At 46.7% G+C, this 70,090-nt stretch overlaps 4 protein-coding genes and 2 long non-coding RNA genes across 7 annotated transcripts; 2 read left to right on the top strand and 4 right to left on the bottom strand.

Moving 5' to 3' along the window:
- The first annotated feature begins 1,693 nt into the window (after window positions 1-1,693).
- On the top strand, window positions 1,694-3,801 carry LOC116683899 (uncharacterized). The gene is made up of 4 exons (XM_032510010.1): window positions 1,694-1,779; window positions 1,862-2,046; window positions 2,458-2,676; window positions 2,784-3,801. The coding sequence occupies exons 1-4, from the start codon at window positions 1,703-1,705 to the stop codon at window positions 3,197-3,199; spliced, it is 897 nt and encodes a 298-aa protein (XP_032365901.1). The 5' UTR covers window positions 1,694-1,702; the 3' UTR covers window positions 3,200-3,801.
- Window positions 3,802-5,555: 1,754 nt separating this feature from the next.
- LOC116683901 (neurofilament light polypeptide) lies at window positions 5,556-9,175 on the bottom strand. The gene is made up of 11 exons (XM_032510011.1): window positions 8,882-9,175; window positions 8,707-8,761; window positions 8,427-8,601; window positions 8,124-8,347; window positions 7,970-8,041; window positions 7,369-7,538; window positions 7,032-7,286; window positions 6,850-6,937; window positions 6,023-6,678; window positions 5,889-5,918; window positions 5,556-5,798 (listed from the first exon to the last, which is right to left on the bottom strand). The coding sequence occupies exons 1-11, from the start codon at window positions 9,173-9,175 to the stop codon at window positions 5,643-5,645; spliced, it is 2,175 nt and encodes a 724-aa protein (XP_032365902.1). The 3' UTR covers window positions 5,556-5,642.
- Window positions 9,176-12,215: 3,040 nt separating this feature from the next.
- LOC116683903 (uncharacterized) lies at window positions 12,216-14,007 on the bottom strand. Its single transcript, XR_004330722.1, has 3 exons — window positions 13,914-14,007; window positions 13,145-13,534; window positions 12,216-12,970 (listed from the first exon to the last, which is right to left on the bottom strand). It is a non-coding gene; the product is annotated as an uncharacterized LOC116683903 (long non-coding RNA).
- A 26,697-nt stretch (window positions 14,008-40,704) lies between these two features.
- LOC116683904 (uncharacterized) lies at window positions 40,705-43,299 on the top strand. Its single transcript, XM_032510013.1, has 4 exons — window positions 40,705-40,790; window positions 40,873-41,057; window positions 41,469-41,687; window positions 41,795-43,299. Exons 1-4 carry the CDS (start codon window positions 40,714-40,716, stop codon window positions 42,208-42,210), a joined length of 897 nt encoding a protein of 298 aa, XP_032365904.1. The 5' UTR covers window positions 40,705-40,713; the 3' UTR covers window positions 42,211-43,299.
- A 1,277-nt stretch (window positions 43,300-44,576) lies between these two features.
- On the bottom strand, window positions 44,577-48,197 carry LOC116683902 (neurofilament light polypeptide). The gene is made up of 11 exons (XM_032510012.1): window positions 47,904-48,197; window positions 47,729-47,783; window positions 47,449-47,623; window positions 47,146-47,369; window positions 46,992-47,063; window positions 46,390-46,559; window positions 46,053-46,307; window positions 45,871-45,958; window positions 45,044-45,699; window positions 44,910-44,939; window positions 44,577-44,819 (listed from the first exon to the last, which is right to left on the bottom strand). Exons 1-11 carry the CDS (start codon window positions 48,195-48,197, stop codon window positions 44,664-44,666), a joined length of 2,175 nt encoding a protein of 724 aa, XP_032365903.1. The 3' UTR covers window positions 44,577-44,663.
- Window positions 48,198-51,237: 3,040 nt separating this feature from the next.
- Window positions 51,238-56,284, bottom strand: LOC116683906 (uncharacterized). 2 transcript variants are annotated; one of them, XR_004330723.1, is made up of 3 exons: window positions 56,209-56,284; window positions 52,167-52,556; window positions 51,238-51,992 (listed from the first exon to the last, which is right to left on the bottom strand). It is a non-coding gene; the product is annotated as an uncharacterized LOC116683906 (long non-coding RNA). The 2 variants fall into 2 exon arrangements; XR_004330724.1 differs by lacking the exon at window positions 56,209-56,284 and adding an exon at window positions 52,936-53,029.
- Window positions 56,285-70,090: the final 13,806 nt, after the last annotated feature.

Consider the following 70,090-nt stretch of genomic DNA (forward strand, 5'->3'; position numbering starts at 1 on the left):
GGGCAGACGCTGGGAATACCAGGAACTGTCCTCCCTGGTTCCAGACCAAGCGTCTCGCCGGCACTGGTGGAGCAACTTAAACACCGGGGGTCCTTGTCGTCGGGGAACCCGTGGAGGAGCTAAAGGGTGCAGAGCCAAGGTTGGTCAAGCTCATGATTTGATTGACACTCTTTTTCCGTCTGCCTACAAATGTGCATTGCCTTGATGCAATGTAATGCATGTCAGGTCTCCTGAGAGGGGGGACAGGTCAAAGCACCTACGGCTCTGGAGATGGCGAAGGCATGGGCGGAGGAGGCGTGCCAGAGGCTCCGGACGGGGCGAGCGTCTGCCCCATCGCGTAATGACCCTCTACCGCTATTTCTGCATGGCCACGTTGGTGGTTGGGCACCGCAAATCAGACAATGCGGTGGTCAACTTCAAAGTAAGCGTGCACCTATTCCAACAGCCGGTTTCTGTTTTTCTGCAACTTTCACTCCGGACCACTTCAAGCCGTTTTCACTCAAATAATCCCCCATCACAGGTGCGGGAGTGGAATGACCGGCAGGTGAGCGCCGGTGCTGGAGCAACAATATTGCTCCAGGAAGGCGCCGAACACAGCGGTCATCAGTGTGGACGAGGAGAGGGTAAGTAGGCCACACTCAAATGAAGAAACATTTTCCACGGACGGGATTTCACAGCTCGGCATTTCACTGTAGTCAGTAACCACTCTCTCTGCAGCACATGTTCACTGGTTCCACTTGTTGGTCCACTTATTTAGTATCATTCATCATTCTCATTCTCATATCTCACTTAGTATTTACTATTTTTACATCATTCTCATATCTCACCTATTATTTACTATTCACTATTTACTCCTCATTCCCATTCTCACATCTCTCTTATTTTTTTATTCATTCATCATCCTCATTTTCTACTTCAGAACTGTCCATAATGTTCATACTGTTCATATTGCAATATAATAACATGATACTATACATCCCAGTATCCTTGCTCCATATTTAAATAATGTTTATTGAACTCTTTGTTCACTCGTGCCTCCATGTTGTTCTGTTGATAGTGTGTATTGTTGTGTGTATATATTAGTGTGAATATCTTTTTGTTTTGGTTGTTTTGTGTGTGAGCACAGTGTGAACAACGATGCTTCAAAGAAAGATTTCTCAAAAGTGTCCTCATACCCGGCGAATAAAGCTGATTCTGATTCTGATTTCCTTTCCCACTGCCAGTGGTTTGGTGCCTACTTTGAGGGTATCCGGCCGCTCTGCCTGGAGAGGCAGCAGGACGCACAGTGCGACCGGGGACGCTTCTTCCTGGGAGCCACGGGACGTCCCGTGGCCAATCCTAGGTCAGATTTGAGCCGTCTCTGGAAACAGTAAGAGGACATTTCACTCCTTTGACGTTTTTAATTAGTTTCCCATAGTGAAACAACAGACTGGATGTTTAATCGGACGTTAAGTGATATGTATCAAAACGCAATAGCCTTTATAAGGTGAAAATATTTCTTAGGTGTATGGCGCATTCTCTGTGAAATTAACAAGTACGTAAAATTACAGATTTACTATACAGCGTACGCTGTAACTGCTAGTTATTTGTACTAGCTGGTTTCTTCATCCACTGAACATGTGACTTAAAAAATCCCTCCCCCCTGTGTCTGTCTGTTTTTTTTCTCCCTTTCCCCCCCTGTCCTCCACGACACAGCTGTGAGATGACCTGCGGGCCAGCGGCAGCAGACACGCTGTCCGGTACGGCCCAGGCCGCGGGGACGTCCTCTGGGGTCCAAAGGTAAAGGTGTCATTTACTGGTGCTGACGTAAACGCTTCTGGGATCCCGCTTGACTGCGATGTGTGCTTTTCTATTCCGGCAGTTCCGTGTCGGGGATAGGGCCAACTGACCACAAGTGGGAAGCTTTCCTGCACGAGTTCCCCATAGCAGTCGGCGCCCTCGTGCCCTCCAAGGAGGACATTGTTGCCGCTGGATTCGGGGACCAGCGCACATTCTACTTTAAGTGGAGGAGAATTCAGCTGGAGAAGCGTGTGACACATGTCTCCGGTAGGCGCAAGATACTGTGTGCCGTCTGTGAAAAGCTGCTTTGTGTCTCTCTGCCTCTGTCTCTTTCTCACTCCCTCTCTCTCTTGAAATTGCTTCAATTGGCATGAATGTCAGAAATGACAATATTGCCAAAGCATCAAGGATAACAATGTGAGAAGAAATATATACACGCAGTTCACTGAGTAAGCTAAAATGTGCACACATTTAAGATGAAAAGAGATAAAAACAGGAAATCAACAACAGCGTTAATCCAGCTATGCACTGTAAAATATCTAGTGTCAAATGTGAGAAAGAAAACAAAGACAGAAGCAAACAAATATCAAAACGTGAAAAAACAGCAAGGCTACATGAGAAGTTGTATTTTCTCTCCCTCTCTGCCCCTCTCTCACTCGCTCACTCCTTTCTCCCCAGATTGCTGTGGCAGGCACAGGCCGACAGAGGAAAAGGTGAAAGCGGTGGTGGCCAAGGAAAAGTGGAGCACAAATGTCCCCTCGGCGTCGGACGTTCTGCAGATGTGGCTATCGCCTTTGAAGGCGGCGATAGAAGACAACGAGAACGTCCTCAAGTCAGTGGTGGAGCAACGATGGAAGGGCCTTGACTTGAAGGATTTCGGCGAACCCAAGGGCAAAGGTGAGGAGAAACAGAAAGGCAAAGTCCAAACGTTCCTGCACTGACGTTGCCATGGTAGCAAAGTAACAGCTGTTCACATGTTTGGGTTTTTCTTCCGCTGTGTGCAGGCGTAATTGCGACCATGCCTTTCTTGAAAGGTGATGTGGTGTGCGACTACCATGGGACGCTAGTCTCAGAATCGGAGGGGAGGAAGAGGATGGAACGCATACCAGAGGGCCAGATGTGCTACTTGTTCTTCTTCAGGGGACAGCTGGGGGAAAAACTATGTATCGATTCCCAGACGTTCCCCTGCAAGTGTCACCCTGGAAAGGACACTTTTGGAAGGCGGATGAACCACTCCAGCAAGGTTTTCAATGTGAAGCCTGTGGCCTTCCAGCTCAACCTTGCGGATGGACCCAGAGACACAATACTCTTCTTGGCCACCAAAGACATACCTGTGAACTGCGAGCTGCTCTGGGACTATGGAGTCAGACGGGCGTCCTTCCAGGGTGAAGGCATGGATCTGGCATGGCTGGATGATTGAAGACTTTTGTGTGTGTGTGTGTGTGTGTGTGTGTGTGTGTGTGTGTGTGTGGTGTGTGTCACAACGGCAATGACGGTGTTTCTTACAAGTGCACAGCAAGCAAGTGTGTTTTGTGGCAGTTTCTACCCACAAGCCATCTCTCTGATTAACAGCTGACTCCTGACCCACAGTGTCAGGCTCAGTTCTGGTCAATAACACTGTAACACGGTCTCTACAGCAACTGTATCATTCCCACTCTCACATCTCACTTATTATTTATTCATCATTCTCATTTTCTCAAAGTTCATATGTTCATACTGTTCATACTGTTCATATTGTAATATAATAACATAATACTATCTTAACCCAGTACCCTTGCACTACGCACATTTAAATAATTGTATTTCACTGCACTCATGCATCTATCTTGTTTCTGTTTAGAGTGTGTATATATTAGTGTGTATATATTAGTGTGTATATATTGTGTATATATTAGTGTGTATATTTCTGTTTTGGTTGATATGTATGTGTAAGCACAGTGTGAGCAATGCTCCAAAGACAAATTCCTCGTATGTGTCCTCATACCTGGCGAATAAAGCTGATTCTGATGTAAGATGAGCCAAAGGGACTGAAAATACTTTAATTTGTGGAGTATTAATAATCTTGTCTACCTTTGACCGTAGCTCACTGTTTCTAACTATTTAACACTTTCACATTGTTGGTTTTTTTATAGCTATTTTGATTAGCTTTTTGCTTCTATTTTATTGACCGTGATCGTGACTGTTGTTGATGATGAAAACTGGGTTTCCACTGTGTAATACGGCTTAGGGACAGTTTAACAATGCTCAGAGGCCACGCTGATATCCATTTAGAATCAGCCTTATTTGCCAGGTATGAGTGCACATACCAGTAGTTTTGCTTCGGACCATCATCTCACAATGCGCTTATACGCACAAAACAAACAACAGACCATAAAACCAGCAGCAAAACAAACAGTATTTTTTTTTTCCTCTATGTATGCACACACACATGCATATATATATATATATATATGTATAAGTTATATGCCAGCTGGACCTCTGGGGCTCTCCACCTGAGCGGGCTGCTCAAGCCTCACTGGGATGGACAGGAGGACAGCTTTGATTCACCACGTATCCACTATTCCCACAGCCAACAATGAGACTGAAGCATGGGGGAGGGAAAATAAAAATAAATAAAAAATGTTTGAATTCAGTATGGCCTACTTTTGCCTTTGTATTCAAAGTAGATATGGCTTATTACTCTTAACACTGGGGCTTCATTAGTGCTGAACATATAAAAATAGATAAAACCAGATGAGAACTGAGTAAGTGCTAATACGAAAACGTTACTTGAACAATAACTAACAGCTAATACATTTAAAAGAGCCACAGCCTTGATGGGAGCTCTGTTACATGTTATGTAAATGAATATTTCGCCACACGGTGGCACTGTTGCCTAAGCTATGCCCCAGAGCTTAGGCAACAGTGCCACCGTGTGGCGAAATATTCACCATGCAACACAATCTGGTTGGCCATTGTGTCCATTTTGGTAACATGATTGCTGCAAACATTAACCAAACAGACGGACTGGAGTGTTTTTTTAGCCACAGCTTTATTGAATAAACACATTCAAATCTAACTATACTGTATATATATATATATATATATATATATATATATATATATATAGTATAGATTTATGTGTAGGGTGTCTGAGTCAGAAAATGACATAATCTCTGTTTTGGCAAACCCTGTACGTAGTTCTGTCAGATTCCCCTCCAGATTGTGGAACCATTGGCGAACATGTCTGTATACTAGACACTGAACATTGTGGAAGGCTTTATTTTTAATTTTATTATTTGTGTATTTTGTATTTTTGTGTTTGTATATGTTCTTATTTTGATATGGATCCCCCTGGGTCTGAAATAAAGTTTACTACATATACACCAATGTAAACACGTACTTTTCTCAAAATAAGTATCTACAGACAATGTAAGTTTTATGCCAGATTGACCTCTGAGGCTCTCCACCTCTGAAGATTGATAGCAGCGTTACTTCCCACATCTCCACTATTCCCACAGCCAACAATGGGACTGAAGCAGGGAGGAGGGAACATTAAAAACTAATAAAATGTTGAATATGTTTGAATTCAGTACGGCCTAATCTTGTCTCTGTATTCAAAGTGGATATGGCTTATTACTCTTAGCACTGGGGCTTCATTAGTGCTGAACATATGACAATATATAAAACCAGACGAGAAATGAGTGCGTGCTAAGAAATGATGAAAATGTGTTTTTTCAGCAACAGCTTTATTGAATAAAACAGTGCAATGCTCAGTTTCAACGGGAGGACAACGGGGGGAAAAATCGCAACTCCAAGCATCCAGCATGCAATAACAACTATTATATACCATTATATAAACTATTATGTTATAACATATTACATTAGGAAAGTCTTTTGCTACTGTGCCTTGTCTTTACGGTTTCAGTTGACCCTTGTTCTCCAAAAGAGCCGTCTGGTGGAAAACCCATCTTCCTCAAATCATTTCTGTCATGCTGCGAGGACACCTTGGGGGTCTGCAGACTTGAGGCCTTCTGCACCTGGAAAAATAAAAATGAGAGCTCAAATATGTTTTTCATTCATTTAGAAAGGAAAATTAAAAAGGTGTGAATAAACTGAAAATAACCCACTTTTGTTTCTCTCGGTCTGAAGGAGCCCCTCTTCAGATGGCACATAGAGATAAATACATAGAGTATATGGCATCAATTTTTGATTGAAACATTTCAGAGTTTGGGAAAATGTGTGTGTCTAAGGGCACACTTACCCTATTGGTCTTGAAAAGGCACTTCCCACCCGTTTTGGGCCTTTTAAGGAGAGGAGGATTGGATAAGCTCTCCTGTTCCACTTCCAAACTAGAAGGCCGCTTTCTGGCGAGAGGTTTGGAGGAGTCCCTCTTCTGTTCTGCACTTTTATGCTCCTGTTCCTCGTCCCGGTCTTCCTGGTCCCGGTCATGCTCGTCTTCCTCGTCCCGGTCTTCCTCGTCTTCCTCGTCCCGGTCTTCCTCGTCCCGGTCCTCCCCGTCCCGGTCCTCCCAGTCCTCCCCGTCCCAGTCCTCCCAGTCCCAGTCCTCCCAGTCCTCCCAGTCCCGGTCCTCCCAGTCCTCCTCGTCCCGGTCCTCCCAGTCCTCCTCGTCCCGGTCTTCCCCGTCCTCCTCGTCCCGGTCCTCCCAGTCCTCCTCGTCCCGGTCTTCCCCGTCCTCCTCGTCCCGGTCTTCCCCGTCCTCCTCGTCCCGGTCTTCCCCGTCCTCCTCGTCCCGGTCCTCCTCACTGTCCTGGTCCTCCTCACTGCCCCGGTCCTCCACCTTGCACGTGTCCTCTGTGGCTCTGTAGCCCTGAGCTTTACTTTCCTTGACAGCATAAGTGCTGATTGCCATGATGGAAAGATGTCTGCTTCTAAATACCTCAGCCGCCGGGTCCTCCACTGTGAGAAGCAATGGCAAAATGAATATATGTTTATTATGAACAGATTAAAAAAGCGTAGTAAATTATGCTTTTTCAGTGCATATAGAAACCTACAGCTAGCAGACTGGAAATGTCAGTTGAATTTGACTAAACCGCATTGGATTATAATCAAAATTAAGATTCAACGAACCATGATAAAACTTCTTTGCCGTGTGCTCATCGTGACACATGAAGGCCGCCACTCGTTTGTACGCCTTAGAGCCCAGTTGCCTCTTTGACTAGAGGAATGAAACATGTAAAACTCAAAACACAGGACTAAAATGCATGCCACATTTAACCACATTTCATAAAATTAAAAATAAACTAGATTACATAAGTAGCCACAGAGGAACGGAGGAGGTTGAAGCTCGGAGCCTTTCCCAACTCCAACGAGTCCCATGCCTCTTTGAAGTATTCCTGGAGCTTGAGGCACTCTGTGCCACTGGAAGTGTGAAAGAAGGTTTCTGCTTCTAGACCTCCCTCTATGCGAGACCGGAGACAGTTGTATCTGAGGAACCAGGAGTACTCATTTTTTTCCAGCGGTATGGCCGCCTGGCCAAAGTAGCGACCCGTCTTGTGCTGTTCCACCTAGAATTTCAAAAAGCATGAGATTTTTCTCAGATCAACTCAAACATACAATTAACTTTGCAGTTAGCAGTGCTGTGATTACCCGTATGATGTGACGGCCATTCTTCAATTTGTCTGCTGCTTGGACCTCTTTCCGCGTCATATTGAGCACGACGCCTTTTCTGTGGCCGGTCAACGCCACGATGTAACCACTCAGGAGCCCGAAAAACATCCTCTGCTTTTTTTTTTTTGCAGGACGTTTCTCAAGAGATTCTGTAAAAGAATAGGAAGACCACTTAATCTAATCCAATGGTTCAGTCCCCACACACACACACACACACACACCTATTTAGTGCTCTTTTTTAAACAAGTGGGATAGTCTCAAGTCTCTTTACAGAATCCAGACCGAGCAAGTTTCCACATGCAAGACCCCATAACCAGCCTCAATTTTAGCCCAGTGATGTGCTCAAGAACCAGCGTTGGTGAAGGTTTAAGCTCAGGACTCACCATTAGCATTCAAGCCTGATTCTTCTGTTGAACATAGACAAACAAACTTATGGATCAACACATAGCTAAACCCAGTGTCTGGGTGTGAGTCTCTGTAATGTTAGACCATCATGTCCTCCCACAGATAAAGTATGCAAAATAGCTTCATGTCAAATACACATTATATTCAAACTACTGCAGTGAGCAGTGATTCTTACCAAGTACAGAGGAAATCTTTGCTGGAGCGTTTTCAATAAACCACGCATGATGAGTCGCATTCACCAGTTGATCTGAAAATTGAAAGAGTTTTTTTACACACGTGTTCTATGTTTTATGATTTGCCAACAAAGAGGTGGGGTGATGTGATCTTACCAGACTTTTTGTGGCGCTGGGCCAGTTGTTGCCCTACCACAGATCTGGCAACGTCCCTAATCCTCGCCCGTAGTTCGACAAGCAAGGCATCTAGGCTTTTCATGCCAATTTTAACCACTTCTGGTGACATACTCATGATGTACTTCACAAATGCGACGGCATCTGTCAGGTAACTTTTTATGGTCGTCGGTTTAAAGTTCCTTTCGGCCAGATGGGCTGCAAATCTTGAAATGCACAAATCCCAGTTAGGCCGTGTCCTCTACCCTTTCACGCATAGATAGTCCTTACAATTTTTTCACTTACTTTCTGATACGACCATAGTCCTCCAGAAAGAGAAGGTTCACATGTGGAACAGCGGGCTTTGACATGAACTCCAAGAAGCAAAGGACGTGGTTAGCTCGCTGGCGGGCATTCTCCCTGGTTTTCCGTGTGGCATTGCATCCTTGTGTGTGCTCCCTGAACTCTTCTACCAGTTTATCTTAAATGACAAGAACACACACGTCCAAGAAATAAGTCCCCAAATTAAGAAACTAAAGGGAAAAAAAATAAAGTAGGTTGACATTGAAAGGAGTGTTACATTTACAGTATTGCGGCCCTTTCAATGGTGAACACGACTTGCGCCTCTTGTACATCACTGCCTGAAATTGGAGAATATGAGCTTAATTTTTCATATTGCACTGCATTTTATCCGTCCAATGTTTCAATGGTAAAATACCTAACTTCTAGCATTGGGACCCTTGAGGAATAAAAATGCTCACCTTTTCTCGGCTGGTTGAAGAGTGCAACGGTTTGAGTGTATTGTTCCGTTCGGCTTCCAGCAGATCTTTAACCACCTTCAGCTCAGCAGCAAGGATACTACAGTTCTTGCAGCGAGGGGACAGAGTCCTTAAAACTGGCTTATTTTTCCTCAACAACTGTGTTACTGGTGGATGGCTAGCAGGTATGCGCAAGGGCGTCACACTGGCAGACGGAGTTTCAAACGGCTCAGCGGCAGATAAGGCCACGACTTCACTTCCAGGAATGTCCGAAGGCGAAGCCTCCTCGCCATCCATCCTCACGACTTGCTCTCTGTTAACAGAAACAGTTTTTAGATATACTATCAATTAGTTAGCTGATATCAAATTAGGCCAAGATAAATTGATATATCTCAGTACTTTATTTAAATTCAGAGGTCCCAATGTGTTAATGCTGTAACTGGGAAACATGTTGAATTGTAAATTATATTTAGATGATGTAATGCTTGAGAATATGTTAATTCTGACTCCATCGACAGTGCGACAAACACGTAAAACCCATTTAAATAATAAATTACATCATGTGTACATTATTAAACACTATTAATTTGCATTCATGCATTCATCACAGGGGAAAGCAAAAACACATCAAAAATGACGAAAACAACAATAAAGTAGTACTTAATTTTCATTGTGTTAAATGACTTGCAAACGACCCAAACACGACGTGAAAACGACTTATTAAACAATTAAGTACTGTAATTTCGAGCCATGTGTTGACTGCCATCCTGCCAAGCCAAAAACTTGAATAAAACTTACAGGAACCTGCAAAACCACTTTGTATCTTACTTTTCTGAAATAACTTCGACAAAAAACAACTGTAACATCACAAAACCAGTGCCTGTTAGTTAAAAAAAACGTAATTTGGGGTGTTTAATACCTCAAATATCAAGCTCTCCTCTGCAAAACGCTGCCGCTGCTCTCTCGCTGGTCCCTCTCATCCACGCGCACCTCTCATCCACGTGCACGAGCCCTCCCTCCAGAGTCTGCTGAAACTCCCGGGAAAAATGACGCACGCACGTGTTAAATGGTCTGCTATGAGATTTGTTCAACTCCTCAGCACAGTGGAAAGCAAAAACGCATCAAAAATGACGCATAAAACATTAAAGTACGTCTCAACTTTCATCAATGTATTAAATGACTTGCAAACGACCCAAACACGACGTGAAAACGACTTATTAAACAATTAAGTACTGTAATTTCGAGCCATGTGTTGACTGCCATCCTGCCAAGCCAAAAACTTGAATAAAACTTACAGGAACCTGCAAAACCACTTTGTATCTTACTTTTCTGAAATAACTTCGACAAAAAACAACTAACATCACAAAACCAGTGCCTGTTAGTTAAAAAAACACGTAATTTGGTTAGTTAATTACCTCAAAAATCAAGCTCTCCTCTGCTGCAAACTCCTCTCGCTCTCTGCAGACTAATGTCTCCGTCTGATACACCTGCACGGCCCCTCCCACGTGCAACTATTGGCTGCAGGGGCGAACACTGAATTTTGAGGGGTGGGGGCTGGTGCCCTTAAAAATAAATACTAAATAATCTTTTCTTTGAAATTTTAGCCACAAATTAAATGTGTTGAGACAACTCTGACTACTTTACAAGTTTATTAAACCACATTATGCAGGGGGCCCCTAAGGCCCACTTTCATATATGCAGGTGTGAATCCTTCAATGCTAGGAACGGTAATTTGAGTTATAATCATCTTCAAACTCGACTGGGAGATTCACAGAGGCTCTACCATGAGGGAAATTTAACTCTCAGCAATCTAGACCCTCGGCAAAGCCAGTTCTTTACAGGGGCCACGTAGGGCCCTGAAAACACCACAGCTCAATCCAGGGTGTCGCGCAAATCGGGCATGCTAATTTTGAAGCTTTAAATCCATTCAAAGCTCTTTAATTGCCCTAATAAACTATAAAAGGTCATTAAGGCCTCACTGAAGCCTGTTGCTCAGGTGGCTTTGACTGCCAGATTGAGGCCTGTTTGGCCAAATTTGGTCGTATCGACTCGCCGTTGCTTTCGCCGCGCAGCTGCGGTCTTGCCGGACGCTCTGACACCTGACTTGTGCCCGTAGCCCGACAGGAAGGGCCACAATTTCACTGCAAATATGAGGGGGGCGCTGGATACAGGTGAAGGCCCAACATTGTATGTATTTCAATTAGAGGACCCGGTTTGCAGGTGCGGGAGCCTTCAATAAAAGGAACAGTCATTTGAGCTACAATGAGCTTCAAACTCGACTGGGAGACTCACAGAGGCTGTACCATGATGGAAATTCAACTCCCAGATTTCTAGACCCCCGGCAAAGCCAGTTCTTTACAGGGGCCACGTAGGGCCCCGAAAACGGGGCAGCTCAATCCAGGGTGTCGCCCAGATCTGGCATGCTAATTTTGAAGCTGTAAATCCATTTAAAGCTCTTTAATTGCCCTATTAAACAATAAAGGTCATACACCCTCCAGCACCCCCTTGCTCCCTTCCAAGGCCCAGTAAGTGGCTCTGTTGCTGGCCTTTGACCTCCCGGGTTGTAAGGCCTTCACTATAAGGCCCAGTAGGATGCACTCAGGCTGTGTCAACTCCCTCCAGCACCCTCACACTCCCTCCACAGGCCCAGCAACTGGCTCTGAGTCTGACCTCTGACCTCCAGGGCTCTCAGCCTGCTCCATAAGGCCCAAAAAGATGCAAATGGGTGCACACTGGCTAAAACAACCCTCTCCTGGCCCTAACCGTAACCCGCACAGACTTGTGCTCGGCACCACTGGAAAGCCAGTAAGTGCTTTTGGGGGGGTAGGTCTAGCTGCCATAGCTCTGGCACCTTCCTGTCAAACGTTATAAGCCGAACAAAAACGGCAGCGCCTGATCTCCTGTTAACCCGGCCCGTTGACACGGAGAGCAGCGTGTTGCCGCCCCCTCGTGGCCAAGTTGTGTAAGTTGTGTGCCAGCTTGACCTCTGACGCTCTCCACCTGAGCGGGCTGCTCGAGCCTCACTGGGATGGACAGGAGGACAGCTTTGATTCACCACGTATCCACTATTCCCACAGCCAACAATGGGACTGAAGCAGGGAGGAGGGAACATTAAAAACTAATAAAATGTTGAATATGTTTGAATTCAGTACGGCCTAATCTTGTCTCTGTATTCAAAGTAGACGTGGCTTATTACTCTTAGCACTGGGGCTTCATTAGTGCTGAACATATGACAATATATAAAACCAGACGAGAAATGAGTGCGTCCTAAGAAATGATGAAAATGTGTTTTTTCAGCAACAGCTTTATTGAATAAAACACATTCAAATAGAGCTACACACCAATGCAAACACATACTTTTCTCAAAATAAGTGTCTACAGACAAGAACATGACTTTGACCTAATAATAACAACAACAATACTAACAATCATTATTATAGGCATTACCTATGCAGAGGGGGATCAGATCTGTGATGTGGGTGGAGAGCTACAGACCTAAGCAAGCTGTGCTTGCCTCCGACTTCAGCTCAGCTTTGAAAAGCCTTCCGTAGACTCTGAGTCTAGACAGGACCTAGCGCAGCAATCCCACTAGCTATCAGTCTGACTGCGTTCATGTGGGCACATTAAAACATTCACAAAGACAGTTACAGAACAAAGCTCGTCAGTGCAATGCTCAGTTTCCAGGGACTGAGGACAACGGGAGGAAAAATCGCAACTCCAAGCATCCAGCATGCAATAACAACTATTATATACCATTATATAAACTATTATGTTATAACATATTGCATTATACACTTACTTTCTTACATTTAACATTTACTTTGGTCATTCAGTGTCACTCTAATTCAAATAAAACGTGCATCTTTTTTCAGTTGAACAGTTTCTTTAGCCTGCACTTGGTAAGCTGGCAAACCATAAGATCCTTCACTTTCGTCTGACAGACCCTTCTCTTCCACTTTCACCGACAGATCCAACGCCTCCAACAGACCCATATCTTCTTCCAACAGACCGCTCTTCCTGGGGCTGGCCAAAGTCCTCCAATTTGGTGGGTGGCGGTGGCAGGGACGGGATGAGGGCAGCTTGATTCTGCAACTTATACAAATAGAACAATGATGATAAGTAATAGCAATAGCCATTGTTATTGTGGCAATAGTAATTTGAAAAGCTTCATTTGCACAGCGCCTTTATAAAAAAAAACAGACAGTGCTTGGGAAAAAGCAACCACCAAAAAGAAACAAAGAACCACATGAACATATCAAAACAAACCTTGTAGGGGACAGTCTGACGCAGCCTCCAAATCCTCATTCTTCACTTTGTCCAGGGTGAGTTTCCCCGGGATCAGCAGCTGCTGCAGTCTGGCCTGCGGCAAGGCCCATTTGGTGGCAAAGATTTTGAAGATGCACATGGTCTACGTAGGCTCCATTCTGGATAAAGGCCACGCAGGACATGAAGGTCAGCGTGTTGAGGAGCAAACCTCCCTCCATCTCCTTTGGGAGCCTCTGCAAGGATGTCGCCATCCTGGGCCTGCCGTGCTATGTGTACACCTCCAGCTCAGGAGAGCTTTGGTGTTGTCTGAGGCCACGGGGGTGAAGTCTGCGTCCGGTGCGGGGCAGAGAATTGGCGAGGCGCCGGGCCGACATCGTCTCAATCTGCCACCTTTCTCCCCAAGAAGAAAAGAAGAACGTTAAATTCATCGACAAATAGGAGAGAATTTAATGATGTAGTCCAAACGCATTTATTTAAAAGTACTTTACCAGTTTATTACAATTGCAGGAGGCCCACCTTCATATTTATTTCAATGCAAAGAGACCCGGGTTGCAGGTGTGGAACTCTTTAATGCTAGAAAGTGTCATTTTGCGCTCCAATCAGCTTCAAACTTAACCAGATGACTAACGCTAAATCAGGCGAGTACCACCCATGTGTAGAGTGAAGAAACGGATGACGGACTCCACCCCATAGTTGGAAAAGATCAAGGTTTTTTTCAACCATTTAACAAGGAAAATGAAAAGGTGCGAATGAACTGAAAATGACTCACTTTTGGTTCTCTGGGTCTGTCTGAAGGAGCCCCTCTTCCTCCTCTCTCCTCCTCCTCCTCCTCCTCCTCCTGTTCCCCTAGTACGGCGTCGGCGTCTTTTTCCCCTCCTCCTGCTCCTCCTCCTCCTCCTAACAACAGGTGAAACACAGAGCAAGTTACACAATGTAACTTGTGTGTGTGTGTGTGTGTGTGTGTGTGTGCGCGCGCGCGTGCGTGCTTAGACTTGGACTTCTTTGTATTGAAATTTCCAGCAGCACTTTTAGCAAGAGAAAAAGAAATGAAAAAATAGAAAAAAGACAGTATAAAGACAACAAAATAACAATAATAACAAATATAAGAACATTTGTCAAATAAACAAAGAAAAGACCATCAACTATCATTAAAGTGTCAGTGTTGAGTCCAGTACTGAAGTGATAAAGTGACCAGGTGTGAATTGAAGTCCAGGTGTGCATGTATGTATGTCTGTGTGTGTACTGTGTGTATGTCTACTGTGTGTATGTATGTGTACTGTGTGTGTGTATGTGTACTGTGTGTGTGTGTATCTATGTATGTGTACTGTATGTTTGCATGTATGTATGTATGTATGTATGTATGTATGTATTTATTGTGTGTGTGTGTGTGTGTGTGTATGTATGTCTGTGTGTGTACTGTGTGTATGTCTACTGTGTGTATGTATGTGTACTGTGTGTGTGTATGTGTACTGTGTGTGTGTATGTGTGTATCTATGTATGTGTACTGTATGTTTGCATGTATGTATGTATGTATGTATGCATGCATGCATGCATGTATGGTGTGTGTGTGTGTGTGTGGTGTGTGTGTGTGTGTGTCTCTCACTCACTCACACACACTCCCTCCCTAGGCCCAGTAACTGGCTCTGGGTCTGACCTTTGACCTCCATGGCTACAGGCCTCCACTCTAAGCCCCAATAACCAGGACTGAGGCTGGGATAACACCCTCCAGCACCCACATGCTCCCTGCTGAGGCCCAGTAACTGGCTCTGAGTCTGACCTCTGACCTCCAGGGCTCTCAGCCTGCTCCATAAGGCCCAAAAAGATGCAAATGGGTGCACACTGGCTAAAACAACCCTCTCCTGGCCCTAACCGTAACCCGCACAGACTTGTGCTCGGCACCACTGGAAAGCCAGTAAGTGCTTTTGGGGGGGTGCGTCTAACTGCCTCGCCTCTGGCACCTTCACGTCAAAAGTTACAGGCCAGAGAAAAAGTGCCCCCGGGGTGCACTTCTGCTTCAACCCCTTATCCTAACCCTAACCCTGACCCTAACCCCTGACCCTAACCCCCTGACCCTAACCCCCCTGACCCTAACCCCCCTGACCCTAACCCCCCTGACCCTAACCCCTGACCCTAACCCCCTGACCCTAACCCCTGACCCTAACCCCCGACCCTAACCCCCGACCCTAACCCCCCTGACCCTAACCCCTGACCCTAACCCTCCGACCCTAACCCCTGACCCTAACCCCTGACCCTAACCCCTAACCCTAACCCTAACCCCCTGACCCTAACCCCTAACCCTAACCCCTGACCCTAACCCTCCGACCCTAACCCCTGACCCTAACCCCTGACCCTAACCCCTAACCCTAACCCCCCTGACCCTAACCCCTGACCCTAACCCCTGACCCTAACCCCTGACCCTAACCCCTGACCCTAACCCCTGACCCTAACCCCCCTGACCCTAACCCCTAACCCTCTCCTCCTGCTCCTCCTCCTCCTCCTAACAACAGGTGAAACACATCAGGGAGAAAACACAGAGCAGAGAGTAGAACGAGACGTTTGAAACTGTCGTCTGAGCTCCAGTTAGCCTAAAAATCCAGAGGAATGTCAGACCCACATTTAAGCTATGAATTAGTTCTAAAGATGCAGAAATACACCTATGCCCATTGATCCATTAGATAACACCCTTACCCTGTCTGTGGGACAGCTTGTAGAGTACGTCCAGCTCCAGAGGGGCACCGGCAGCACATGGTCCTGGAAGAGCTTTTGCAGAGCAGACAGGTCCACTTTAAAAGAAAAGAAGAAAAAAAAAAAAAAAAAAACCTCTGTCGGGTCAAAGTCATAGGGGCAAAGCGTCAAGTCCCGGACATGCACCAGGTAAGAGAGCGCCCTGCTGGTAAGGGAAGCCTTGGAGTCTGGGTGGCTCAAGCCGCAAGTGACCAGCACTGCACTGCCCTGATGTTTGAAAGGATGGTTGCAATGGATGGGCGTACATCTGTAGGAAGGTTGTCCTGCCCGTCTTCGACAGCACGCTCGCAATGGCCTGGCCCACGTCCATACTCTCGGTGGGACGCAGGGTTGGTGGTGGGTTGCTTCTGGACAGTGGGGCGGGTCATGTCCTTCTCTGGCAGGTGGTTGAAGGGTCGGAAAAACTCTCAGTTACCTCATTTAGCAGTTCGGCCGCAAGTGTGCCATACAAGCTTGGATTTTTCAGGCTGAAGTCCGGCTCTGTCAGGCTGCTGGGGACGGCGTAGAGCGTCAGGACGTAGCCGCCTTCAACGTTTGATATTTTGTGGCCCAGGCAATTTCTAAGTGCCGCCACGCCTTCTGGGCTGCAGCGTGGCAACCACACGGGACAGGTTCAAATAGATCTCTGCAACCATGCCCCTCGTGTGACGCAACTGGATCATGACGCCGTCGACATCAAACGTATACCGGACGCAGTGGGGATTGGCGAGGCTGGTGCAGGGTGCGGTCCAGTGAAAGTCGGCATGAAGGAATTGGCCAAAGTCTCTGTGATTGCCGACCTCCCTCAGGAGAGCTTTGGTGTTGTCTGAGGCCACGGGGGTGAAGTCTGCGTCCGGTGCGGGGCAGAGAATTGGCGAGGCGCCGGGCCGACATCGTCTCAATCTGCCACCTTTCTCCCCAAGAAGAAAAGAAGAACGTTAAATTCATCGACAAATAGGAGAGAATTTAATGATGTAGTCCAAACGCATTTATTTAAAAGTACTTTACCAGTTTATTACAATTGCAGGAGGCCCACCTTCATATTTATTTCAATGCAAAGAGACCCGGGTTGCAGGTGTGGAACTCTTTAATGCTAGAAAGTGTCATTTTGCGCTCCAATCAGCTTCAAACTTAACCAGATGACTAACGCTAAATCAGGCGAGTACCACCCATGTGTAGAGTGAAGAAACGGATGACGGACTCCACCCCATAGTTGGAAAAGATCAAGGTTTTTTTCAACCATTTAACAAGGAAAATGAAAAGGTGCGAATGAACTGAAAATGACTCACTTTTGGTTCTCTGGGTCTGTCTGAAGGAGCCCCTCTTCCTCCTCTCTCCTCCTCCTCCTCCTCCTCCTCCTCCTCCTCCTCCTCCTCCTGTTCCCCTAGTACGGCGTCGGCGTCTTTTTCCCCTCCTCCTGCTCCTCCTCCTCCTCCTAACAACAGGTGAAACACATCAGGGAGAAAACACAGAGCAGAGAGTAGAACGAGACGTTTGAAACTGTCGTCTGAGCTCCAGTTAGCCTAAAAATCCAGAGGAATTTCAGACCCACATTTAAGCCAAGAATTAGTTCTGATGATGCAGAAATACACCGATGCCCATGGATCAATTGGATAACACCCTTACCGTCTGTGGGACAGCTTGTAGAGTACGTCCAGCTCAGTTCTGGGCCCAGTCTGGGCCTGTGGCTTGGAGCCTCCTCGCCCTCCATCCTCTCCTGACCTGCTCTCTGCACATGGAAACAAACAGCACAACAGAACGTTGTTGTTGTTGTTGTTGTTTTTTGATCTATGGATTGACTGGCTCACATCAAATTAGGCCAAGTTAAATTGATACATCTCAGTACATCATTTAATTCAGATGACGTACAGACCAAGCAGGTGCTTCTCATCTTGCGTTAGTGTGTTAAATGACATGCAAACGACCCACACACGACTTCTTAAACAATTGACTACTTCAATTTCGAGCCATGTGTTGACCGCCACCCTAACAGACCAAAAACGTCATGAAAACGCACAGGGACTTGCAAAAGCACTCGATTTCTGAATTGACTGAAATAACGTCGACACAAAACTATAAATTCAGTACCTGCGGGTTAAAAGAAAGAAGGGATTTGGGTTGTTCCTCACCTCGAAGATCGAGATCTCCTCTGTGAAACGCAGCTGCTGCTGCCTCATGTGGCTCTCCTCCCTCTGACTTCCTGTGGCTCACACTGATTGCACCTCTTGGGCCAGCTGCGTGACCACTCCCACGTGCAGCCAGGATAAAGGTGCTGCAGGGGGCAAAGAAAGAATGTTGAGGGCTGGCACCCTTAAAAACATGAATTAAAAATAGAAAATAAAAATTGTATTTCTTTGAAATTGTAACAATAAATGAAGTGCATTGAGACAACTCTGACTGCTTTACCAGTTCATTAAAATTGCATTATTCAGGAGGCCCACCTTCATATTTATTTATATTCATTGCCAGGCTGGCTTCGCAATGACAGATGTGCTAGGAGACGTTGCCAGGCAGTTTCCTAAACCCAACCGGGCTATAACAGCAATGCCCCCGGGAGCATTTAATCAGTACTTCCACTTTTACCAGAGTATTCTTTAACACAAGTATCTGTACTTCTACTTAAGTACGGAAAGGGTTAGGGTTACAAGTACAGATACTTGTGTTAAAGAATACTCTGGTAAAAGTGGAAGTACTGATTAAACTTCTTTACTCAAGTAAAAGTAACAAAGTACAGGCTTGGAAATTTACTTAAAGTATAAAAGTAAAAGTAGCCTTGCGAAAGCTACCTGGAGCACAAAAATGTTACTAGAGAGACACTGAGGAACTTCAGTGGACATGGAGGACATGTCTTTATATGGCAAAGGCTACATTTTAAATGGATTTCTGCCAACAGGCCTAAAACATAACATATATGATTATTATGACAGAAACTGGGACTCCAGGTTAATAAGATTCTGACTCATTAGTAAGATATGAATTCAGTGCGTCTCTCTCTCTGTGTGTGTGCGTGTCCCTCTCTCTGTGTGTGTGCGTGTCCCTCTCTCTGTGTGTGTGCGTGTCCCTCTCTCTGTGTGTGTGCGTGTCTGTAGTCAGAACATAGCCTCAGACCGATACCTTCTAACACACGCTTTTAGCTGGTCTACAACACAGACCACAGCGATGCAACGTACATGGATTCATTGTAGGCTACTCGCGTTTCCAGGTGCTCGCAGCCAGCCACTCTGCCCACACGAGCACACCTTGCCACGGCTAGAGCACGCAACAACTGCCACCACAAAGTCGTTTCTGCAAACACACTTGACTCACCCCTCTCTGTCTTCTTTTGCCTTTGACTGTCACTCCTTTCCAACAACGCACTGGGCGGATATATTCCTCCGTTAGCTACAACTCCACCGGCGCCGCTGACGGAAGATAAACAACTGTGTCAACTTCCTGTCATGAAATTGACATGTGACTTCCTTTGGATATCAAATTAAAAGCATCAAAACGGAAGTTGCTGTCTCTTTTGTTGTAATGTCTTGGAAAACAGATCCACTTTTTTAAATTGTCTTCTTTTAAAATAACTTGTTGTGTGTGTGTGTGTGTGTGTGTGTGTGTGTGTGTGTGTGTGTGTGTGTGTGTGTGTGTGTGTGTGTGTGTGTGTGTGTGTGTGTGGGTGGGTGGGTGTGTGTGTGTGTGTGTGTGTGTGTGTCTCTCACTCACTCACACACACTCCCTCCCTAGGCCCAGTAACTGGCTCTGGGTCTGACCTTTGACCTCCATGGCTACAGGCCTCCACTCTAAGCCCCAATAACCAGGACTGAGGCTGGGATAACACCCTCCAGCACCCACATGCTCCCTGCTGAGGCCCAGTAACTGGCTCTGAGTCTGACCTCTGACCTCCAGGGCTCTCAGCCTGCTCCATAAGGCCCAAAAAGATGCAAATGGGTGCAAACTGGCTAAAACAACCCTCGCCTGGCCCTAACCGTAACCCGCACAGACTTGTGCTCGGCACCACTGGAAAGCCAGTAAGTGCTTTTGGGGGGGTGCGTCTAACTGCCTCGCCTCTGGCACCTTCACGTCAAAAGTTACAGGCCAGAGAAAAAGTGCCCCCGGGGTGCACTTCTGCTTCAACCCTCTATCCTGCAGGCCCTTGCTACGAGCAGTTACACATATGTACACGTCCTTTGCTACAGAGAGCAGCTCTGATGTTGCCGTCCCTCTGGTGGCCGCCGGGGACACCGCACCCTCTGACACTTAGAAAAATTGTGTGAAATCTTGCTACAAAGGCTACACATGTGATACTGTGTGTATCCATGGAGTCTCTGGCTCTCTGTATCTCTCTGTCTCTGTGTGTGTGTGCGTGCGTGCTTAGACTTGGACTCCTCTGTATTGAAATTTGCAGCCGCACTTTTAGCAAGAGAAAAATAAATGAAAAAATAGAAAAAAGACAGTATAAAGACAACAAAGTAACAACAATAACAAATATGAGAACATTTGTCAAATAAACAAAGAAAAGACCATCGACTATCATTAAAGTGTCAGTGTTGAGTCCAGTACTGAAGTGATAAAGGGACCAGGTGTGAATTGAAGTCCAGGTGTGCATGTATGTATGTCTGTGTGTGTACTGTGTGTATGTCTACTGTGTGTATGTATGTGTACTGTGTGTGTGTATGTGTACTGTGTGTGTGTATGTGTGTATGTGTACTGTGTGTATCTATGTATGCGTACTGTATGTTTGCATGTATGTATGTATGTATGCATGTATGTATTGTGTGTGTGTGTGTGTGTGTGTGTGTGTGTGTGTCTCTCACTCACTCACACACACTCCCTCCCTAGGCCCAGTAACTGGCTCTGGGTCTGACCTTTGACCTCCATGGCTACAGGCCTCCACTCTAAGCCCCAATAACCAGGACTGAGGCTGGGTTAACACCCTCCAGCACCCACATGCTCCCTGCTGAGGCCCAGCAACTGGCTCTGAGTCTGGCCTCTGACCTCCAGGGCTCTCAGCCTGCTCCATAAGGCCCAAAAAGATGCAAATGGGTGCAAACTGGCTAAAACAACCCTCGCCTGGCCCTAACCGTAACCCGCACAGACTTGTGCTCGGCACCACTGGAAAGCCAGTAAGTGCTTTTGGGGGGGTGCGTCTAACTGCCTCGCCTCTGGCACCTTCACGTCAAAAGTTACAGGCCAGAGAAAAAGTGCCCCCGGGGTGCACTTCTGCTTCAACCCTCTATCCTGCAGGCCCTTGCTACGAGCAGTTACACATATGTACACGTCCTTTGCTACAGAGAGCAGCTCTGATGTTGCCGTCCCTCTGGTGGCCGCCGGGGACACCGCACCCTCTGACACTTAGAAAAATTGTGTGAAATCTTGCTACAAAGGCTACACATGTGATACTGTGTGTATCCATGGAGTCTCTGGCTCTCTGTATCTCTCTGTCTCTGTGTGTGTGTGCGTGCGTGCTTAGACTTGGACTCCTCTGTATTGAAATTTGCAGCCGCACTTTTAGCAAGAGAAAAATAAATGAAAAAATAGAAAAAAGACAGTATAAAGACAACAAAGTAACAACAATAACAAATATGAGAACATTTGTCAAATAAACAAAGAAAAGACCATCGACTATCATTAAAGTGTCAGTGTTGAGTCCAGTACTGAAGTGATAAAGGGACCAGGTGTGAATTGAAGTCCAGGTGTGCATGTATGTATGTCTGTGTGTGTACTGTGTGTATGTCTACTGTGTGTATGTATGTGTACTGTGTGTGTGTATGTGTACTGTGTGTGTGTATGTGTGTATGTGTACTGTGTGTATCTATTTATGCGTACTGTATGTTTGCATGTATGTATGTATGTATGCATGTATGTATTGTGTGTGTGGGTGTGTGTGTGTGTGTGTGTGTGTCTCTCACTCACTCACACACACTCCCTCCCTAGGCCCAGTAACTGGCTCTGGGTCTGACCTTTGACCTCCATGGCTACAGGCCTCCACTCTAAGCCCCAATAACCAGGACTGAGGCTGGGATAACACCCTCCAGCACCCACATGCTCCCTGCTGAGGCCCAGTAACTGGCTCTGAGTCTGACCTCTGACCTCCAGGGCTCTCAGCCTGCTCCATAAGGCCCAAAAAGATGCAAATGGGTGCACACTGGCTAAAACAACCCTCTCCTGGCCCTAACCGTAACCCGCACAGACTTGTGCTCGGCACCACTGGAAAGCCAGTAAGTGCTTTTGGGGGGGTGCGTCTAACTGCCTCGCCTCTGGCACCTTCACGTCAAAAGTTACAGGCCAGAGAAAAAGTGCCCCCGGGGTGCACTTCTGCTTCAACCCCTTATCCTAACCCTAACCCTGACCCTAACCCCTGACCCTAACCCCTGACCCTAACCCCCCTGACCCTAACCCCCCTGACCCTAACCCCCTGACCCTAACCCCTGACCCTAACCCCCCTGACCCTAACCCCCTGACCCTAACCCCCGACCCTAACCCCCGACCCTAACCCCCCTGACCCTAACCCCTGACCCTAACCCTCCGACCCTAACCCCTGACCCTAACCCCTGACCCTAACCCCTGACCCTAACCCCTAACCCTAACCCTAACCCCCCTGACCCTAACCCCTAACCCTAACCCCTGACCCTAACCCTCCGACCCTAACCCCTGACCCTAACCCCTGACCCTAACCCCTAACCCTAACCCCCCTGACCCTAACCCCTGACCCTAACCCCTGACCCTAACCCCTGACCCTAACCCCTGACCCTAACCCCTAACCCTAACCCCCCTGACCCTAACCCCTAACCCTCTCCTCCTGCTCCTCCTCCTCCTCCTAACAACAGGTGAAACACATCAGGGAGAAAACACAGAGCAGAGAGTAGAACGAGACGTTTGAAACTGTCGTCTGAGCTCCAGTTAGCCTAAAAATCCAGAGGAATGTCAGACCCACATTTAAGCTATGAATTAGTTCTAAAGATGCAGAAATACACCTATGCCCATTGATCCATTAGATAACACCCTTACCCTGTCTGTGGGACAGCTTGTAGAGTACGTCCAGCTCCAGAGGGGCACCGGCAGCACATGGTCCTGGAAGAGCTTTTGCAGAGCAGACAGGTCCACTTTAAAAGAAAAGAAGAAAAAAAAAAAAAAAAAAAACCTCTGTCGGGTCAAAGTCATAGGGGCAAAGCGTCAAGTCCCGGACATGCACCAGGTAAGAGAGCGCCCTGCTGGTAAGGGAAGCCTTGGAGTCTGGGTGGCTCAAGCCGCAAGTGACCAGCACTGCACTGCCCTGATGTTTGAAAGGATGGTTGCAATGGATGGGCGTACATCTGTAGGAAGGTTGTCCTGCCCGTCTTCGACAGCACGCTCGCAATGGCCTGGCCCACGTCCATACTCTCGGTGGGACGCAGGGTTGGTGGTGGGTTGCTTCTGGACAGTGGGGCGGGTCATGTCCTTCTCTGGCAGGTGGTTGAAGGGTCGGAAAAACTCTCAGTTACCTCATTTAGCAGTTCGGCCGCAAGTGTGCCATACAAGCTTGGATTTTTCAGGCTGAAGTCCGGCTCTGTCAGGCTGCTGGGGACGGCGTAGAGCGTCAGGACGTAGCCGCCTTCAACGTTTGATATTTTGTGGCCCAGGCAATTTCTAAGTGCCGCCACGCCTTCTGGGCTGCAGCGTGGCAACCACACGGGACAGGTTCAAATAGATCTCTGCAACCATGCCCCTCGTGTGACGCAACTGGATCATGACGCCGTCGACATCAAACGTATACCGGACGCAGTGGGGATTGGCGAGGCTGGTGCAGGGTGCGGTCCAGTGAAAGTCGGCATGAAGGAATTGGCCAAAGTCTCTGTGATTGCCGACCTCCCTCAGGAGAGCTTTGGTGTTGTCTGAGGCCACGGGGGTGAAGTCTGCGTCCGGTGCGGGGCAGAGAATTGGCGAGGCGCCGGGCCGACATCGTCTCAATCTGCCACCTTTCTCCCCAAGAAGAAAAGAAGAACGTTAAATTCATCGACAAATAGGAGAGAATTTAATGATGTAGTCCAAACGCATTTATTTAAAAGTACTTTACCAGTTTATTACAATTGCAGGAGGCCCACCTTCATATTTATTTCAATGCAAAGAGACCCGGGTTGCAGGTGTGGAACTCTTTAATGCTAGAAAGTGTCATTTTGCGCTCCAATCAGCTTCAAACTTAACCAGATGACTAACGCTAAATCAGGCGAGTACCACCCATGTGTAGAGTGAAGAAACGGATGACGGACTCCACCCCATAGTTGGAAAAGATCAAGGTTTTTTTCAACCATTTAACAAGGAAAATGAAAAGGTGCGAATGAACTGAAAATGACTCACTTTTGGTTCTCTGGGTCTGTCTGAAGGAGCCCCTCTTCCTCCTCTCTCCTCCTCCTCCTCCTCCTCCTCCTCCTCCTCCTCCTCCTGTTCCCCTAGTACGGCGTCGGCGTCTTTTTCCCCTCCTCCTGCTCCTCCTCCTCCTCCTAACAACAGGTGAAACACATCAGGGAGAAAACACAGAGCAGAGAGTAGAACGAGACGTTTGAAACTGTCGTCTGAGCTCCAGTTAGCCTAAAAATCCAGAGGAATTTCAGACCCACATTTAAGCCAAGAATTAGTTCTGATGATGCAGAAATACACCGATGCCCATGGATCAATTGGATAACACCCTTACCGTCTGTGGGACAGCTTGTAGAGTACGTCCAGCTCAGTTCTGGGCCCAGTCTGGGCCTGTGGCTTGGAGCCTCCTCGCCCTCCATCCTCTCCTGACCTGCTCTCTGCACATGGAAACAAACAGCACAACAGAACGTTGTTGTTGTTGTTGTTGTTTTTTGATCTATGGATTGACTGGCTCACATCAAATTAGGCCAAGTTAAATTGATACATCTCAGTACATCATTTAATTCAGATGACGTACAGACCAAGCAGGTGCTTCTCATCTTGCGTTAGTGTGTTAAATGACATGCAAACGACCCACACACGACTTCTTAAACAATTGACTACTTCAATTTCGAGCCATGTGTTGACCGCCACCCTAACAGACCAAAAACGTCATGAAAACGCACAGGGACTTGCAAAAGCACTCGATTTCTGAATTGACTGAAATAACGTCGACACAAAACTATAAATTCAGTACCTGCGGGTTAAAAGAAAGAAGGGATTTGGGTTGTTCCTCACCTCGAAGATCGAGATCTCCTCTGTGAAACGCAGCTGCTGCCTCATGTGGCTCTCCTCCCTCTGACTTCCTGTGGCTCACACTGATTGCACCTCTTGGGCCAGCTGCGTGACCACTCCCACGTGCAGCCAGGATAAAGGTGCTGCAGGGGGCAAAGAAAGAATGTTGAGGGCTGGCACCCTTAAAAACATGAATTAAAAATAGAAAATAAAAATTGTATTTCTTTGAAATTGTAACAATAAATGAAGTGCATTGAGACAACTCTGACTGCTTTACCAGTTCATTAAAATTGCATTATTCAGGAGGCCCACCTTCATATTTATTTATATTCATTGCCAGGCTGGCTTCGCAATGACAGATGTGCTAGGAGACGTTGCCAGGCAGTTTCCTAAACCCAACCGGGCTATAACAGCAATGCCCCCGGGAGCATTTAATCAGTACTTCCACTTTTACCAGAGTATTCTTTAACACAAGTATCTGTACTTCTACTTAAGTACGGAAAGGGTTAGGGTTACAAGTACAGATACTTGTGTTAAAGAATACTCTGGTAAAAGTGGAAGTACTGATTAAACTTCTTTACTCAAGTAAAAGTAACAAAGTACAGGCTTGGAAATTTACTTAAAGTATAAAAGTAAAAGTAGCCTTGCGAAAGCTACCTGGAGCACAAAAATGTTACTAGAGAGACACTGAGGAACTTCAGTGGACATGGAGGACACGTCTTTATATGGCAAAGGCTACATTTTAAATGGATTTCTGCCAACAGGCCTAAAACATAACATATATGATTATTATGACAGAAACTGGGACTCCAGGTTAATAAGATTCTGACTCATTAGTAAGATATGAATTCAGTGCGTCTCTCTCTCTGTGTGTGTGCGTGTCCCTCTCTCTGTGTGTGTGCGTGTCCCTCTCTCTGTGTGTGTGCGTGTCCCTCTCTCTGTGTGTGTGCGTGTCTGTAGTCAGAACATAGCCTCAGACCGATACCTTCTAACACACGCTTTTAGCTGGTCTACAACACAGACCACAGCGATGCAACGTACATGGATTCATTGTAGGCTACTCGCGTTTCCAGGTGCTCGCAGCCAGCCACTCTGCCCACACGAGCACACCTTGCCACGGCTAGAGCACGCAACAACTGCCACCACAAAGTCGTTTCTGCAAACACACTTGACTCACCCCTCTCTGTCTTCTTTTGCCTTTGACTGTCACTCCTTTCCAACAACGCACTGGGCGGATATATTCCTCCGTTAGCTACAACTCCACCGGCGCCGCTGACGGAAGATAAACAACTGTGTCAACTTCCTGTCATGAAATTGACATGTGACTTCCTTTGGATATCAAATTAAAAGCATCAAAACGGAAGTTGCTGTCTCTTTTGTTGTAATGTCTTGGAAAACAGATCCACTTTTTTAAATTGTCTTCTTTTAAAATAACTTGTTGTGTGTGTGTGTGTGTGTGTGTGTGTGTGTGTGTGTGTGTGTGTGTGGTGTGTGTGTGTGTGTGTGTGGTGTGGGTGGGTGGGTGGGTGTGTGTGTGTGTGTGTGTGTGTGTGTGTCTCTCACTCACTCACACACACTCCCTCCCTAGGCCCAGTAACTGGCTCTGGGTCTGACCTTTGACCTCCATGGCTACAGGCCTCCACTCTAAGCCCCAATAACCAGGACTGAGGCTGGGTTAACACGCTCCAGCACCCACATGCTCCCTGCTGAGGCCCAGCAACTGGCTCTGAGTCTGGCCTCTGACCTCCAGGGCTCTCAGCCTGCTCCATAAGGCCCAAAAAGATGCAAATGGGTGCAAACTGGCTAAAACAACCCTCGCCTGGCCCTAACCGTAACCCGCACAGACTTGTGCTCGGCACCACTGGAAAGCCAGTAAGTGCTTTTGGGGGGGTGCGTCTAACTGCCTCGCCTCTGGCACCTTCACGTCAAAAGTTACAGGCCAGAGAAAAAGTGCCCCCGGGGTGCACTTCTGCTTCAACCCTCTATCCTGCAGGCCCTTGCTACGAGCAGTTACACATATGTACACGTCCTTTGCTACAGAGAGCAGCTCTGATGTTGCCGTCCCTCTGGTGGCCGCCGGGGACACCGCACCCTCTGACACTTAGAAAAATTGTGTGAAATCTTGCTACAAAGGCTACACATGTGATACTGTGTGTATCCATGGAGTCTCTGGCTCTCTGTATCTCTCTGTCTCTGTGTGTGTGTGCGTGCGTGCTTAGACTTGGACTCCTCTGTATTGAAATTTGCAGCCGCACTTTTAGCAAGAGAAAAATAAATGAAAAAATAGAAAAAAGACAGTATAAAGACAACAAAGTAACAACAATAACAAATATGAGAACATTTGTCAAATAAACAAAGAAAAGACCATCGACTATCATTAAAGTGTCAGTGTTGAGTCCAGTACTGAAGTGATAAAGGGACCAGGTGTGAATTGAAGTCCAGGTGTGCATGTATGTATGTCTGTGTGTGTACTGTGTGTATGTCTACTGTGTGTATGTATGTGTACTGTGTGTGTGTATGTGTACTGTGTGTGTGTATGTGTGTATGTGTACTGTGTGTATCTATGTATGCGTACTGTATGTTTGCATGTATGTATGTATGTATGCATGTATGTATTGTGTGTGTGTGTGTGTGTGTGTGTGTGTGTGTCTCTCACTCACTCACACACACTCCCTCCCTAGGCCCAGTAACTGGCTCTGGGTCTGACCTTTGACCTCCATGGCTACAGGCCTCCACTCTAAGCCCCAATAACCAGGACTGAGGCTGGGTTAACACGCTCCAGCACCCACATGCTCCCTGCTGAGGCCCAGCAACTGGCTCTGAGTCTGGCCTCTGACCTCCAGGGCTCTCAGCCTGCTCCATAAGGCCCAAAAAGATGCAAATGGGTGCAAACTGGCTAAAACAACCCTCGCCTGGCCCTAACCGTAACCCGCACAGACTTGTGCTCGGCACCACTGGAAAGCCAGTAAGTGCTTTTGGGGGGGTGCGTCTAACTGCCTCGCCTCTGGCACCTTCACGTCAAAAGTTACAGGCCAGAGAAAAAGTGCCCCCGGGGTGCACTTCTGCTTCAACCCTCTATCCTGCAGGCCCTTGCTACGAGCAGTTACACATATGTACACGTCCTTTGCTACAGAGAGCAGCTCTGATGTTGCCGTCCCTCTGGTGGCCGCCGGGGACACCGCACCCTCTGACACTTAGAAAAATTGTGTGAAATCTTGCTACAAAGGCTACACATGTGATACTGTGTGTATCCATGGAGTCTCTGGCTCTCTGTATCTCTCTGTCTCTGTGTGTGTGTGCGTGCGTGCTTAGACTTGGACTCCTCTGTATTGAAATTTGCAGCCGCACTTTTAGCAAGAGAAAAATAAATGAAAAAATAGAAAAAAGACAGTATAAAGACAACAAAGTAACAACAATAACAAATATGAGAACATTTGTCAAATAAACAAAGAAAAGACCATCGACTATCATTAAAGTGTCAGTGTTGAGTCCAGTACTGAAGTGATAAAGGGACCAGGTGTGAATTGAAGTCCAGGTGTGCATGTATGTATGTCTGTGTGTGTACTGTGTGTATGTCTACTGTGTGTATGTATGTGTACTGTGTGTGTGTATGTGTACTGTGTGTGTGTATGTGTGTATGTGTACTGTGTGTATCTATTTATGCGTACTGTATGTTTGCATGTATGTATGTATGTATGCATGTATGTATTGTGTGTGTGGGTGTGTGTGTGTGTGTGTGTGTGTCTCTCACTCACTCACACACACTCCCTCCCTAGGCCCAGTAACTGGCTCTGGGTCTGACCTTTGACCTCCATGGCTACAGGCCTCCACTCTAAGCCCCAATAACCAGGACTGAGGCTGGGTTAACACGCTCCAGCACCCACATGCTCCCTGCTGAGGCCCAGCAACTGGCTCTGAGTCTGGCCTCTGACCTCCAGGGCTCTCAGCCTGCTCCATAAGGCCCAAAAAGATGCAAATGGGTGCAAACTGGCTAAAACAACCCTCGCCTGGCCCTAACCGTAACCCGCACAGACTTGTGCTCGGCACCACTGGAAAGCCAGTAAGTGCTTTTGGGGGGGTGCGTCTAACTGCCTCGCCTCTGGCACCTTCACGTCAAAAGTTACAGGCCAGAGAAAAAGTGCCCCCGGGGTGCACTTCTGCTTCAACCCTCTATCCTGCAGGCCCTTGCTACGAGCAGTTACACATATGTACACGTCCTTTGCTACAGAGAGCAGCTCTGATGTTGCCGTCCCTCTGGTGGCCGCCGGGGACACCGCACCCTCTGACACTTAGAAAAATTGTGTGAAATCTTGCTACAAAGGCTACACATGTGATACTGTGTGTATCCATGGAGTCTCTGGCTCTCTGTATCTCTCTGTCTCTGTGTGTGTGTGCGTGCGTGCTTAGACTTGGACTCCTCTGTATTGAAATTTGCAGCCGCACTTTTAGCAAGAGAAAAATAAATGAAAAAATAGAAAAAAGACAGTATAAAGACAACAAAGTAACAATAATAACAAATATGAGAACATTTGTCAAATAAACAAAGAAAAGACCATCAACTATCATTAAAGTGTCAGTGTTGAGTCCAGTACTGAAGTGATAAAGGGACCAGGTGTGAATTGAAGTCCAGGTGTGCATGTATGTATGTCTGTGTGTGTACTGTGTGTATGTCTACTGTGTGTATGTATGTGTACTGTGTGTGTGTATGTGTACTGTGTGTGTGTATGTGTGTATGTGTACTGTGTGTATCTATGTATGCGTACTGTATGTTTGCATGTATGTATGTATGTATGTATGTATGTATGCATGTATGTATTGTGTGTGTGTGTGTGTGTGTGTGTGTGTGTGTGGGTGTGTGTGTGTGTGTGCACAACGGCAATGACGGCGTTTCTTACATGTGCACGCTGAAGCAAATATATGCAAAGTATTATTTTGTGACTGGTCACTGGTGCCTTAATCAGAGTACATATGTGTTGACTTTCTCTGATTAAGGGGGGGAAAAAGAATCTTCCTTTGTGCTTTTAACTGGGGTTATTTCTGATATAAACTCATCTCATTTTAACCCAGGAAGAGCGCGCCTTTGGCGGGGACAGCTGCTGCCAATTCCCCCCTCTCCCACCTGTCCCTCTCTCCGGTCCCTCGCGGTTCATTTTACCCCAGGAAGAGCGCGCCTTGAGCGGGCAGACCTGCTGCAAACTCGCGCGCTGCCTCCGGTCCTAGTCTCCGTTATCTCCCCCCCCCCCCCCCCCCTCTCTCCCCCCCCCCACCACCACCTCTACTTTACCGCGGTGAGGACGCGCCGTCAGCGGTCCGAGCTCTGCCAGTCCAGCCCAGCCCCCCCCCCCAGACTCCCACAGCCCCAGTCCCAACCCTCCAGAACCTTGCGCACCGGGCGAACCTGTGTACCCGAACTTAAGCACCCCCCCTCGGACTAAACCCCCCATCCGCACCCGCCAAAGCTCCGTGCCCCTGGTAACCTAAATCAAGTTTCGTGCCTCGGGTAACCTAACTGACTTACAGCGAGGTGAATGACAGCTTTCGCCAGAGCAGCGTGTGTTGTTTATCGTGCAGACACGTGAGAGAGTGGTCCACCTGAAATATTGCTGTTCATTCTGCTGTCTCCATACACATTATTTGCACTTAACGCTTGTGTTTTACCCACACCAAAGTACCGAAAAGTTCGAATTAAAAGTGTGGGGAGAGCCGTGTGCAAGCTGACGTAGCCGTGCTCTTCTTGGCAAAAGCACGGCTACCGCCGACACAACTTCTTCCGGGCCCTGGCCTGAATCCTGACCGCAGCCTACACATGAGCTCAGTTCAATCAGCGCCACATGCTCTATATAAAGGACCCAATGTGTCCCACTCCCTTAATCCATGGTGCGGTTACCCAGAGTTCCTCGCTTTCGCTTGACGTTAATTTATGCAATTTAACCAGGAAATAGACCCGTTTTTGATAATATCTCCGGAGGGGAAGGTCGTACGGACTATTGCTTGGCACCACTGGGAAGCCAGTAAGGGCTTTTGGGGGGGTAGGTCTAGCTGCCATAGCTCTGGCACCTTCCTGTCAAACGTTATAAGCCGAACAAAAACGGCAGCGCCTGGTCTCCTGTTAACCCGGCCCGTTGACACGGAGAGCAGCGTGTTGCCGCCCCCTCGTGGCCAAGTTGTGTAAGTTGTGTGCCAGCTTGACCTCTGACGCTCTCCACCTGAGCGGGCTGCTCGAGCCTCACTGGGATGGACAGGAGGACAGCTTTGATTCACCACGTATCCACTATTCCCACAGCCAACAATGGGACTGAAGCAGGGAGGAGGGAACATTAAAAACTAATAAAATGTTGAATATGTTTGAATTCAGTACGGCCTAATCTTGTCTCTGTATTCAAAGTAGACGTGGCTTATTACTCTTAGCACTGGGGCTTCATTAGTGCTGAACATATGACAATATATAAAACCAGACGAGAAATGAGTGCGTGCTAAGAAATGATGAAAATGTGTTTTTTCAGCAACAGCTTTATTGAATAAAACACAGTGCAATGCTTAGTTTCCAGGGAGTGAGGACAACGGGAGGGAAAATCGCAACTCCAAGCATCCAGCATGCAATAACAAACAGGCCTTTAACCAAACCTCCGTGACACAGAACAAGCCTTAGCGAGCAAACTGCACTGCACTGTAAGTGATCAGAGACTTTTGTCCATCTGTGCATACTCCACAACCCACAGTTCCACAAAAAGTGCTGGCGGAAAATGGACAGTTTGCCTTTGCTACTTAGGTGTAAATGCTCCACACTGCAAAAGCTGTGTCAGAAACATTGCTCCACTTACGAATCGCATGTGCTTGTTTACAAAAAAAAAAAAAAGAATCCATCCCTGCACACAAAATGAACACTCACACAAAATGGGTTATTATGTTATGTTTGCTTCCTGTCCGTCAAGCGCTGCCTCTTGCGCTTGAACGCATCAAATGTCCTCGATGGCAGTTTTCTCTTACGGCACTCCTTTACGTACGTCTGGTACGCCACCTTGTGCGTGACCCCGGGTTGTCGTGAAACCATGCACTGTTCGTCCGCGCTCCACCTCTGCCCAGAGTTGGCCGGCAAGCACATGGCTGCGGAGACCACGGGAGGCCTGAGCTCGTCCTGGTCCTCCACAGCTTGGACATCTTCGCTGGGCTGTACCACGTCTTCCGATTCGCTGGGTGGCGGTCGCAGGGACGGGATGAGGGCAGCTTGAGTCTGCAACTTATACAAATAGAATAATGATGATAATTAAGCGCAATAGCCATTGTTATTGTGGCAATAGTAATTGGACAAGCTTAAAAGAACACAAAGACAGAGAGTGCGTGGGCAAAAAACACATGGACATGTAAAAACCAACCTTGTAGGGGACGGTCGGATGCAGCCTCCAAATGTTAACATTCTTCACTTTGTCCAGGGTGAATTTCCCCTGGATGAGCAGCTGCTGCAGTCTGGCCTGCGACACCCCCCCAAGGCCCATTTGGTTGCAGAGAGTTTTGAGGTGCACGTAGTCCACATAGGCTCCGTTCTGGATGAACGCCACGCAGGAAATGAATGTGAGCGTGTTGAGAAGCAAACCTCTGTTCATCTCCTTCGGGAGCCTCTGCAAGGCAGTGGCCATCCAGGGCATGCCGTGGTCCCGGTATACCTCCAGGTGTTTGCTGTAGCAGAGGGCGCGCCGCTCGACCTCGGATAGGACTTGTAGAGTCTTGGAGGCCACGTCCGACATTTCCAGGACAAATCGGTCCCCGTGGCTGACCTGTGTCCAGTCCTTGAAGTTCCACCAGATCCTCCTGGTACTCCGGAGGTCTGTGAACTTAATGGCCGGGAAGAAAAGGATGCGCTCGGCTGTGAAGCCTTGCACGAGGCATTCCTCCACATCCCGGCCCGCGTCTCTCACCAGTGTGCGCGCCCTGCCAAAGGTGTGAGGAACGGGGAAGCTTTGTTTGGCGGCCAGGTCGGCAGCCAATTGCTTCACATCCACCGCGCCGGTCAGCCTGCCAGGGGGTGTGTCCGACTTGAGGGCCGTAAAGGGTAGCTGGGCGTTGCGCTTGTAGAGGTCTCCCAGCAAGACCCTTATCAGCGCCGCGCCGAGCACGGCCGGGCCAGCTTCCAAACGCTGGCAGAGCGGCCACAGCCTTTCGATTCGCATTTCTTGGAGTGGGTCCCTGGTCCAGTGGTGGAGGGGTGGTGGCGCTTCTTCCAGGCTGGCACTGTTGTGGGGTGCCAGCCCGATGAAACCCCGCTCGTGAGTAGCGCTCCGTTCCATCACTGTGCTGGTTCCCAGGCTGGCACTGAGGGTGGTGTCGAGCGCTGAGAGCGGATGGCCGGAGAAGAGCTCTTCCAGAGCCAGCTCCGCCTGGAAGGACTTCCAGGAGGGGTCGAATCTGCCGACGCCCTCGCTGCCTCGAATGGACTCTCCCAGGACGCCGGCCAGGTGGCTGACAACGCCGCGCAAAGTGGACAGCAGACCGCGGCCATCCTCTCTGTCCTGGAAAGGCACCAGCAGCGCATGATCCTGGAAGAGCCTTTGCAGTGCAGGCATGTCAAAAAAGTCCCTTGGGTCGAAGTGAAAGGGAACGTCGTTGCCCTCAAACCGCACCACCTGCTCGATGCGGCATCCCACCTGACCCACCAGGCGAAGCCGCAAATCTCGAATGTGTGTGAGGTAATTGTGTGCCCTGCTGTTAAGAGCTGTGTTAAAGTTTGGGTGGCTCAACCCGCAAGTGACCAGAACTCCACTGACAGGATGTTTGTACGGCTGGTTGTAATGGATGTGCGGGGCGTCTGCGTACATCTGTAGGAAGGTTATCCTGCCAGTCTTTGACAGCACGCTGCCAATGGCCTGGCCCACGTCCATACTCTGGGTGTTGATGTTGGACTGAAAATTGCACGCCTCATGCATACCAAGAGTGGAGAAAAGCGACCCCCTCACACCAATCAGGGGCAGCAGGCCGTACCTTGAGAGGAGGAGGTGGGTGTCCTCCCTCACTGCCAGCACCTTTGTGGCGAGGTGGACCGAGATGGACTCCACAGAATCAGGGTCGACCAAATCGGTGATCTGCAGGACTTCAGGGTCCCGCTGGCCAAACTGCCCGAGGGTGGCGACGACCTGCAACAAATGACAGCTGTTGGCCGTACCCACCGCCCGGTCCAGGAGGCTCAGAATGAACATTTGGTCCACCCTGAGTACCCGGTAGGACCCGGGGTTGGTGGTGCCCTGCTTCTGGACAGTGGGGCGGGTCATGTCCTTCTCTGGCAGGCTGTTGAGTAGTCGGAAAAACTCTTCCGTTACCTCATTCAGCAGAGCAGCCGCAAATGTGCCATACAACCTTGGGGTTTTCAGCCTGTGGTCCGGCTCCGTCAGGCTGCTGGGGACGGCGCAGAGTGTCAGGACGTAGCCGCCGTCCACGTTGGCTATTCTGTGGCCCAGGCAATTTTTAAGTGCCGCCACGCCTTCTGGGCTGCAGCGTGGCAGGCACATGTGCTTCTTAAGGTAGCTCCACTGTCTTTTTAGCCGGCTGGGAACCACACGGGACAGGTCCAGGTAACAGATCTCTGCAAGTATGCCCCTGGTGTGATGCATCTGCATCACGACGCCATCGACGTCGAACGTGTACCTGAGGCAGTGGGGATTGTTCAGGCTGGTGCAATGGATGGGCAGGCGGAAATCGGCATGAAGGAATTGTCCAAAGTCCCTGTGATTTCCGACCTCCGTCAGGAGAGCTTTGGTGTTGTCTGAGGCCGCTGCGGTGAAGTCTGCATCGGCGGTGTCCGGGGTTTGGTGTGGCGGTGACGCTTGGAGGCGCGCCGGAGCAGACATGCTCTTAATCTGTCACCTTTCCCCCAGAAGAGAAAAGAAAAGAAAGGTCATGAACTTGACAGCACCTGTTTACTGGTTCCACTCATTATTCCACTCATGTAGTATTATTCATCATTCCCGTTCTCACATCTCACTTGTTATTTTTGATTTATTCACCATTCTCATTTCCTATTTCAGAACTGTTCATATGTTAACACTGTTCATACTCTCCATATTGTAATGTAAGAACTATTTAACCCAGTATCCTTCCACTATGCTCCACCTTTAAATAGTTTTATTGATGTCTTAATTGCACTCATGCCTCTATATTGTTTCTGTTTAGAGTAGGTATATATTGTGTATATATTAGTGTGTATATTTTTGTGTTGGTTGTTTTGTATGAGTAAGAACAGTGTGGCCAACGATGCTCCGAAGACAAATTCCTCGCATGTGTCCTCATACCTGGCGAATAAGGTTGATTCTGCTTCTGATTCTGCTTCTGAAAAGAAAAGGAAAGAAGTGCGTTAAATTCATCACCGAATAGGAGAGCAGGGCTTGTTGTTGATTTAATTAGGGATATAGTCCAAACACATTTTAATTCAAACATAATAGGTGTTACACACTTTGTTGATGTTGTTTTAAACGTGAAAGGCTGAAAGCTTTAACAAGGTCAAAAGCTTTGGATGCATCAAGGAACCTCGAAAACATTGTTGAACCACGGCTTTTACACGTGACAACTTCTTTCAGTGCATATACACACATCTGTGCTGTGTTTCTTTTCATAATGATGGTCAGCAGTTGTTATAAATAATAAATAATAAAACAAAAATAATTTGTTCCAACACTTTAGAGAGTGCTCACTAAAGCGATAGGCCTGTAGTTTTCTACACTCACACCACTACACTCACACCACACAGGTTTTGTCTTTCATAACTGTGACTAATAGTACAGATAGCGTCAGGTAATATGCCATGCGCTAATAATCCAGAGAAACATGACTGTTTCGACGACGAAACGCACACAGTGGCCGCTAGGGTGACCACCTGCTAATAAGCCCAAGGGGGGACAAGTGGTATGTTTCTGAGGGACAATGTGGGACACTGCCTGGCGAAGCGGTGCCCCCCACGGGCAGACTCACTAATACTGGTTTACCCATTTCTAGCACATACCACCTTACATGGTATATTAATAATGCCCTATGCCCCTGGACATGTGTAACTGCTGATAGGCCAACCAATGTGTATTTTTTTCTAAATAAAGATTGATATTTTGAAATCTCATACAATTATAATATAATTGACAGATGTACCACTAATTTTATTTTTCATTACAATTTATTCACTTTAAATACATTATAATATAAAATTATAGGACTAACAGGAAGTGTAATTGCGCAACACCACAGGAACAGTTTAAACAAAAGAGTCCTCCCAGTCTTCCTTGTACCCACCTTCTCTTTCTAACTTATGGTGGGGGGGCCTGCTCAGACTCGGGGTCTTTCTCCATTTTTCGAATTGGAAAGCGCGTTCCTAAAAGTCCCTTCCCAGTGTCTGGTAGGCTATGCACGTGCCTGCGCTGTCATGACAACGAATAGGAGGGATTTGAACTATTTGTCTGATTTAAAGTCATATTGTGGACATTATGGCAGATAGAGACGTTTAGAAGTCAGAGAGACTAAATCCGTTCAGATCACAGATAATCTCCAGTCTGTTGTATATTAAAATCAGCAACAGATCTCATGTAGAACATTCTGAGAGCTACAATTAAAACTAGAGACTGTTCCAGCTGATGTGTGGGTCTGATTATATTTTATTAAATCGGAATCGCACCACAGTGTTAAAGTCACTTCCTGTTCTGAAATCGGCTCGAAACTGCCTGACTTTACCGCAGCTTTTAGTGTCCCCCCCCCTCCCCCCCCCCCACCACCCCCCGGCTCGTTTGGCTGCCTCGGGCTCCAAGATATAGAGCGACCAACATTTTTTTTGGAGCAAGCATTGATTATGCGTGACACGGTCTCAATTTGCTGGACGCGTGAATTGGGCTTCAAACGCTGTGCGCGCACGCGCTACGCGGGACGGGTGGTCACCCTAGTGGCCGCGCTGCCACGGGCGTTTCTCAAAATGACTGCCCCGTGGCGACCATTTTGTGACACTATTTGAGGAAAAGTTTTTCATTTAATAACTGCAGGGGCTCTATTTTCGTAATTTTGCAGGGGGTTTGGGCGCCCATTCCCCAAACCCTCAAAATACATACATTTTCACCAGACTTGATGCGACCGCCAAATTTGGTGAGTTTTTGATTATGAAAAGCCCCTCAAAGAGGCAATTCATTTGAGGGAAAAAGTGTAATAATAATTCCTTCAATTCAAATAGGGCTTCTTTCACCACGTTCGGCGCTTGGGAACGTGGTGAATTCATTAATTCATAGTATTTTTTTTTACTGAAAATACTTTGACAAAAAAAAATTAAAACATAAGGAAAGTCAGTACCTGTAGGTTAATAAAACGGAATTGTGCCTCGCCTCATGTATTTCTAACTGGCTCCTGTACACAATTGCGCAAAGTTGCCTAACATTAATTTGCACTGGTGTGTTGAACGCCTTGCAGACAACTCTGACATGACGCAAAAACACCTGTGACAATGCATTGCTTGGAAAACAGTTACGTTTTAGAGTCATAAGTATAAATAATTGTTGTCTCTTACCTCCAAAAGATGTTTTAAAACAATGTCCGACTGACTACTCGATGAAGAGCAGAGGTGGTTGACTGCAGCAAACTCCGTTGTTAAACTGTCTTGATCAGCGGCACAGGCACACAAGTGTGTGTGTGTGTGTGTGTGTGTGTGTGTGTGTGTGTGTCTCTCTGTGTGTTTAGCTCGTCATAGCGTCATAATAAGCGGTGAGCTTGAAATTAATTACAGTGTTATTACAATTGTCTTTTATTTAAATGAAACTCTGCACTGACAGACACTGACACTGGCTGCACAATTTGTTGTTACCTTGTCATATAAAACCTTTTTGTAATGTAGGCTGTGCAGAACTCATGCAAACGTAGGCTACTCAGGCTAACACTCCTCACTTTGCTACCAAAACACCGCTAGGCCACGCCCACTGCACCTCTCGCTAACAGAAGGCACTGAAGCGGTGAAACGCAGTTAGCTTTGACCACAGCGGTAAGTGCATTGCCCGGGCTCTGTTCACGTTAAAGAAAAGTCTCCTTGCTTTAGGTTTGACCGAGTTTCGAGTGTCTTGTTCACCTATGGCCACGTTTACCGACCGGTTTACTTTGTCATCATTAATTGGCGTTGGGAGTTAGGCCTTTGCGAATAGTCAAGGACTAATCAGGTTAGAGACACATATAGAGAGGGAGAGGGAGAGGGGTGGGGGAGGGGCCGGCCTGTGTAAGTTGGAAGACCAACACGTCTGAACCTGTTACTTTTTATGGATTCATTGATTTGGAATCACACATTTACCTTTGTGTTGTGTTTTCACAGGTATCCATAATTTGTTTGAGAAATGTAAGTAATAATGCTGCATGTGCTTGTGACTGCAGACTTCCCCTGATTCTGTCTCTGGCCAGCACCTGTTTACTGGTCCCACTCATTCTTCATGTCTATTACAGAGTAATTTATTCATTCATACTGTTCATACTTGATATAATAATTCATATTGTAAAATTAGACCTATATAATAACATACTGCCATTTATCCCCACGCACTATGCTCCCTAACTTAATATGTCATAATTGTAACTTACTCTGCGTTTTTTGCTCTATTTCCTCACCCTGTCTATATTGTTGCTGTCTATAGTGTGTATGTGTGGTTAGTTTAGCACACACAAGCACATTGTGAGCAAGACAATGATCCAAAAAAAAAAAAATCCTAGTATGTGTATACCTGCCAAATACAGCTGATTCTGACAGAGAAAAGGTAGTGTGTATGCATATATCTGAACATTCTCTCTCTCTCTCTCTCTCTCTCTCTCTCTCTCTCTCTCTCTCTCTCTCTCTCTCGGAAGGGAGGGCCCTGACAGGAGATTTGTTTATTGCCTCCACTGCAAAAGGGGGTACCAAGCACTATCAGCCCACCTAGCGCGGGCCTGCATGAGGAACAGCACGGCGGTGGAGAGGCAGGCCGAACTGAATCGGGCCAAAATCTCTCACAGAGAGTGGACCAGGGTGGGCAGACGCTGGGAATACCAGGAACTGTCCTCCCTGGTTCCAGACCAAGCGTCTCGCCGGGCACTGGTGGAGCAACTTAAACACCGGGGGTTCCTTGTCGTCGGGGAACCCGTGGAGGAGCTAAAGGGTGCAGAGCCAAGGTTGGTCAAGCTCATGATTTGATTGACACTCTTTTTCCGTCTGCCTACAAATGTGCATTGCCTTGATGCAATGTAATGCATGTCAGGTCTCCTGAGAGGGGGGACAGGTCAAAGCACCTACGGCTTCTGGAGATGGCGAAGGCATGGGCGGAGGAGGCGTGCCAGAGGCTCCGGACGGGCGAGCGTCTGCCCCATCGCGTAATGACCCTCTACCGCTATTTCTGCATGGCCACGTTGGTGGTTGGGCACCGCAAATCAGACAATGCGGTGGTCAACTTCAAAGTAAGCGTGCACCTATTCCAACAGCCGGTTTCTGTTTTTCTGCAACTTTCACTCCGGACCACTTCAAGCCGTTTTCACTCAAAATAATCCCCCATCACAGGTGCGGGAGTGGAATGACCGGCAGGTGAGCGCCGGTGCTGGAGCAACAATATTGCTCCAGGAAGGCGCCGACACAGCGGTCATCAGTGTGGACGAGGAGAGGGTAAGTAGGCCACACTCAAATGAAGAAACATTTTCCACGGACGGGATTTCACAGCTCGGCATTTCACTGTAGTCAGTAACCACTCTCTCTGCAGCACATGTTCACTGGTTCCACTTGTTGGTCCACTTATTTAGTATCATTCATCATTCTCATTCTCATATCTCACTTAGTATTTACTATTTTTACATCATTCTCATATCTCACCTATTATTTACTATTCACTATTTACTCCTCATTCCCATTCTCACATCTCTCTTATTTTTTTATTCATTCATCATCCTCATTTTCTACTTCAGAACTGTCCATAATGTTCATACTGTTCATATTGCAATATAATAACATGATACTATACATCCCAGTATCCTTGCTCCATATTTAAATAATGTTTATTGAACTCTTTGTTCACTCGTGCCTCCATGTTGTTCTGTTGATAGTGTGTATATGTTGTGTGTATATATTAGTGTGAATATTCTTTTTGTTTTGGTTGTTTTGTGTGTGAGCACAGTGTGAACAACGATGCTTCAAAGAAAGATTTCTCAAAAGTGTCCTCATACCCGGCGAATAAAGCTGATTCTGATTCTGATTTCCTTTCCCACTGCCAGTGGTTTGGTGCCTACTTTGAGGGTATCCGGCCGCTCTGCCTGGAGAGGCAGCAGGACGCACAGTGCGACCGGGGACGCTTCTTCCTGGGAGCCACGGGACGTCCCGTGGCCAATCCTAGGTCAGATTTGAGCCGTCTCTGGAAACAGTAAGAGGACATTTCACTCCTTTGACGTTTTTAATTAGTTTCCCATAGTGAAACAACAGACTGGATGTTTAATCGGACGTTAAGTGATATGTATCAAAACGCAATAGCCTTTATAAGGTGAAAATATTTCTTAGGTGTATGGCGCATTCTCTGTGAAATTAACAAGTACGTAAAATTACAGATTTACTATACAGCGTACGCTGTAACTGCTAGTTATTTGTACTAGCTGGTTTCTTCATCCACTGAACATGTGACTTAAAAAATCCCTCCCCCCTGTGTCTGTCTGTTTTTTTTCTCCCTTTCCCCCCCTGTCCTCCACGACACAGCTGTGAGATGACCTGCGGGCCAGCGGCAGCAGACACGCTGTCCGGTACGGCCCAGGCCGCGGGGACGTCCTCTGGGGTCCAAAGGTAAAGGTGTCATTTACTGGTGCTGACGTAAACGCTTCTGGGATCCCGCTTGACTGCGATGTGTGCTTTTCTATTCCGGCAGTTCCGTGTCGGGGATAGGGCCAACTGACCACAAGTGGGAAGCTTTCCTGCACGAGTTCCCCATAGCAGTCGGCGCCCTCGTGCCCTCCAAGGAGGACATTGTTGCCGCTGGATTCGGGGACCAGCGCACATTCTACTTTAAGTGGAGGAGAATTCAGCTGGAGAAGCGTGTGACACATGTCTCCGGTAGGCGCAAGATACTGTGTGCCGTCTGTGAAAAGCTGCTTTGTGTCTCTCTGCCTCTGTCTCTTTCTCACTCCCTCTCTCTCTTGAAATTGCTTCAATTGGCATGAATGTCAGAAATGACAATATTGCCAAAGCATCAAGGATAACAATGTGAGAAGAAATATATACACGCAGTTCACTGAGTAAGCTAAAATGTGCACACATTTAAGATGAAAAGAGATAAAAACAGGAAATCAACAACAGCGTTAATCCAGCTATGCACTGTAAAATATCTAGTGTCAAATGTGAGAAAGAAAACAAAGACAGAAGCAAACAAATATCAAAACGTGAAAAAACAGCAAGGCTACATGAGAAGTTGTATTTTCTCTCCCTCTCTGCCCCTCTCTCACTCGCTCACTCCTTTCTCCCCAGATTGCTGTGGCAGGCACAGGCCGACAGAGGAAAAGGTGAAAGCGGTGGTGGCCAAGGAAAAGTGGAGCACAAATGTCCCCTCGGCGTCGGACGTTCTGCAGATGTGGCTATCGCCTTTGAAGGCGGCGATAGAAGACAACGAGAACGTCCTCAAGTCAGTGGTGGAGCAACGATGGAAGGGCCTTGACTTGAAGGATTTCGGCGAACCCAAGGGCAAAGGTGAGGAGAAACAGAAAGGCAAAGTCCAAACGTTCCTGCACTGACGTTGCCATGGTAGCAAAGTAACAGCTGTTCACATGTTTGGGTTTTTCTTCCGCTGTGTGCAGGCGTAATTGCGACCATGCCTTTCTTGAAAGGTGATGTGGTGTGCGACTACCATGGGACGCTAGTCTCAGAATCGGAGGGGAGGAAGAGGATGGAACGCATACCAGAGGGCCAGATGTGCTACTTGTTCTTCTTCAGGGGACAGCTGGGGGAAAAACTATGTATCGATTCCCAGACGTTCCCCTGCAAGTGTCACCCTGGAAAGGACACTTTTGGAAGGCGGATGAACCACTCCAGCAAGGTTTTCAATGTGAAGCCTGTGGCCTTCCAGCTCAACCTTGCGGATGGACCCAGAGACACAATACTCTTCTTGGCCACCAAAGACATACCTGTGAACTGCGAGCTGCTCTGGGACTATGGAGTCAGACGGGCGTCCTTCCAGGGTGAAGGCATGGATCTGGCATGGCTGGATGATTGAAGACTTTTGGTGTGTGTGTGTGTGTGTGTGTGTGTGTGTGTGTGTGTGTGTGTGTGTGTCACAACGGCAATGACGGTGTTTCTTACAAGTGCACAGCAAGCAAGTGTGTTTTGTGGCAGTTTCTACCCACAAGCCATCTCTCTGATTAACAGCTGACTCCTGACCCACAGTGTCAGGCTCAGTTCTGGTCAATAACACTGTAACACGGTCTCTACAGCAACTGTATCATTCCCACTCTCACATCTCACTTATTATTTATTCATCATTCTCATTTTCTCAAAGTTCATATGTTCATACTGTTCATACTGTTCATATTGTAATATAATAACATAATACTATCTTAACCCAGTACCCTTGCACTACGCACATTTAAATAATTGTATTTCACTGCACTCATGCATCTATCTTGTTTCTGTTTAGAGTGTGTATATATTAGTGTGTATATATTAGTGTGTATATATTGTGTATATATTAGTGTGTATATTTCTGTTTTGGTTGATATGTATGTGTAAGCACAGTGTGAGCAATGCTCCAAAGACAAATTCCTCGTATGTGTCCTCATACCTGGCGAATAAAGCTGATTCTGATGTAAGATGAGCCAAAGGGACTGAAAATACTTTAATTTGTGGAGTATTAATAATCTTGTCTACCTTTGACCGTAGCTCACTGTTTCTAACTATTTAACACTTTCACATTGTTGGTTTTTTTATAGCTATTTTGATTAGCTTTTTGCTTCTATTTTTATTGACCGTGATCGTGACTGTTGTTGATGATGAAAACTGGGTTTCCACTGTGTAATACGGCTTAGGGACAGTTTAACAATGCTCAGAGGCCACGCTGATATCCATTTAGAATCAGCCTTATTTGCCAGGTATGAGTGCACATACCAGTAGTTTTGCTTCGGACCATCATCTCACAATGCGCTTATACGCACAAAACAAACAACAGACCATAAAACCAGCAGCAAAACAAACAGTATTTTTTTTTTCCTCTATGTATGCACACACACATGCATATATATATATATATATATATGTATAAGTTATATGCCAGCTGGACCTCTGGGGCTCTCCACCTGAGCGGGCTGCTCAAGCCTCACTGGGATGGACAGGAGGACAGCTTTGATTCACCACGTATCCACTATTCCCACAGCCAACAATGAGACTGAAGCATGGGGGAGGGAAAATAAAAATAAATAAAAAATGTTTGAATTCAGTATGGCCTACTTTTGCCTTTGTATTCAAAGTAGATATGGCTTATTACTCTTAACACTGGGGCTTCATTAGTGCTGAACATATAAAAATAGATAAAACCAGATGAGAACTGAGTAAGTGCTAATACGAAAACGTTACTTGAACAATAACTAACAGCTAATACATTTAAAAGAGCCACAGCCTTGATGGGAGCTCTGTTACATGTTATGTAAATGAATATTTCGCCACACGGTGGCACTGTTGCCTAAGCTATGCCCCAGAGCTTAGGCAACAGTGCCACCGTGTGGCGAAATATTCACCATGCAACACAATCTGGTTGGCCATTGTGTCCATTTTGGTAACATGATTGCTGCAAACATTAACCAAACAGACGGACTGGAGTGTTTTTTTAGCCACAGCTTTATTGAATAAACACATTCAAATCTAACTATACTGTATATATATATATATATATATATATATATATATATATATATATATATAGTATAGATTTATGTGTAGGGTGTCTGAGTCAGAAAATGACATAATCTCTGTTTTGGCAAACCCTGTACGTAGTTCTGTCAGATTCCCCTCCAGATTGTGGAACCATTGGCGAACATGTCTGTATACTAGACACTGAACATTGTGGAAGGCTTTATTTTTAATTTTATTATTTGTGTATTTTGTATTTTTGTGTTTGTATATGTTCTTATTTTGATATGGATCCCCCTGGGTCTGAAATAAAGTTTACTACATATACACCAATGTAAACACGTACTTTTCTCAAAATAAGTATCTACAGACAATGTAAGTTTTATGCCAGATTGACCTCTGAGGCTCTCCACCTCTGAAGATTGATAGCAGCGTTACTTCCCCACATCTCCACTATTCCCACAGCCAACAATGGGACTGAAGCAGGGAGGAGGGAACATTAAAAACTAATAAAATGTTGAATATGTTTGAATTCAGTACGGCCTAATCTTGTCTCTGTATTCAAAGTGGATATGGCTTATTACTCTTAGCACTGGGGCTTCATTAGTGCTGAACATATGACAATATATAAAACCAGACGAGAAATGAGTGCGTGCTAAGAAATGATGAAAATGTGTTTTTTCAGCAACAGCTTTATTGAATAAAACAGTGCAATGCTCAGTTTCAACGGGAGGACAACGGGGGGAAAAATCGCAACTCCAAGCATCCAGCATGCAATAACAACTATTATATACCATTATATAAACTATTATGTTATAACATATTACATTAGGAAAGTCTTTTGCTACTGTGCCTTGTCTTTACGGTTTCAGTTGACCCTTGTTCTCCAAAAGAGCCGTCTGGTGGAAAACCCATCTTCCTCAAATCATTTCTGTCATGCTGCGAGGACACCTTGGGGGTCTGCAGACTTGAGGCCTTCTGCACCTGGAAAAATAAAAATGAGAGCTCAAATATGTTTTTCATTCATTTAGAAAGGAAAATTAAAAAGGTGTGAATAAACTGAAAATAACCCACTTTTGTTTCTCTCGGTCTGAAGGAGCCCCTCTTCAGATGGCACATAGAGATAAATACATAGAGTATATGGCATCAATTTTTGATTGAAACATTTCAGAGTTTGGGAAAATGTGTGTGTCTAAGGGCACACTTACCCTATTGGTCTTGAAAAGGCACTTCCCACCCGTTTTGGGCCTTTTAAGGAGAGGAGGATTGGATAAGCTCTCCTGTTCCACTTCCAAACTAGAAGGCCGCTTTCTGGCGAGAGGTTTGGAGGAGTCCCTCTTCTGTTCTGCACTTTTATGCTCCTGTTCCTCGTCCCGGTCTTCCTGGTCCCGGTCATGCTCGTCTTCCTCGTCCCGGTCTTCCTCGTCTTCCTCGTCCCGGTCTTCCTCGTCCCGGTCCTCCCCGTCCCGGTCCTCCCAGTCCTCCCCGTCCCAGTCCTCCCAGTCCCAGTCCTCCCAGTCCTCCCAGTCCCGGTCCTCCCAGTCCTCCTCGTCCCGGTCCTCCCAGTCCTCCTCGTCCCGGTCTTCCCCGTCCTCCTCGTCCCGGTCCTCCCAGTCCTCCTCGTCCCGGTCTTCCCCGTCCTCCTCGTCCCGGTCTTCCCCGTCCTCCTCGTCCCGGTCTTCCCCGTCCTCCTCGTCCCGGTCCTCCTCACTGTCCTGGTCCTCCTCACTGCCCCGGTCCTCCACCTTGCACGTGTCCTCTGTGGCTCTGTAGCCCTGAGCTTTACTTTCCTTGACAGCATAAGTGCTGATTGCCATGATGGAAAGATGTCTGCTTCTAAATACCTCAGCCGCCGGGTCCTCCACTGTGAGAAGCAATGGCAAAATGAATATATGTTTATTATGAACAGATTAAAAAAGCGTAGTAAATTATGCTTTTTCAGTGCATATAGAAACCTACAGCTAGCAGACTGGAAATGTCAGTTGAATTTGACTAAACCGCATTGGATTATAATCAAAATTAAGATTCAACGAACCATGATAAAACTTCTTTGCCGTGTGCTCATCGTGACACATGAAGGCCGCCACTCGTTTGTACGCCTTAGAGCCCAGTTGCCTCTTTGACTAGAGGAATGAAACATGTAAAACTCAAAACACAGGACTAAAATGCATGCCACATTTAACCACATTTCATAAAATTAAAAATAAACTAGATTACATAAGTAGCCACAGAGGAACGGAGGAGGTTGAAGCTCGGAGCCTTTCCCAACTCCAACGAGTCCCATGCCTCTTTGAAGTATTCCTGGAGCTTGAGGCACTCTGTGCCACTGGAAGTGTGAAAGAAGGTTTCTGCTTCTAGACCTCCCTCTATGCGAGACCGGAGACAGTTGTATCTGAGGAACCAGGAGTACTCATTTTTTTCCAGCGGTATGGCCGCCTGGCCAAAGTAGCGACCCGTCTTGTGCTGTTCCACCTAGAATTTCAAAAAGCATGAGATTTTTCTCAGATCAACTCAAACATACAATTAACTTTGCAGTTAGCAGTGCTGTGATTACCCGTATGATGTGACGGCCATTCTTCAATTTGTCTGCTGCTTGGACCTCTTTCCGCGTCATATTGAGCACGACGCCTTTTCTGTGGCCGGTCAACGCCACGATGTAACCACTCAGGAGCCCGAAAAACATCCTCTGCTTTTTTTTTTTTGCAGGACGTTTCTCAAGAGATTCTGTAAAAGAATAGGAAGACCACTTAATCTAATCCAATGGTTCAGTCCCCACACACACACACACACACACACCTATTTAGTGCTCTTTTTTTAAACAAGTGGGATAGTCTCAAGTCTCTTTACAGAATCCAGACCGAGCAAGTTTCCACATGCAAGACCCCATAACCAGCCTCAATTTTAGCCCAGTGATGTGCTCAAGAACCAGCGTTGGTGAAGGTTTAAGCTCAGGACTCACCATTAGCATTCAAGCCTGATTCTTCTGTTGAACATAGACAAACAAACTTATGGATCAACACATAGCTAAACCCAGTGTCTGGGTGTGAGTCTCTGTAATGTTAGACCATCATGTCCTCCCACAGATAAAGTATGCAAAATAGCTTCATGTCAAATACACATTATATTCAAACTACTGCAGTGAGCAGTGATTCTTACCAAGTACAGAGGAAATCTTTGCTGGAGCGTTTTCAATAAACCACGCATGATGAGTCGCATTCACCAGTTGATCTGAAAATTGAAAGAGTTTTTTTACACACGTGTTCTATGTTTTATGATTTGCCAACAAAGAGGTGGGGTGATGTGATCTTACCAGACTTTTTGTGGCGCTGGGCCAGTTGTTGCCCTACCACAGATCTGGCAACGTCCCTAATCCTCGCCCGTAGTTCGACAAGCAAGGCATCTAGGCTTTTCATGCCAATTTTAACCACTTCTGGTGACATACTCATGATGTACTTCACAAATGCGACGGCATCTGTCAGGTAACTTTTTATGGTCGTCGGTTTAAAGTTCCTTTCGGCCAGATGGGCTGCAAATCTTGAAATGCACAAATCCCAGTTAGGCCGTGTCCTCTACCCTTTCACGCATAGATAGTCCTTACAATTTTTTCACTTACTTTCTGATACGACCATAGTCCTCCAGAAAGAGAAGGTTCACATGTGGAACAGCGGGCTTTGACATGAACTCCAAGAAGCAAAGGACGTGGTTAGCTCGCTGGCGGGCATTCTCCCTGGTTTTCCGTGTGGCATTGCATCCTTGTGTGTGCTCCCTGAACTCTTCTACCAGTTTATCTTAAATGACAAGAACACACACGTCCAAGAAATAAGTCCCCAAATTAAGAAACTAAAGGGAAAAAAAATAAAGTAGGTTGACATTGAAAGGAGTGTTACATTTACAGTATTGCGGCCCTTTCAATGGTGAACACGACTTGCGCCTCTTGTACATCACTGCCTGAAATTGGAGAATATGAGCTTAATTTTTCATATTGCACTGCATTTTATCCGTCCAATGTTTCAATGGTAAAATACCTAACTTCTAGCATTGGGACCCTTGAGGAATAAAAATGCTCACCTTTTCTCGGCTGGTTGAAGAGTGCAACGGTTTGAGTGTATTGTTCCGTTCGGCTTCCAGCAGATCTTTAACCACCTTCAGCTCAGCAGCAAGGATACTACAGTTCTTGCAGCGAGGGGACAGAGTCCTTAAAACTGGCTTATTTTTCCTCAACAACTGTGTTACTGGTGGATGGCTAGCAGGTATGCGCAAGGGCGTCACACTGGCAGACGGAGTTTCAAACGGCTCAGCGGCAGATAAGGCCACGACTTCACTTCCAGGAATGTCCGAAGGCGAAGCCTCCTCGCCATCCATCCTCACGACTTGCTCTCTGTTAACAGAAACAGTTTTTAGATATACTATCAATTAGTTAGCTGATATCAAATTAGGCCAAGATAAATTGATATATCTCAGTACTTTATTTAAATTCAGAGGTCCCAATGTGTTAATGCTGTAACTGGGAAACATGTTGAATTGTAAATTATATTTAGATGATGTAATGCTTGAGAATATGTTAATTCTGACTCCATCGACAGTGCGACAAACACGTAAAACCCATTTAAATAATAAATTACATCATGTGTACATTATTAAACACTATTAATTTGCATTCATGCATTCATCACAGGGGAAAGCAAAAACACATCAAAAATGACGAAAACAACAATAAAGTAGTACTTAATTTTCATTGTGTTAAATGACTTGCAAACGACCCAAACACGACGTGAAAACGACTTATTAAACAATTAAGTACTGTAATTTCGAGCCATGTGTTGACTGCCATCCTGCCAAGCCAAAAACTTGAATAAAACTTACAGGAACCTGCAAAACCACTTTGTATCTTACTTTTCTGAAATAACTTCGACAAAAAACAACTGTAACATCACAAAACCAGTGCCTGTTAGTTAAAAAAAACGTAATTTGGGGTGTTTAATACCTCAAATATCAAGCTCTCCTCTGCAAAACGCTGCCGCTGCTCTCTCGCTGGTCCCTCTCATCCACGCGCACCTCTCATCCACGTGCACGAGCCCTCCCTCCAGAGTCTGCTGAAACTCCCGGGAAAAATGACGCACGCACGTGTTAAATGGTCTGCTATGAGATTTGTTCAACTCCTCAGCACAGTGGAAAGCAAAAACGCATCAAAAATGACGCATAAAACATTAAAGTACGTCTCAACTTTCATCAATGTATTAAATGACTTGCAAACGACCCAAACACGACGTGAAAACGACTTATTAAACAATTAAGTACTGTAATTTCGAGCCATGTGTTGACTGCCATCCTGCCAAGCCAAAAACTTGAATAAAACTTACAGGAACCTGCAAAACCACTTTGTATCTTACTTTTCTGAAATAACTTCGACAAAAAACAACTAACATCACAAAACCAGTGCCTGTTAGTTAAAAAAACACGTAATTTGGTTAGTTAATTACCTCAAAAATCAAGCTCTCCTCTGCTGCAAACTCCTCTCGCTCTCTGCAGACTAATGTCTCCGTCTGATACACCTGCACGGCCCCTCCCACGTGCAACTATTGGCTGCAGGGGCGAACACTGAATTTTGAGGGGTGGGGGCTGGTGCCCTTAAAAATAAATACTAAATAATCTTTTCTTTGAAATTTTAGCCACAAATTAAATGTGTTGAGACAACTCTGACTACTTTACAAGTTTATTAAACCACATTATGCAGGGGGCCCCTAAGGCCCACTTTCATATATGCAGGTGTGAATCCTTCAATGCTAGGAACGGTAATTTGAGTTATAATCATCTTCAAACTCGACTGGGAGATTCACAGAGGCTCTACCATGAGGGAAATTTAACTCTCAGCAATCTAGACCCTCGGCAAAGCCAGTTCTTTACAGGGGCCACGTAGGGCCCTGAAAACACCACAGCTCAATCCAGGGTGTCGCGCAAATCGGGCATGCTAATTTTGAAGCTTTAAATCCATTCAAAGCTCTTTAATTGCCCTAATAAACTATAAAAGGTCATTAAGGCCTCACTGAAGCCTGTTGCTCAGGTGGCTTTGACTGCCAGATTGAGGCCTGTTTGGCCAAATTTGGTCGTATCGACTCGCCGTTGCTTTCGCCGCGCAGCTGCGGTCTTGCCGGACGCTCTGACACCTGACTTGTGCCCGTAGCCCGACAGGAAGGGCCACAATTTCACTGCAAATATGAGGGGGGCGCTGGATACAGGTGAAGGCCCAACATTGTATGTATTTCAATTAGAGGACCCGGTTTGCAGGTGCGGGAGCCTTCAATAAAAGGAACAGTCATTTGAGCTACAATGAGCTTCAAACTCGACTGGGAGACTCACAGAGGCTGTACCATGATGGAAATTCAACTCCCAGATTTCTAGACCCCCGGCAAAGCCAGTTCTTTACAGGGGCCACGTAGGGCCCCGAAAACGGGGCAGCTCAATCCAGGGTGTCGCCCAGATCTGGCATGCTAATTTTGAAGCTGTAAATCCATTTAAAGCTCTTTAATTGCCCTATTAAACAATAAAGGTCATACACCCTCCAGCACCCCCTTGCTCCCTTCCAAGGCCCAGTAAGTGGCTCTGTTGCTGGCCTTTGACCTCCCGGGTTGTAAGGCCTTCACTATAAGGCCCAGTAGGATGCACTCAGGCTGTGTCAACTCCCTCCAGCACCCTCACACTCCCTCCACAGGCCCAGCAACTGGCTCTGAGTCTGACCTCTGACCTCCAGGGCTCTCAGCCTGCTCCATAAGGCCCAAAAAGATGCAAATGGGTGCACACTGGCTAAAACAACCCTCTCCTGGCCCTAACCGTAACCCGCACAGACTTGTGCTCGGCACCACTGGAAAGCCAGTAAGTGCTTTTGGGGGGGTAGGTCTAGCTGCCATAGCTCTGGCACCTTCCTGTCAAACGTTATAAGCCGAACAAAAACGGCAGCGCCTGATCTCCTGTTAACCCGGCCCGTTGACACGGAGAGCAGCGTGTTGCCGCCCCCTCGTGGCCAAGTTGTGTAAGTTGTGTGCCAGCTTGACCTCTGACGCTCTCCACCTGAGCGGGCTGCTCGAGCCTCACTGGGATGGACAGGAGGACAGCTTTGATTCACCACGTATCCACTATTCCCACAGCCAACAATGGGACTGAAGCAGGGAGGAGGGAACATTAAAAACTAATAAAATGTTGAATATGTTTGAATTCAGTACGGCCTAATCTTGTCTCTGTATTCAAAGTAGACGTGGCTTATTACTCTTAGCACTGGGGCTTCATTAGTGCTGAACATATGACAATATATAAAACCAGACGAGAAATGAGTGCGTCCTAAGAAATGATGAAAATGTGTTTTTTCAGCAACAGCTTTATTGAATAAAACACATTCAAATAGAGCTACACACCAATGCAAACACATACTTTTCTCAAAATAAGTGTCTACAGACAAGAACATGACTTTGACCTAATAATAACAACAACAATACTAACAATCATTATTATAGGCATTACCTATGCAGAGGGGGATCAGATCTGTGATGTGGGTGGAGAGCTACAGACCTAAGCAAGCTGTGCTTGCCTCCGACTTCAGCTCAGCTTTGAAAAGCCTTCCGTAGACTCTGAGTCTAGACAGGACCTAGCGCAGCAATCCCACTAGCTATCAGTCTGACTGCGTTCATGTGGGCACATTAAAACATTCACAAAGACAGTTACAGAACAAAGCTCGTCAGTGCAATGCTCAGTTTCCAGGGACTGAGGACAACGGGAGGAAAAATCGCAACTCCAAGCATCCAGCATGCAATAACAACTATTATATACCATTATATAAACTATTATGTTATAACATATTGCATTATACACTTACTTTCTTACATTTAACATTTACTTTGGTCATTCAGTGTCACTCTAATTCAAATAAAACGTGCATCTTTTTTCAGTTGAACAGTTTCTTTAGCCTGCACTTGGTAAGCTGGCAAACCATAAGATCCTTCACTTTCGTCTGACAGACCCTTCTCTTCCACTTTCACCGACAGATCCAACGCCTCCAACAGACCCATATCTTCTTCCAACAGACCGCTCTTCCTGGGGCTGGCCAAAGTCCTCCAATTTGGTGGGTGGCGGTGGCAGGGACGGGATGAGGGCAGCTTGATTCTGCAACTTATACAAATAGAACAATGATGATAAGTAATAGCAATAGCCATTGTTATTGTGGCAATAGTAATTTGAAAAGCTTCATTTGCACAGCGCCTTTATAAAAAAAAACAGACAGTGCTTGGGAAAAAGCAACCACCAAAAAGAAACAAAGAACCACATGAACATATCAAAACAAACCTTGTAGGGGACAGTCTGACGCAGCCTCCAAATCCTCATTCTTCACTTTGTCCAGGGTGAGTTTCCCCGGGATCAGCAGCTGCTGCAGTCTGGCCTGCGGCAAGGCCCATTTGGTGGCAAAGATTTTGAAGATGCACATGGTCTACGTAGGCTCCATTCTGGATAAAGGCCACGCAGGACATGAAGGTCAGCGTGTTGAGGAGCAAACCTCCCTCCATCTCCTTTGGGAGCCTCTGCAAGGATGTCGCCATCCTGGGCCTGCCGTGCTATGTGTACACCTCCAGCTCAGGAGAGCTTTGGTGTTGTCTGAGGCCACGGGGGTGAAGTCTGCGTCCGGTGCGGGGCAGAGAATTGGCGAGGCGCCGGGCCGACATCGTCTCAATCTGCCACCTTTCTCCCCAAGAAGAAAAGAAGAACGTTAAATTCATCGACAAATAGGAGAGAATTTAATGATGTAGTCCAAACGCATTTATTTAAAAGTACTTTACCAGTTTATTACAATTGCAGGAGGCCCACCTTCATATTTATTTCAATGCAAAGAGACCCGGGTTGCAGGTGTGGAACTCTTTAATGCTAGAAAGTGTCATTTTGCGCTCCAATCAGCTTCAAACTTAACCAGATGACTAACGCTAAATCAGGCGAGTACCACCCATGTGTAGAGTGAAGAAACGGATGACGGACTCCACCCCATAGTTGGAAAAGATCAAGGTTTTTTTCAACCATTTAACAAGGAAAATGAAAAGGTGCGAATGAACTGAAAATGACTCACTTTTGGTTCTCTGGGTCTGTCTGAAGGAGCCCCTCTTCCTCCTCTCTCCTCCTCCTCCTCCTCCTCCTCCTGTTCCCCTAGTACGGCGTCGGCGTCTTTTTCCCCTCCTCCTGCTCCTCCTCCTCCTCCTAACAACAGGTGAAACACAGAGCAAGTTACACAATGTAACTTGTGTGTGTGTGTGTGTGTGTGTGTGTGTGTGCGCGCGCGCGTGCGTGCTTAGACTTGGACTTCTTTGTATTGAAATTTCCAGCAGCACTTTTAGCAAGAGAAAAAGAAATGAAAAAATAGAAAAAAGACAGTATAAAGACAACAAAATAACAATAATAACAAATATAAGAACATTTGTCAAATAAACAAAGAAAAGACCATCAACTATCATTAAAGTGTCAGTGTTGAGTCCAGTACTGAAGTGATAAAGTGACCAGGTGTGAATTGAAGTCCAGGTGTGCATGTATGTATGTCTGTGTGTGTACTGTGTGTATGTCTACTGTGTGTATGTATGTGTACTGTGTGTGTGTATGTGTACTGTGTGTGTGTGTATCTATGTATGTGTACTGTATGTTTGCATGTATGTATGTATGTATGTATGTATGTATGTATTTATTGTGTGTGTGTGTGTGTGTGTGTGTATGTATGTCTGTGTGTGTACTGTGTGTATGTCTACTGTGTGTATGTATGTGTACTGTGTGTGTGTATGTGTACTGTGTGTGTGTATGTGTGTATCTATGTATGTGTACTGTATGTTTGCATGTATGTATGTATGTATGTATGCATGCATGCATGCATGTATGGTGTGTGTGTGTGTGTGTGTGTGTGTGTGTGTGTGTGTGTGTGTGTGTCTCTCACTCACTCACACACACTCCCTCCCTAGGCCCAGTAACTGGCTCTGGGTCTGACCTTTGACCTCCATGGCTACAGGCCTCCACTCTAAGCCCCAATAACCAGGACTGAGGCTGGGATAACACCCTCCAGCACCCACATGCTCCCTGCTGAGGCCCAGTAACTGGCTCTGAGTCTGACCTCTGACCTCCAGGGCTCTCAGCCTGCTCCATAAGGCCCAAAAAGATGCAAATGGGTGCACACTGGCTAAAACAACCCTCTCCTGGCCCTAACCGTAACCCGCACAGACTTGTGCTCGGCACCACTGGAAAGCCAGTAAGTGCTTTTGGGGGGTGCGTCTAACTGCCTCGCCTCTGGCACCTTCACGTCAAAAGTTACAGGCCAGAGAAAAAGTGCCCCCGGGGTGCACTTCTGCTTCAACCCCTTATCCTAACCCTAACCCTGACCCTAACCCCTGACCCTAACCCCCCTGACCCTAACCCCCCTGACCCTAACCCCCCTGACCCTAACCCCCCTGACCCTAACCCCTGACCCTAACCCCCCTGACCCTAACCCCTGACCCTAACCCCCGACCCTAACCCCCGACCCTAACCCCCCTGACCCTAACCCCTGACCCTAACCCTCCGACCCTAACCCCTGACCCTAACCCCTGACCCTAACCCCTGACCCTAACCCCTAACCCTAACCCTAACCCCCCTGACCCTAACCCCTAACCCTAACCCCTGACCCTAACCCTCCGACCCTAACCCCTGACCCTAACCCCTGACCCTAACCCCTAACCCTAACCCCCTGACCCTAACCCCTGACCCTAACCCCTGACCCTAACCCCTGACCCTAACCCCTGACCCTAACCCCTGACCCTAACCCCCCTGACCCTAACCCCTAACCCTCTCCTCCTGCTCCTCCTCCTCCTCCTAACAACAGGTGAAACACATCAGGGAGAAAACACAGAGCAGAGAGTAGAACGAGACGTTTGAAACTGTCGTCTGAGCTCCAGTTAGCCTAAAAATCCAGAGGAATGTCAGACCCACATTTAAGCTATGAATTAGTTCTAAAGATGCAGAAATACACCTATGCCCATTGATCCATTAGATAACACCCTTACCCTGTCTGTGGGACAGCTTGTAGAGTACGTCCAGCTCCAGAGGGGCACCGGCAGCACATGGTCCTGGAAGAGCTTTTGCAGAGCAGACAGGTCCACTTTAAAAGAAAAGAAGAAAAAAAAAAAAAAAAAAACCTCTGTCGGGTCAAAGTCATAGGGGCAAAGCGTCAAGTCCCGGACATGCACCAGGTAAGAGAGCGCCCTGCTGGTAAGGGAAGCCTTGGAGTCTGGGTGGCTCAAGCCGCAAGTGACCAGCACTGCACTGCCCTGATGTTTGAAAGGATGGTTGCAATGGATGGGCGTACATCTGTAGGAAGGTTGTCCTGCCCGTCTTCGACAGCACGCTCGCAATGGCCTGGCCCACGTCCATACTCTCGGTGGGACGCAGGGTTGGTGGTGGGTTGCTTCTGGACAGTGGGGCGGGTCATGTCCTTCTCTGGCAGGTGGTTGAAGGGTCGGAAAAACTCTCAGTTACCTCATTTAGCAGTTCGGCCGCAAGTGTGCCATACAAGCTTGGATTTTTCAGGCTGAAGTCCGGCTCTGTCAGGCTGCTGGGGACGGCGTAGAGCGTCAGGACGTAGCCGCCTTCAACGTTTGATATTTTGTGGCCCAGGCAATTTCTAAGTGCCGCCACGCCTTCTGGGCTGCAGCGTGGCAACCACACGGGACAGGTTCAAATAGATCTCTGCAACCATGCCCCTCGTGTGACGCAACTGGATCATGACGCCGTCGACATCAAACGTATACCGGACGCAGTGGGGATTGGCGAGGCTGGTGCAGGGTGCGGTCCAGTGAAAGTCGGCATGAAGGAATTGGCCAAAGTCTCTGTGATTGCCGACCTCCCTCAGGAGAGCTTTGGTGTTGTCTGAGGCCACGGGGGTGAAGTCTGCGTCCGGTGCGGGGCAGAGAATTGGCGAGGCGCCGGGCCGACATCGTCTCAATCTGCCACCTTTCTCCCCAAGAAGAAAAGAAGAACGTTAAATTCATCGACAAATAGGAGAGAATTTAATGATGTAGTCCAAACGCATTTATTTAAAAGTACTTTACCAGTTTATTACAATTGCAGGAGGCCCACCTTCATATTTATTTCAATGCAAAGAGACCCGGGTTGCAGGTGTGGAACTCTTTAATGCTAGAAAGTGTCATTTTGCGCTCCAATCAGCTTCAAACTTAACCAGATGACTAACGCTAAATCAGGCGAGTACCACCCATGTGTAGAGTGAAGAAACGGATGACGGACTCCACCCCATAGTTGGAAAAGATCAAGGTTTTTTTCAACCATTTAACAAGGAAAATGAAAAGGTGCGAATGAACTGAAAATGACTCACTTTTGGTTCTCTGGGTCTGTCTGAAGGAGCCCCTCTTCCTCCTCTCTCCTCCTCCTCCTCCTCCTCCTCCTCCTCCTCCTCCTGTTCCCCTAGTACGGCGTCGGCGTCTTTTTCCCCTCCTCCTGCTCCTCCTCCTCCTCCTAACAACAGGTGAAACACATCAGGGAGAAAACACAGAGCAGAGAGTAGAACGAGACGTTTGAAACTGTCGTCTGAGCTCCAGTTAGCCTAAAAATCCAGAGGAATTTCAGACCCACATTTAAGCCAAGAATTAGTTCTGATGATGCAGAAATACACCGATGCCCATGGATCAATTGGATAACACCCTTACCGTCTGTGGGACAGCTTGTAGAGTACGTCCAGCTCAGTTCTGGGCCCAGTCTGGGCCTGTGGCTTGGAGCCTCCTCGCCCTCCATCCTCTCCTGACCTGCTCTCTGCACATGGAAACAAACAGCACAACAGAACGTTGTTGTTGTTGTTGTTGTTTTTTGATCTATGGATTGACTGGCTCACATCAAATTAGGCCAAGTTAAATTGATACATCTCAGTACATCATTTAATTCAGATGACGTACAGACCAAGCAGGTGCTTCTCATCTTGCGTTAGTGTGTTAAATGACATGCAAACGACCCACACACGACTTCTTAAACAATTGACTACTTCAATTTCGAGCCATGTGTTGACCGCCACCCTAACAGACCAAAAACGTCATGAAAACGCACAGGGACTTGCAAAAGCACTCGATTTCTGAATTGACTGAAATAACGTCGACACAAAACTATAAATTCAGTACCTGCGGGTTAAAAGAAAGAAGGGATTTGGGTTGTTCCTCACCTCGAAGATCGAGATCTCCTCTGTGAAACGCAGCTGCTGCTGCCTCATGTGGCTCTCCTCCCTCTGACTTCCTGTGGCTCACACTGATTGCACCTCTTGGGCCAGCTGCGTGACCACTCCCACGTGCAGCCAGGATAAAGGTGCTGCAGGGGGCAAAGAAAGAATGTTGAGGGCTGGCACCCTTAAAAACATGAATTAAAAATAGAAAATAAAAATTGTATTTCTTTGAAATTGTAACAATAAATGAAGTGCATTGAGACAACTCTGACTGCTTTACCAGTTCATTAAAATTGCATTATTCAGGAGGCCCACCTTCATATTTATTTATATTCATTGCCAGGCTGGCTTCGCAATGACAGATGTGCTAGGAGACGTTGCCAGGCAGTTTCCTAAACCCAACCGGGCTATAACAGCAATGCCCCCGGGAGCATTTAATCAGTACTTCCACTTTTACCAGAGTATTCTTTAACACAAGTATCTGTACTTCTACTTAAGTACGGAAAGGGTTAGGGTTACAAGTACAGATACTTGTGTTAAAGAATACTCTGGTAAAAGTGGAAGTACTGATTAAACTTCTTTACTCAAGTAAAAGTAACAAAGTACAGGCTTGGAAATTTACTTAAAGTATAAAAGTAAAAGTAGCCTTGCGAAAGCTACCTGGAGCACAAAAATGTTACTAGAGAGACACTGAGGAACTTCAGTGGACATGGAGGACACGTCTTTATATGGCAAAGGCTACATTTTAAATGGATTTCTGCCAACAGGCCTAAAACATAACATATATGATTATTATGACAGAAACTGGGACTCCAGGTTAATAAGATTCTGACTCATTAGTAAGATATGAATTCAGTGCGTCTCTCTCTCTGTGTGTGTGCGTGTCCCTCTCTCTGTGTGTGTGCGTGTCCCTCTCTCTGTGTGTGTGCGTGTCCCTCTCTCTGTGTGTGTGCGTGTCTGTAGTCAGAACATAGCCTCAGACCGATACCTTCTAACACACGCTTTTAGCTGGTCTACAACACAGACCACAGCGATGCAACGTACATGGATTCATTGTAGGCTACTCGCGTTTCCAGGTGCTCGCAGCCAGCCACTCTGCCCACACGAGCACACCTTGCCACGGCTAGAGCACGCAACAACTGCCACCACAAAGTCGTTTCTGCAAACACACTTGACTCACCCCTCTCTGTCTTCTTTTGCCTTTGACTGTCACTCCTTTCCAACAACGCACTGGGCGGATATATTCCTCCGTTAGCTACAACTCCACCGGCGCCGCTGACGGAAGATAAACAACTGTGTCAACTTCCTGTCATGAAATTGACATGTGACTTCCTTTGGATATCAAATTAAAAGCATCAAAACGGAAGTTGCTGTCTCTTTTGTTGTAATGTCTTGGAAAACAGATCCACTTTTTTAAATTGTCTTCTTTTAAAATAACTTGTTGTGTGTGTGTGTGTGTGTGTGTGTGTGTGTGTGTGTGTGTGTGTGTGTGTGTGTGTGTGTGTGTGTGTGTGTGTGTGTGTGGGTGGGTGGTGTGTGTGTGTGTGTGTGTGTGTGTGTGTCTCTCACTCACTCACACACACTCCCTCCCTAGGCCCAGTAACTGGCTCTGGGTCTGACCTTTGACCTCCATGGCTACAGGCCTCCACTCTAAGCCCCAATAACCAGGACTGAGGCTGGGATAACACCCTCCAGCACCCACATGCTCCCTGCTGAGGCCCAGTAACTGGCTCTGAGTCTGACCTCTGACCTCCAGGGCTCTCAGCCTGCTCCATAAGGCCCAAAAAGATGCAAATGGGTGCAAACTGGCTAAAACAACCCTCGCCTGGCCCTAACCGTAACCCGCACAGACTTGTGCTCGGCACCACTGGAAAGCCAGTAAGTGCTTTTGGGGGGGTGCGTCTAACTGCCTCGCCTCTGGCACCTTCACGTCAAAAGTTACAGGCCAGAGAAAAAGTGCCCCCGGGGTGCACTTCTGCTTCAACCCTCTATCCTGCAGGCCCTTGCTACGAGCAGTTACACATATGTACACGTCCTTTGCTACAGAGAGCAGCTCTGATGTTGCCGTCCCTCTGGTGGCCGCCGGGGACACCGCACCCTCTGACACTTAGAAAAATTGTGTGAAATCTTGCTACAAAGGCTACACATGTGATACTGTGTGTATCCATGGAGTCTCTGGCTCTCTGTATCTCTCTGTCTCTGTGTGTGTGTGCGTGCGTGCTTAGACTTGGACTCCTCTGTATTGAAATTTGCAGCCGCACTTTTAGCAAGAGAAAAATAAATGAAAAAATAGAAAAAAGACAGTATAAAGACAACAAAGTAACAACAATAACAAATATGAGAACATTTGTCAAATAAACAAAGAAAAGACCATCGACTATCATTAAAGTGTCAGTGTTGAGTCCAGTACTGAAGTGATAAAGGGACCAGGTGTGAATTGAAGTCCAGGTGTGCATGTATGTATGTCTGTGTGTGTACTGTGTGTATGTCTACTGTGTGTATGTATGTGTACTGTGTGTGTGTATGTGTACTGTGTGTGTGTATGTGTGTATGTGTACTGTGTGTATCTATGTATGCGTACTGTATGTTTGCATGTATGTATGTATGTATGCATGTATGTATTGTGTGTGTGTGTGTGTGTGTGTGTGTGTGTGTCTCTCACTCACTCACACACACTCCCTCCCTAGGCCCAGTAACTGGCTCTGGGTCTGACCTTTGACCTCCATGGCTACAGGCCTCCACTCTAAGCCCCAATAACCAGGACTGAGGCTGGGTTAACACCCTCCAGCACCCACATGCTCCCTGCTGAGGCCCAGCAACTGGCTCTGAGTCTGGCCTCTGACCTCCAGGGCTCTCAGCCTGCTCCATAAGGCCCAAAAAGATGCAAATGGGTGCAAACTGGCTAAAACAACCCTCGCCTGGCCCTAACCGTAACCCGCACAGACTTGTGCTCGGCACCACTGGAAAGCCAGTAAGTGCTTTTGGGGGGGTGCGTCTAACTGCCTCGCCTCTGGCACCTTCACGTCAAAAGTTACAGGCCAGAGAAAAAGTGCCCCCGGGGTGCACTTCTGCTTCAACCCTCTATCCTGCAGGCCCTTGCTACGAGCAGTTACACATATGTACACGTCCTTTGCTACAGAGAGCAGCTCTGATGTTGCCGTCCCTCTGGTGGCCGCCGGGGACACCGCACCCTCTGACACTTAGAAAAATTGTGTGAAATCTTGCTACAAAGGCTACACATGTGATACTGTGTGTATCCATGGAGTCTCTGGCTCTCTGTATCTCTCTGTCTCTGTGTGTGTGTGCGTGCGTGCTTAGACTTGGACTCCTCTGTATTGAAATTTGCAGCCGCACTTTTAGCAAGAGAAAAATAAATGAAAAAATAGAAAAAAGACAGTATAAAGACAACAAAGTAACAACAATAACAAATATGAGAACATTTGTCAAATAAACAAAGAAAAGACCATCGACTATCATTAAAGTGTCAGTGTTGAGTCCAGTACTGAAGTGATAAAGGGACCAGGTGTGAATTGAAGTCCAGGTGTGCATGTATGTATGTCTGTGTGTGTACTGTGTGTATGTCTACTGTGTGTATGTATGTGTACTGTGTGTGTGTATGTGTACTGTGTGTGTGTATGTGTGTATGTGTACTGTGTGTATCTATGTATGCGTACTGTATGTTTGCATGTATGTATGTATGTATGCATGTATGTATTGTGTGTGTGTGTGTGTGTGTGTGTGTGTGTGTGTGTCTCTCACTCACTCACACACACTCCCTCCCTAGGCCCAGTAACTGGCTCTGGGTCTGACCTTTGACCTCCATGGCTACAGGCCTCCACTCTAAGCCCCAATAACCAGGACTGAGGCTGGGATAACACCCTCCAGCACCCACATGCTCCCTGCTGAGGCCCAGCAACTGGCTCTGAGTCTGACCTCTGACCTCCAGGGCTCTCAGCCTGCTCCATAAGGCCCAAAAAGATGCAAATGGGTGCAAACTGGCTAAAACAACCCTCGCCTGGCCCTAACCGTAACCCGCACAGACTTGTGCTCGGCACCACTGGAAAGCCAGTAAGTGCTTTTGGGGGGGTGCGTCTAACTGCCTCGCCTCTGGCACCTTCACGTCAAAAGTTACAGGCCAGAGAAAAAGTGCCCCCGGGGTGCACTTCTGCTTCAACCCTTATCCTAACCCTAACCCTGACCCTAACCCCTGACCTAACCCCTGACCCTAACCCCCCTGACCCTAACCCCCCTGACCCTAACCCCCTGACCCTAACCCCTGACCCTAACCCCCTGACCCTAACCCCTGACCCTAACCCCCGACCCTAACCCGACCCTAACCCCCCTGACCCTAACCCCGACCCTAACCCCGACCCTAACCCCTGACCCTAACCCTGACCCTAACCCCTGACCCTAACCCCTAACCCTAACCCTAACCCCCCTGACCCTAACCCCTAACCCTAACCCCTGACCCTAACCCTCCGACCCTAACCCCTGACCCTAACCCCTGACCCTAACCCCTAACCCTAAACCCCCCCTGACCCTAACCCTGACCCTAACCCCTGACCCTAACCCTGACCCTAACCCCTGACCCTAACCCCTGACCCTAACCCCCCTGACCCTAACCCCTAACCCTCTCCTCCTGCTCCTCCTCCTCCTCCTAACAACAGGTGAAACACATCAGGGAGAAAACACAGAGCAGAGAGTAGAACGAGACGTTTGAAACTGTCGTCTGAGCTCCAGTTAGCCTAAAAATCCAGAGGAATGTCAGACCCACATTTAAGCTATGAATTAGTTCTAAAGATGCAGAAATACACCTATGCCCATTGATCCATTAGATAACACCCTTACCCTGTCTGTGGGACAGCTTGTAGAGTACGTCCAGCTCCAGAGGGGCACCGGCAGCACATGGTCCTGGAAGAGCTTTTGCAGAGCAGACAGGTCCACTTTAAAAGAAAAGAAGAAAAAAAAAAAAAAAAAAAACCTCTGTCGGGTCAAAGTCATAGGGGCAAAGCGTCAAGTCCCGGACATGCACCAGGTAAGAGAGCGCCCTGCTGGTAAGGGAAGCCTTGGAGTCTGGGTGGCTCAAGCCGCAAGTGACCAGCACTGCACTGCCCTGATGTTTGAAAGGATGGTTGCAATGGATGGGCGTACATCTGTAGGAAGGTTGTCCTGCCCGTCTTCGACAGCACGCTCGCAATGGCCTGGCCCACGTCCATACTCTCGGTGGGACGCAGGGTTGGTGGTGGGTTGCTTCTGGACAGTGGGGCGGGTCATGTCCTTCTCTGGCAGGTGGTTGAAGGGTCGGAAAAACTCTCAGTTACCTCATTTAGCAGTTCGGCCGCAAGTGTGCCATACAAGCTTGGATTTTTCAGGCTGAAGTCCGGCTCTGTCAGGCTGCTGGGGACGGCGTAGAGCGTCAGGACGTAGCCGCCTTCAACGTTTGATATTTTGTGGCCCAGGCAATTTCTAAGTGCCGCCACGCCTTCTGGGCTGCAGCGTGGCAACCACACGGGACAGGTTCAAATAGATCTCTGCAACCATGCCCCTCGTGTGACGCAACTGGATCATGACGCCGTCGACATCAAACGTATACCGGACGCAGTGGGGATTGGCGAGGCTGGTGCAGGGTGCGGTCCAGTGAAAGTCGGCATGAAGGAATTGGCCAAAGTCTCTGTGATTGCCGACCTCCCTCAGGAGAGCTTTGGTGTTGTCTGAGGCCACGGGGGTGAAGTCTGCGTCCGGTGCGGGGCAGAGAATTGGCGAGGCGCCGGGCCGACATCGTCTCAATCTGCCACCTTTCTCCCAAGAAGAAAAGAAGAACGTTAAATTCATCGACAAATAGGAGAGAATTTAATGATGTAGTCCAAACGCATTTATTTAAAAGTACTTTACCAGTTTATTACAATTGCAGGAGGCCCACCTTCATATTTATTTCAATGCAAAGAGACCGGGGTTGCAGGTGTGGAACTCTTTAATGCTAGAAAGTGTCATTTTGCGCTCCAATCAGCTTCAAACTTAACCAGATGACTAACGCTAAATCAGGCGAGTACCACCCATGTGTAGAGTGAAGAAACGGATGACGGACTCCACCCCATAGTTGGAAAAGATCAAGGTTTTTTTTCAACCATTTAACAAGGAAAATGAAAAGGTGCGAATGAACTGAAAATGACTCACTTTTGGTTCTCTGGGTCTGTCTGAAGGAGCCCCTCTTCCTCTCTCCTCCTCCTCCTCCTCCTCCTCCTCCTCCTCCTGTTCCCCTAGTACGGCGTCGGCGTCTTTTTCCCCTCCTCCTGCTCCTCCTCCTCCTCCTAACAACAGGTGAAACACATCAGGGAGAAAACACAGAGCAGAGAGTAGAACGAGACGTTTGAAACTGTCGCCTGAGCTCCAGTTAGCCTAAAAATCCAGAGGAATTTCAGACCCACATTTAAGCCAAGAATTAGTTCTGATGATGCAGAAATACACCGATGCCCATGGATCAATTGGATAACACCCTTACCGTCTGTGGGACAGCTTGTAGAGTACGTCCAGCTCAGTTCTGGGCCCAGTCTGGGCCTGTGGCTTGGAGCCTCCTCGCCCTCCATCCTCTCCTGACCTGCTCTCTGCACATGGAAACAAACAGCACAACAGAACGTTGTTGTTGTTGTTGTTGTTTTTTGATCTATGGATTGACTGGCTCACATCAAATTAGGCCAAGTTAAATTGATACATCTCAGTACATCATTTAATTCAGATGACGTACAGACCAAGCAGGTGCTTCTCATCTTGCGTTAGTGTGTTAAATGACATGCAAACGACCCACACACGACTTCTTAAACAATTGACTACTTCAATTTCGAGCCATGTGTTGACCGCCACCCTAACAGACCAAAAACGTCATGAAAACGCACAGGGACTTGCAAAAGCACTCGATTTCTGAATTGACTGAAATAACGTCGACACAAAACTATAAATTCAGTACCTGCGGGTTAAAAGAAAGAAGGGATTTGGGTTGTTCCTCACCTCGAAGATCGAGATCTCCTCTGTGAAACGCAGCTGCTGCCTCATGTGGCTCTCCTCCCTCTGACTTCCTGTGGCTCACACTGATTGCACCTCTTGGGCCAGCTGCGTGACCACTCCCACGTGCAGCCAGGATAAAGGTGCTGCAGGGGGCAAAGAAAGAATGTTGAGGGCTGGCACCCTTAAAAACATGAATTAAAAATAGAAAATAAAAATTGTATTTCTTTGAAATTGTAACAATAAATGAAGTGCATTGAGACAACTCTGACTGCTTTACCAGTTCATTAAAATTGCATTATTCAGGAGGCCCACCTTCATATTTATTTATATTCATTGCCAGGCTGGCTTCGCAATGACAGATGTGCTAGGAGACGTTGCCAGGCAGTTTCCTAAACCCAACCGGGCTATAACAGCAATGCCCCCGGGAGCATTTAATCAGTACTTCCACTTTACCAGAGTATTCTTTAACACAAGTATCTGTACTTCTACTTAAGTACGGAAAGGGTTAGGGTTACAAGTACAGATACTTGTGTTAAAGAATACTCTGGTAAAAGTGGAAGTACTGATTAAACTTCTTTACTCAAGTAAAAGTAACAAAGTACAGCTTGGAAATTACTTAAAGTATAAAAGTAAAAGTAGCCTTGCGAAAGCTACCTGGAGCACAAAATGTTACTAGAGAGACACTGAGGAACTTCAGTGGACATGGAGGACATGTCTTTATATGGCAAAGGCTACATTTTAAATGGATTTCTGCCAACAGGCTAAAACATAACATATATGATTATTATGACAGAAACTGGGACTCCAGGTTAATAGATTCTGACTCATTAGTAAGATATGAATTCAGTGCGTCTCTCTCTCTGTGTGTGTGCGTGTCCCTCTCTCTGTGTGTGTGCGTGTCTGTAGTCAGAACATAGCCTCAGACCGATACCTTCTAACACACGCTTTTAGCTGGTCTGCAACACAGACCACAGCGATGCAACGTACATGGATTCATTGTAGGCTACTCGCGTTTCCAGGTGCTCGCAGCCAGCCACTCTGCCCACACGAGCACACCTTGCCACGGCTAGAGCACGCAACAACTGCCACCACAAAGTCGTTTCTGCAAACACACTTGACTCACCCCTCTCTGTCTTCTTTTGCCTTTGACTGTCACTCCTTTCCAACAACGCACTGGGCGGATATATTCCTCCGTTAGCTACAACTCCACCGGCGCCGCTGACGGAAGATAAACAACTGTGTCAACTTCCTGTCATGAAATTGACATGTGACTTCCTTGGATATCAAATTAAAAGCATCAAAACGGAAGTTGCTGTCTCTTTTGTTGTAATGTCTTGGAAAACAGATCCACTTTTTTAAATTGTCTTCTTTTAAATAACTTGTGGTGTGTGTGGTGTGTGTGTGTGTGTGTGTGTGTGTGTGTGTGTGTGTGTGCGCGGCGCGCGTGCGTGCGTGCGTGCGTGCTTAGACTGGACTTCTCGGTATTGAATTTCCAGCAGCACTTTTAGCAAGAGAAAAAGAAATGAAAAATAGAAAAAAGACAGTATAAAGACAACAAAATAACAATAATAACAAATATGAGAACATTTGTCAAATAAACAAAGAAAAGACCATCGACTATCATTAAAGTGTCAGTGTTGAGTCCAGTACTGAAGTGATAAAGGGACCAGGTGATTGAAGTCCAGGTGTGCATGTATGTATGTCTGTGTGTGTACTGTGTGTATGTCTACTGTGTGTATGTATGTGTACTGTGTGTGTGTATTTGTACTGTGTGTGTGTATGTGTGTATGTGTACTGTGTGTATCTATGTATGTGTACTGTATGTTTGCATGTATGTATGTTGTATGTATGTATGTATGCATGTATGTATTGTGTGTGTGTGTGTGTGTGTGTGTGTGTGTGTGTGTGTGTGTGTGTGTGTGTGGGGTGTGTGTGTGTGTCTCTCACTCACTCACACACACTCCCTCCCTAGGCCCAGTAACTGGCTCTGGGTCTGACCTTTGACCTCCATGGCTACAGGCCTCCACTCTAAGCCCCAATAACCAGGACTGAGGCTGGGATAACACCCTCCAGCACCCACATGCTCCCTGCTGAGGCCCAGTAACTGGCTCTGAGTCTGACCTCTGACCTCCAGGGCTCTCAGCCTGCTCCATAAGGCCCAAAAGATGCAAATGGGTGCAAACTGGCTAAAACAACCCTCTCCTAGCCCTAACCGTAACCCGCACAGACTTGTGCTCGGCACCACTGGAAAGCCAGTAAGTGCTTTTGGGGGGTGCGTCTAACTGCCTCGCCTCTGGCACCTTCACGTCAAAAGTTACAGGCCAGAGAAAAAGTGCCCCCGGGGTGCACTTCTGCTTCAACCCTCTATCCTGCAGGCCCTTGCTACGAGCAGTTACACATATGTACACGTCCTTTGCTACAGAGAGCAGCTCTGATGTTGCCGTCCCTCTGGTGGCCGCCGGGGACACCGCACCCTCTGACACTTAGAAAAATTGTGTGAAATCTTGCTACAAAGGCTACACATGTGATACTGTGTGTATCCATGGAGTCTCTGGCTCTCTGTATCTCTCTGTCTCTGTGTGTGTGTGCGTGCGTGCTTAGACTTGGACTCCTCTGTATTGAAATTTGCAGCCGCACTTTAGCAAGAGAAAAATAAATGAAAAAAATAGAAAAAAGACAGTATAAAGACAACAAAGTAACAATAATAACAAATATGAGAACATTTGTCAAATAAACAAAGAAAAGACCATCGACTATCATTAAAGTGTCAGTGTTGAGTCCAGTACTGAAGTGATAAAGGGACCAGGTGTGAATTGAAGTCCAGGTGTGCATGTATGTATGTCTGTGTGTGTACTGTGTGTATGTCTACTGTGTGTATGTATGTGTACTGTGTGTGTGTATGTGTACTGTGTGTGTGTATGTGTGTATGTGTACTGTGTGTATCTATGTATGCGTACTGTATGTTTGCATGTATGTATGTATGTATGCATGTATGTATTGTGTGTGTGTGTGTGTGGGTGTGTGTGTGTGTGTGTGTGTGTCTCTCACTCACTCACACACACTCCCTCCCTAGGCCCAGTAACTGGCTCTGGGTCTGACCTTTGACCTCCATGGCTACAGGCCTCCACTCTAAGCCCCAATAACCAGGACTGAGGCTGGGTTAACACGCTCCAGCACCCACATGCTCCCTGCTGAGGCCCAGCAACTGGCTCTGAGTCTGGCCTCTGACCTCCAGGGCTCTCAGCCTGCTCCATAAGGCCCAAAAAGATGCAAATGGGTGCAAACTGGCTAAAACAACCCTCGCCTGGCCCTAACCGTAACCCGCACAGACTTGTGCTCGGCACCACTGGAAAGCCAGTAAGTGCTTTTGGGGGGTGCGTCTAACTGCCTCGCCTCTGGCACCTTCACGTCAAAAGTTACAGGCCAGAGAAAAAGTGCCCCCGGGGTGCACTTCTGCTTCAACCCTCTATCCTAACCCAACCCTAACCCAACCCAACCCTAACCCTACCCTAACCCTAACCCTAACCCTAACCCCTAACCCTACCCTAACCCTAACCCTAACCCTAACCCTAACCTAACCCTAACCCTAACCCTAACCCAACCCTAACCCAACCCTAACCCTAACCTAACCCTAACCCTAACCCTACCCTAACCCTAACCCTAACCCTAAACCTAACCCTAACCCTAACCCCTAACCCTAACCCCCCTAACCCCCCTAACCCCTAACCCTAACCCTAACCCTAACCTAACCCTAACCCTAATTAGGGTCAACCCTAACCTCTTCCACATTTTAACGGAAGGTCGTAGAACAACGGGACTGATACTGGCATGTTCGTCTGGGCCTCCTGGGCCCCAAATGGCCTCCGTTCACTTTCTGGAATTTCACTTAATTGACTTTTTAAAATTCCTTGAATGACATAGAGCTTTCATTCTTGCACAGCTGAATTTGTAATAATTTTGCGCACATTTTGATACTAATTTCATAAGGATTACTCACCATGCAATATTTGACCATCCACCAGAGGGCGCTTGACGTAATAGATGAGAAAATGGAAGTATTCCATATTCACATATATTTTATTAATTTTACACTTTAATGGCCTCTCACGTGCCCATATCTTATCCGATGTCAATGATTTCAATACTGTGATATAACTTTTTAAATGCTTTCCATTGGTGCCCGTCCCACATTGCTGATTGCTGATGATTGCAACAAAAATGGAAAGCACTCTCCATTCCATGTTGTATGGGTTAGGGTTGTATGCATAAATCTCTAGGCTTCCATTTTTCATTAGAATCAGCCCGATTCCTCACACACCCTTTGAAATAAGAGCCTTTGAAATAAGAGCCTTTGAAATAATTCCAGATTTTCATCTATGAGGAATACAATAGATGAGAATTTGGAAGCACTCTCATGGCTTCATAACTCCTCAGTACATGTACCTATAGTCTTACAGTGACCCGTGTTGTATACATCAATCTCTACGCTTCCATTTCACATTAGAATCGCCCGATTCCTCACACACCCTTTGAGATATGAGCCTTTGAAATAATTCCAGATTTTCATCTATGAGTAATACAATAGATGAGAATATGGAAGCAATCTAAATCTTCATAACTCCTCAGTACATGTACCTGGAGTCTTACTTTGAAATCTGCTGTATGCATCAATCTCTACGCTTCCATTTCACATTAGAATCAGCCCAATTCCTTACACACCCTTTGAAATAAGAACCATTGAAATAATTCCAGATTTCCATCTATGAGCAATACAATAGATGAGAATTTGGAAGCACTCTCATGGCTTCATAACTCCTCAGTACATGTACCTATAGTCATACAGTGACCTGTGTTGTATGCATAAATCTAGGCTTTCGTTTATCATTAGAATTAGCCAGATTCCTCAAACGGCCTTTGAAATATGAGCCTTTGAAAAGATTCCAGATTTTAATCTATGAGTAATACAATAGATGAGAATATGGAAGCAATCTAAATCTTCATATCTCCTCAGTACATGTACCTATAGTCTTCCAGTGACCTGTGTTGTACGCATCAATCTCTAGGCTTCCATTTCACATTAGAATCAGCCCAATTCCTTACACACCCTTTGAAATAAGAGCCTTTGAAATAATTCCAGATTTTCATCTATGAGCAACACAATAGATGAGAATTTGGAAGCACTCTCATGGCTTCATAACTCCTCAGTACATGTACCTATAGTCTTAAAGTGACCTGTGTTGTATGCATAAATGTCTAGGCTTTCGTTTATCATTAGAATCAGCCCGATTCCTCACACACCCTTTGAGATATGAGCCTTTGAAATAATTCCAGATTTTCATCTATGAGCCCTACAATAGATGAGAATATGGAAGCAATCTAAATCTTTATAACTCCAAAGTACATGTACCTATAGTCTTACAGTGACCTGTGTTGTATGCATCAATCTCTAGGCTTCCATTTTTCATTAGAATCAGCCGATTCCTCACACAACCTTTGAAATAAGAGCCTTTGAAATAATTCCAGATTTTCATCTATGAGGAATACAATAGATGAGAATATGGAAGCAATCTAAATCTTCATAACTCCTCAGTACATGTACCTATAGTGTTGTATGCATCAATCTCTAGGCTTCCATTTTTCATTAGAATCAGCCCGATTCCTCACACACCCTGTGAAATAAGAGCCTTTGAAATAATTCCAGATTTTCATCTATGAGGAATACAATAGATGAGAATATGGAAGCAATCTAAATCTTCATAACTCCTCAGTACATGTACCTATAGTCTTCCAGTGACCTGTGTTGTATGCATCAATCTCTAGGCTTTTGTTTATCATTAGAATCAGCCTGATTCTTCACACGGCCCTTGAAATATGAGCCTTTGAAAAAATTCCAGATTTTCATTTATGAGCAATGCAATAGATCAAATTTTGGAAGCACTTTCAAGACTTCATAACTCCTCAGTACATGTACCTAGAGTCTTCCAGTGACCGGTGTTGTATGCATCAATCTCTAGGCTTCCATTTTTCATTAGAATCAGCCCGATTCCTCACA

The sequence above is a fragment of the Etheostoma spectabile genome, unplaced genomic scaffold (assembly GCF_008692095.1).
Source record: "Etheostoma spectabile isolate EspeVRDwgs_2016 unplaced genomic scaffold, UIUC_Espe_1.0 scaffold00019149, whole genome shotgun sequence".
Lineage (NCBI taxonomy): Eukaryota > Metazoa > Chordata > Actinopteri > Perciformes > Percidae > Etheostoma > Etheostoma spectabile.

Excerpts from the sequence above, each read along its gene's own strand:
- LOC116683899 (XM_032510010.1), top strand. The coding sequence starts at position 1,703 with ATGACCTGCGGGCCAGCGGCAGCAGACACGCTGTCCGGTACGGCCCAG. Across the intron at positions 1,780-1,861 it reads ACGTCCTCTGGGGTCCAAAG|TTCCGTGTCGGGGATAGGGC; the intron begins GTAAAGGTGTCA and ends CTATTCCGGCAG. Across the intron at positions 2,677-2,783 it reads CGGCGAACCCAAGGGCAAAG|GCGTAATTGCGACCATGCCT; the intron begins GTGAGGAGAAAC and ends CGCTGTGTGCAG.
- LOC116683901 (XM_032510011.1), bottom strand. The coding sequence starts at position 9,175 with ATGGATGGCGAGGAGGCTTCGCCTTCGGACATTCCTGGAAGTGAAGTC. Across the intron at positions 7,287-7,368 it reads ATGGCCGTCACATCATACGG|GTGGAACAGCACAAGACGGG; the intron begins GTAATCACAGCA and ends TTGAAATTCTAG. Across the intron at positions 5,799-5,888 it reads TCAGACCGAGAGAAACAAAA|GTGCAGAAGGCCTCAAGTCT; the intron begins GTGGGTTATTTT and ends TTATTTTTCCAG.
- LOC116683904 (XM_032510013.1), top strand. The coding sequence starts at position 40,714 with ATGACCTGCGGGCCAGCGGCAGCAGACACGCTGTCCGGTACGGCCCAG. Across the intron at positions 40,791-40,872 it reads ACGTCCTCTGGGGTCCAAAG|TTCCGTGTCGGGGATAGGGC; the intron begins GTAAAGGTGTCA and ends CTATTCCGGCAG. Across the intron at positions 41,058-41,468 it reads GCGTGTGACACATGTCTCCG|ATTGCTGTGGCAGGCACAGG; the intron begins GTAGGCGCAAGA and ends CTTTCTCCCCAG.
- LOC116683902 (XM_032510012.1), bottom strand. The coding sequence starts at position 48,197 with ATGGATGGCGAGGAGGCTTCGCCTTCGGACATTCCTGGAAGTGAAGTC. Across the intron at positions 45,700-45,870 it reads GGCAAAGAAGTTTTATCATG|TGGAGGACCCGGCGGCTGAG; the intron begins GTTCGTTGAATC and ends TGCTTCTCACAG. Across the intron at positions 44,820-44,909 it reads TCAGACCGAGAGAAACAAAA|GTGCAGAAGGCCTCAAGTCT; the intron begins GTGGGTTATTTT and ends TTATTTTTCCAG.